Here is a 71,767-nt window from a genome sequence, read left to right on the forward strand (position 1 = left end):
TAAGTGCAAGCTAACTAGCTAAATTGCCATACATGTTTAATGCTTTTCGACCTGTCCCGAAATGAATGTCATTGGTTCAGAGTTTGTTTTGATATTTTAACCTGCATGTTGTGATCGCTTTTGGGGTGTGGGGGGGGGGGGGGGGGGCAAAATAGATAAATAAAATGTATGCACGATAGCGCACGAGCGCAGCCGGTTTGGGTTCCGTGTCAGGGCCCAGATAGTCTAATTATAATGAAGATCAGACACTATTTTATGTATTCTGAATGTGTTTCCTCAAACCGAACAGACATCCAACAACAAAGTAACTTAATGCTTATTGTTACAAGCAACTATTTTATTACAACAGAACATGTATATACAGTCAACGGTACAAAGGCAGACAACAGAAGGAGGGTGAATGTGTATGGAGGAGGTGTGGGTAGATGGGATGTTTTAGAAGCACTTCCTGTGGACGATGGAAGGGCCGGCCTCGTCGTACTCCTGTTTACTGATCCACATCTGCTGGAAGGTGGAGAGAGAGGCCAGGATGGAGCCGCCGATCCACACAGAGTACTTACGCTCGGGGGGAGCGATGATCTAGAGGAGGTGGAGAGGAGAGGAGGTGGAGAGGAGAGGAGAGATGTGGAGGGTTGGTTAAGATCTCAGAGGCTAAGGTCCTTTGCTGCTCAGTGCACAAGTGTTGCTGATTAAAATCAAAGCTGTGGATATACAGAGTTAGCCATTCTAGTCAAAATGCAATTTAGCATGTTATTGTAGTGAAGTGTATGGAGAGGGTTGGTTAAGAACTCTTCTGTACTCTAGCACAGTGGACAGACAGTGTTGCTGATTTGAACCAGCGTTGTGTGTGTACAGTATTAGGCAAACATGGTTTGTTATTTAAAGTAAAGGATAGTTGGCTGAACATGGAGGATAGTGGGGCAACTCCTGTAAACCTACAGCATATCCACGGCTCTGACACTGTTGGAAATAGTCAACGTTCCAATGTCCATACTACCATACCACATAGAATACACGCCCAAGACATGGCTTCATTCAGTAGTACACTAGTGTGAACATCAGGGTTGGGGTCAATTCCATTTCAATTCAGAAAGTACACCAAATTCCAATATCAAATCCAAATTTTCCGAAGTGAAAAGCATAGGAGAGAATTGAAATGGAATTGACTCATTGGAACTTAGTTCCTCCTGTGTTGAACAGAAATGTTGCCCCACCTTGATCTTCATAGTGCTGGGGGCCAGAGCGGTGATCTCCTTCTGCATACGGTCAGCAATACCAGGGTACATGGTGGTACCTCCTGACAGGACGTTGTTGGCGTACAAGTCCTTACGGATGTCAATGTCACACTTCATGATGCTGTTGTAGGCGGTCTCATGGATACCAGCGGACTCCATACCTGAGCAGGTGAGACGAGAAGAGACACTTGGTGAGCAACGACACCTCCACAGACAGGATGTAGGTGACCTACATGAGTTAGACATGTAAGGAATAGATAAATTATGCTTACATTAAATGGCTGTGTGTGGAATCTAACAGTAACAGAATGGCAATGTCCATTGGACACTAGAGGACAGTGTTGTGACATGTATGGCAGGGAGGGCCTAGTGTCTGCAAGTTTTTGGTCTTTCCTGTTCCTTACTAATTAGACCTTAATTCATCAATCAAATACAAAGGGAGGATTGAAAACCTGCAGACACTTCCCTCCGTGGAATGAGTTTGACACATGATGTATGGCAACAGAGTCAAATGTGAAGTAAGTGTGTGGAGAGATACATGGTAAGGTGAACATGGTCTACTGTAGAGGAACCAGAGAGACAGAGAGAGAGAGAGAGAGAGAGAATTTGAAAACAAATCCAAATGTGGAAAAACTCCCACAGTGTGCAATCACAGCAGCAAGATTTGTTGCCTGTTGCCACAAGAAAAGGGCAACCAGTGACGAACAAACAGCATTGTAAATACAACCTATATTTATGTTTATTTATTTTCCCTTTTGTACTTGAACTATTTGCACATCATTACAACACTGTATATTGACATAATATGACATTTGAAATGTCTTTTATTTTGGAACTTTTGTATGTGTAATTTCTTGTTTACTGTTCATTTCTTATTGTTTATTTCACTTTTGTTTTATATAATTCACTTGCTTTGGCAATGTAAACATATGTTTCCCATGCCAATAAAGCCCCTTAAAGTACATTGAAATTGAATTGAATTGAGAGAGAGAGAGAGAGAGAGATACGTACCAATGAAGGAAGGCTGGAAGAGGGTCTCTGGGCAACGGAAACGCTCGTTGCCGATGGTGATGACCTGACCGTCAGGCAGCTCATAGCTCTTCTCCAGAGAGGAGGAGGAGGCAGCGGTGGCCATCTCATTCTCAAAGTCCAGGGCCACGTAGCACAGCTTCTCCTTGATGTCACGCACGATCTCACGCTCGGCTGTAGTGGGGAGATTCAGAGTGTTGTTGAATCAAGCCCAACATTAGACACTACATAGAGCCTCAAAGACGCTACATATAGCCTCAGACGCTACATAGAGCCTCAAAGATGCTACATAGAGCCTCAAAGACGCTACATAGAGCCTCAAAGACGCTACATAGAGCCTCAGACGCTACATAGAGCCTCAGACGCTACATAGAGCCTCAAAGATGCTACATAGAGCCTCAAAGACGCTACATAGAGCCTCAAAGATGCTACATAGAGCCTCAAAGACGCTACATAGAGCCTCAAAGACGCTACATAGAGCCTCAAAGACGCTACATAGAGCCTCATAGACTTCTGAAGGTAATTGATTGCACCAGGTCTTATTTAGTGGCTTCATAGCAAAGGGGGTGAATGCATATACACCACTTTTCCATTTTTAAAATAAGTACTTTTTTAATTTCACCAATTTGGACTATTTTGTGTATGTCCATTACATGAAATCCAAATAAAAATCCATTTAAATTACAGGTTGTAATGCAACAAAATAGAAAAAACGCCAAGCGGGATGAATACTCTTACCACGGCTAAGGGCTGTTCTTAGACACGACGCTATGCAGAGTGCCTGGATACAGCCCTTAGCCGTGGTATATAGGCCATATACCACAAGTCCATGAGGTGCCTTATTGTTATTATAAACTAGTTACTAACGTAATTAGGGCAGTAAAAATAAATGTTTTGTCATACCTGTGGTATACGGTCTGATATACCATGGCAGCCAATCAGCAATCAGTGCTCGAACCACCCAGTTTATAATAAATAACATATCATAGATAGACTTATCTTGATGTTGGTTGAATCCTAGTATACTAAATAACATATCATAGATAGTATAAACCTATCTTACCAAGATAATGTTCTCTTAACTTGTCTCTGTATAATGTGAAACTAATCCTGTCTATAGAAATCTTGGTTCTTGGTGGCCATCTTACCGGTGGTCACGAAGGAGTAGCCACGCTCAGTCAGGATCTTCATCAGGTAGTCAGTGAGGTCTCGACCGGCCAGATCCAGACGCATGATGGCATGGGGCAGAGCATAACCCTCATAGATGGGGACATTGTGAGTCACACCATCACCAGAGTCCAGCACAATACCTGGGGAGAGGATGGATCATCAGCTGAGGAGGGAGGTGGACACAGACCTGCTTCTTTTCACGTATAGTTTGTGGTTGGATGTCTTGTAAGACTGCAGTGGATCACTACCTTCAAAGTGGATCACTACCCTTAAAGTGGATCACTACCCTTAAAGTGGATCACTACCCTTAAAGTGGATCACTACCCTTAAAGTGGATCACTACCCTTAAAGTGGATCACTACCCTTAAAGTGGATCACTACCCTTAAAGTGGATCACTACCCTTAAAGTGGATCACTAACCTTAAAGTGGATCACTACCCTTAAAGTGGATCACTACCCTTAAAGTGGATCACTACCCTTAAAGTGGATCACTACCCTTAAAGTGGATCACTACCCTTAAAGTGGATCACTACCCTTAAAGTGGATCACTACCCTTAAAGTGGATCACTACCCTTAAAGTGGATCACTACCCTTAAAGTGGATCACTACCCTTAAAGTGGATCACTACCCTTAAAGTGGATCACTAACCCTAAAGTATCTATATCAGGCCTGGGCAACTCCAGTCTATTGGGGGCCTGATTGGTGTCACAGTTTCGCCCCAATCCCAGCTAACACACCTGACACCAATAATGAACTAATCATGATCTTCAGTTTAGAATGCAATTAGTTTCAATCAGGTGTGTTTGTGAGGGACGGTGGAAAAGTGTGACACCAATTAGGCACCTGAGGACTGGAGTTGCCCAGACCTGGACTGAAGGATATTATGTGAGTAATGTAAACAGCACTTATTAATGTCAAACCATGTCGTCATAGGATATTATGTGAGTAATGTAAACAGCACTTATTAATGTCAAACCATGTCGTCATAGGATATTATGTGAGTAATGTAAACAGCACTTATTAATGTCAAACCATGTCGTCATAGGATATTATGTGAGTAATGTAAACAGCACTTAATGCCAAACCATGTCGTCATAGGATATTATGTGAGTAATGTAAACAGCACTTATTAATGTCAAACCATGTCGTCATAGGATATTATGTGAGTAATGTAAACAGCACTTATTAATGTCAAACCATGTCGTCATAGGATATTATGTGAGTAATGTAAACAGCACTTATTAATGTCAAACAATGTTGTCATAGGATATTATGTGAGTAATGTAAACAGCACTTATTAATGTCAAACAATGTCGTCATAGGATATTATGTGAGTAATGTAAACAGCACTTAATGCCAAACCATGTCGTCATAGGATATTATGTGAGTAATGTAAACAGCACTTATTAATGTCAAACAATGTTGTCATAGGATATTATGTGAGTAATGTAAACAGCACTTATTAATGTCAAACAATGTCGTCATAGGATATTATGTGAGTAATGTAAACAGCACTTAATGCCAAACCATGTCGTCATAGGATATTATGTGAGTAATGTAAACAGCACTTATTAATGTCAAACCATGTCGTCATAGGAGTGGAAAATATTGTGTCTGTAGCATTATACCAAGTGTTTGTGTATATGGTATTGTATCTATTGTGTATATGGTATTGTGGTATGGTATCTATTGTGTGTATGGTATTTATTGTGTATATGGTATTGTATCTATTGTGTATATGGTATTGTGGTATTGTATCTATTGTGTGTATTGTATCTATTGTGTATATGGTATTGTGGTATGGTATCTATTGTGTATATGGTATTGTATCTATTGTGTATAATGTATTGTGGTATGGTATCTATTGTGTGTATTGTATCTATTGTGTATAATGTATTGTGGTATGGTATCTATTGTGCATATGGTATTGTGGTATGGTATCTATTGTGTATATGGTATTGTGGTATGGTATCTATTGTGTGTATTGTATCTATTGTGTATAATGTATTGTGGTATGGTATCTATTGTGTATATGGTATTGTGGTATGGTATCTATTGTGTATATGGTATTGTATCTATTGTGTATAATGTATTGTGGTATGGTATCTATTGTGTGTATTGTATCTATTGTGTATAATGTATTGTGGTATGGTATCTATTGTGCATATGGTATTGTGGTATGGTATCTATTGTGTATATGGTATTGTGGTATGGTATCTATTGTGTGTATTGTATCTATTGTGTATAATGTATTGTGGTATGGTATCTATTGTGTATATGTTATTGTGGTATGGTATTTGTGTATATTGTGTATAATGTAGTGTGGTATGGTATCTATTGTGTGTATTGTATCTATTGTGTATAATGTATTGTGGTATGGTATCTATTGTGTATATGGTATTGTATATATGGTATTGTGGTATGGTATCTATTGTGTATATGGTATTATGGTATGGTATCTATTGTGTATAATGTATTGTGGTATGGTATTTGTGTATATTGTGTATAATGTAGTGTGGTATGGTATCTATTGTGTATATGGTATTGTGGTATTGTATCTATTGTGTATAATGTATTGTGGTATGGTATTTGTGTATATTGTGTATAATGTAGTGTGGTATGGTATCTATTGTGTATATGGTATTGTGGTATGGTATTTGTGTATATGGTAGTGTGGGATGGTATTTATTGTGTATATGGTATTGTGGTATGGTATCTATTGTGTATATGGTATTGTGGTATGTATCTATTGTGGTATGATATTTATTATGTATATGGTATTGTGGTATCTATTGTGTATATGGTATTGTGGTATGTATCTATTGTGGTATGATATTTATTATGTATATGGTATTGTGGTATCTCTTGTGTATATGGTATTGTATCTATTGTGTATAATGTATTGTGGTATGGTATCTATTGTGTATATGGTATTGTGGTATGGTATCTACTGTGTATATGGTATTGTGGTATGGTATTGTGGTATGGTATTGTGGTATGGTATCTACTGTGTATATGGTATTGTGGTATGGTATTGTGGTATGGTATCTACTGTGTATATGGTATTGTGGTAGGGTATTGTGGTATGGTATGGTATTGTGGTATGGTATTGTGGTATGGTATCTACTGTGTATATGGTATTGTGGTATGCAATGTGATAGCCGGAAGTCCTGTGGAAACTCACCGGTGGTACGACCGGAGGCGTAGAGGGACAGCACGGCCTGGATGGCGACGTACATGGCGGGGACGTTGAAGGTCTCAAACATGATCTGGGTCATCTTCTCCCTATTGGCCTTGGGGTTGAGGGGGGCCTCAGTGAGCAGGGTGGGGTGCTCCTCAGGGGCCACGCGCAGCTCGTTGTAGAAGGTGTGGTGCCAGATCTGATGGAAGAAGGAGGAGCGAGATGGTCAGAGAAGTTCTGGAGAACAGAACACAGTGTGAGATAGAGAAAGATGTAGCTGTCCCGTTGAAGTCACGTTGTTTTGCATAATGTAACCATGACATATTAATGATGGATATGTTAAGTTTCATAAGTCTATTTGCATCATATTGGATAGTTTCCCAAGTGTCATTAGCTTCTTGTCTCTAAGTATATGTGTATCTTGAGACATGAAGTTCTGCTTTTAATCATCTTACAAAATCATTCACAAGTGTCTAATATCTCTAGTGGCGTCTCTGGGTCCCACCTTCTCCATGTCGTCCCAGTTGGTGATGATGCCGTGCTCGATGGGGTACTTCAGAGTCAGGATACCTCTCTTGCTCTGAGCCTCGTCTCCCACATAGCTGTCCTTCTGTCCCATTCCCACCATCACGCCCTGTATAGAGATCAAACACGGGTCAGGAGAGTTCGCCGTACGCACGACACATGAATTTAATTTTACGCGAGTCTCATTGCCAACTCAACGCTACAAACGTAAACTACACTACATTATCTGTATATAGCCTATGATCTTTGACGTCAGGACATAAGTAAACAAACAAATCAGTTAGTAACGGCCAACGGCTATCCGTTTTTTACCTGGTGACGGGGACGTCCAACGATGGATGGGAACACAGCGCGGGGAGCGTCATCACCGGCGAACCCAGCCTTGACCAGGCCAGAGCCGTTGTCGCACACGAGGGCGGTAGTCTCCTCGTCGTCACACATGATTGGTCTTGTTTCAGATGGCCTTCTGTCAGAAGGAGAGACACGGTGGTAAGAGCTCTGTCTGAGCACATTAACACTGATTGTACGTAGATACAGTATTTACCCCTAGATTTTCTATATATACACACAAAACACCATGTACATTAGCTTATCACTGGACGTGAGGCTGCCACTGCATTAACAGCTACATTTACAACTATTGGGTAGTGATCCACTTTAAGGGTAGTGATCCACTTTAAGGGTAGTGATCCACTTTAAGGTTAGTGATCCACTTTAAGGGTAGTGATCCACTTTAAGGGTAGTGATCCACTTTAAGGGTAGTGATCCACTTTAAGGGTAGTAATCCACTTTAAGGGTAGTGATCCACTTTAAAGGTAGTGATCCACTTTAAGGGTAGTGATCCACTTTAAGGGTAGTGATCCACTTTAAGGTTAGTGATCCACTTTAAGGGTAGTGATCCACTTTAAGGGTAGTGATCCACTTTAAGGGTAGTAATCCACTTTAAGGGTAGTGATCCACTTTAAGGGTAGTGATCCACTTTAAGGGTAGTGATCCACTTTAAGGGTAGTGATCCACTTTAAGGGTAGTGATCCACTTTAAGGGTAGTGATCCACTTTAAGGGTAGTGATCCACTTTAAGGGTAGTGATCCACTTTAAGGGTAGTGATCCACTTTAAGGGTAGTGATCCACTTTAAAGGTAGTGATCCACTTTAAGGGTAGTGATCCACTTTAAGGGTAGTGATCCACTTTAAGGGTAGTGATCCACTTTAAGGGTAGTGATCCACTGCAGTCTCACAAGACATCCAACCACAAGCTATACGTGAAAAGAAGCAGGTCTGTGTCTACCTCCCTCCTCAGCTGATGATCCATCCTCTCCTTAGGTATTGTGCTAAAGGCCAGTTTTATTGCTTCTTTGATCAGAACGACAGTTTTCAGCTGTGCTAACATAATTGCAAAAGGGTTTTCTAATGATCAATTCGCCTTTTACAATTATAAACTTGTATTAGGTAATACAATGTGCCATTGGAAGACAGGAGTGATGGTTGCTGATAATGGGCCTCTGTACACCTATGCAGATATTCCTTTTACTGAGGAGTGGCTTTTGTCTGGCGACTCAACCATAAAGGTCTGATTGGTGGAGTGCTACAGAGATGGTTGTCCTTCTGGAAGGTTCTCCTATCTCCACAGAGGAACTCTAGAGCTCTGTCAGAGTGACCATCGGGATCTTGGTCACTTCCCTGACCAAGGCCCTTCTTTCTCCCCTGATCGCTCAGTTTGGCCGGGCGGCCAGCTCTAGGGAGAGTCTTGGTGGTTCTAAACGTATTCCATTTCAGAATGATGGAGGCCACTGTGTTCTTGGGGACCTTCAATGCTGCAGAAGTGTTTTCGTACCCTTCCCCAGATCTGTGCCTCCACACAATCCTCTCGGAGCTCTACGGACAATTCCTTTGACCTCATGGCTTTGTTTTTGCTCCGACATGCACTGTCAACTGTGGGACCTTATATAGACAGGTGTGTGCCTTTCCAAATCATGTCCAATCAATTGAACTTACAACAGGTGGACTGCAATCAAGTTGTAGAAACATCCCAAGGATGATCAATGGAAACAGGATGCACCTGAGCTCAAATTCGAGTCTCAGAGCAAAGGGTCTGAATACTTATGTAAATAAGGTATTATATTTTGTTTTATACATTTACAAAAATGTGTTTTCGCTTTTTCATTCTGGTGTATTGTGTGTGTAGATTGCTGCGAAAAAAATATATTGAATCAGTTTTAAAATAAGATTGTAACGTAAAACAAAATGTGGAGAAAGTCAAGGGGTCTGAACACTTTCCGAAGGCACCGTACAGTACATTTAGGAATCAGTTACGTTATTAAAGACATCCTCCAAGGAGGTGAATTAATATGTTATCATTATTGTCTAATATAATGCTTAATGCCATGACATTGTTTTTTTTTATGTTGTCAGTATTTTAATAGTGCAAATAAATTCAAATGTTCCTAGAAATAACTTTTCAAAAGCGTTATTGAAATAACCTAGTACTCTTACTGACCACTGATAACCTATCTTCTCCCTCTTTGTCAGAGCTGCCCTGTAAAGCCAAACAGGGACATAGTAGAGTGCCCCCCCCCCCCCCCACACTACTGTCTCTATTCTTAACCATGGCCCTTGTCATTCCAAACAACGGCCACACGGAACACTACCTCCTCCCCCGTCTCCTCATCCTCCTCAATCCTCCCCTATCTCTAACAGAGCTATGTCACAGCTGAAGTAACTTGTCTGTTGATAATTAACAGTGGTTGGCCAAGTAACTGTCGGCACAATAGTACCTCCTGTATGCTTTGTAGGGGAGCTGGAGAGCATGTGTTACTGTCCCTCTAATCCTCCACCCAACCTCCTCTTAATCTATCCCTCCATACTCCTGTTACTGTCCAGCTATCCCTCCCTGCTTCCCTCTATCTATCCCTCCATACTCCTGTTACTGTCCTGCTATCCCTCCCTGCTTCCCTCTATCTATCCCTCCATACTCCTGTTACTGTCCAGCTATCCCTCCCTGCTTCCCTCTATCTATCCCTCCATACTCCTGTTACTGTCCTGCTATCCCTCCCTGCTTCCCTCAATCTATCCCTCCATACTCCTGTTACTGTCCAGCTATCCCTCCCTGCTTCCCTCTATCTATCCCTCCATACTCCTGTTACTGTCCTGATATCCCTCCCTGCTTCCCTCTATCTATCCCTCCATACTCCTGTTACTGTCCAGCTATCCCTCCCTGCTTCCCTCTATCTATCCCTCCATACTCCTGTTACTGTCCAGCTATCCCTCCCTGCTTCCCTCTATCTATCCCCCCATACTCCTTTTACTGTCCCTCTCCATCCCTCTCTTCAGCCATGCTTGTCCTGGCAGCTCTCTTCAGAGCATGTATTTCTGTCCCTCCAGTCCACCTTTCCATTACATCCCCCTATCCCTCTCTCCCTCTCTCCCCCTCTCCCTCTCTCCCCCTCTCCCTCTCTCCCTCTCTCCCTCTCTCCCTCTCTCCCTCTCTCCCTCTCTCCCTCTCTCCCTCTCTCCCTCCATTCCTCAATCCATTATCCTCTTTCTGTATCTTTCCATCGCTTCATCCCTCCATGCCAACCAGCCAGCCAACCGGCCAGCCAACCAACCAGCCAACCAGCCAGCCAACCGGTCAGCCAACCAACCAGCCAACCAGCCAACCGGTCAGCCAACCAACCAGCCAACCAGCCAACCAGCCAGCCAGCCACCCAAAATGTCTGCCAACACTGGCATGACACCTCCCTTCATTAGTAGACCTGTCCAGTGGTCCCTTCATTAGTAGACCTGTCCAGAAGTCGGGAGGCCTGGCGCTCCACAGCGGGTGGCATCTGTTCCTCTGTCTGACCCCCTGGTCAATCCACCAGATCACTGATCACTGATCACCAGATCACTGTTCACACGTGTTGCCACCAGCACAGCCTGTCAATCAATGACAACAAGCCTGGCTGCTGAAGACTGCTGAACTACATGTACTGTCTCCCCATTCAGCTCCTTTCACCTCTCTTTCTTTCTCCACCCTTTTTACCTTCTCTCAACAACCTCAAAACATCGTTCTCTCACAGCCAATTAGAAGTAGACAGACATCCGTTGTAGGCATTAACTCTACATGTGGTGATGCGCTGTCTCGTTCAACCGCAGCAGCAGCTCCCGGCAGTTAAACCAAACATCCTCCTTCCCTTTCCAAAGACACAACAACACAGCGGCACCATGCTTCCCAAGAGTAGCTCACAAAAGTGTGAATCCTTCCTAACACCACCAAGTCATCTAGCCCACTAGAGAGAGAAACAGAGTTATAGACAGTACTGAGTCCAGTAGAGAAACAGTGTTATAGACAGTACTGAGTCCACTAGAGAAACAGTGTTATAGACAATACTGAGTCCAAGAGAGAAACGGTGTTATAGACAATACTGAGTCCAAGAGAGAAACAGTGTTATAGACAGTACTGAGTCCAGTAGAGAAACGGTGTTATAGACAGTACTGAGTCCACTAGAGAAACAGTGTTATAGACAGTACTGAGTCCAAGAGAGAAACAGTGTTATAGACAGTACTGAGTCCACTAGAGAGAGAAACAGTGTTATAGACAGTACTGAGTCCACTAGAGAGAGAAACAGTGTTATAGACAGTACTGAGTCCAGTAGAGAAACAGTGTTATAGACAGTACTGAGTCCACTAGAGAGAAACAGTGTTATAGACAGTACTGAGTCCAGTAGAGAAACAGTGTTATAGACAGTACTGAGTCCAGTAGAGAAACAGTGTTATAGACAGTACTGAGTCCACTAGAGAGAGAAACAATGTTATAGACAGTACTGAGTCCAGTAGAGAAACAGTGTTATAGACAGTACTGAGTCCACTAGAGAGAGAAACAGTGTTATAGACAGTACTGAGTCCAGTAGAGAGAGAAACAGTGCTATAGACAGTACTGAGTCCACTAGAGAGAGAAACAGTGTTATAGACAGTACTGAGTCCAGTAGAGAGAGAAACAGTGTTATAGACAGTACTGAGTCCACTAGAGAGAAACAGTGTTATAGACAGTACTGAGTCCACTAGAGAGAAACAGTGTTATAGACAGTACTGAGTCCAGTAGAGAAACAGTGTTATAGACAGTACTGAGTCCACTAGAGAAACAGTGTTATAGACAGTACTGAGTCCACTAGAGAGAGAAACAATGTTATAGACAGTACTGAGTCCACTAGAGAAACAGTGTTATAGACAGTACTGAGTCCACTAGAGAAACAGTGTTATAGACAGTACTGAGTCCACTAGAGAGAGAAACAGTGTTATAGACAGGACTGAGTCCAGTAGAGAAACAGTGTTATAGACAGTACTGAGTCCAGTAGAGAAACAGTGTTATAGACAGTACTGAGTCCAGTAGAGAAACAGTGTTATAGACAGTACTGAGTCCACTAGAGAGAGAAACAGTGTTATAGACAGTACTGAGTCCACTAGAGAGAGAAACAGTGTTATAGACAGTACTGAGTCCACTAGAGAAACAGTGTTATAGACTACTGAGTCCACTAGAGAGAGAAACAGTGTTATAGACAGTACTGAGTCCAGTAGAGAGAGAAACAGTGTTATAGACAGTACTGAGTGCTACAGGACAGTAGTGGAACATGAACAAAGCAAAAGAAGCCACTCACCAAGTTGTACGCCAAGACTGGAGTTTCCACTGGGACAAAGGGTGAGGGTGAAAGGTGTCCCTTAAATATCCCCCCTTTGTCCCGGGGCCGGTGGCCGGGGGCCTGGGGCCTGTGGGCGGGACCAGGAGTTCACAGAAGCCCAAATAAGAGCTGCTAGATAACGGTTCACTAGAAAGTATATCCTGTGTCACTCAGGGCCTTCTTTGTGATGGGACGCCATCTAAAACGGAGTGTTACCTAGGAGACGGAGGGATCTAGTCTGGCTGGCTGGTACAAAAATAAGAATTGATTGGCAGAGTGAACTGAAAGGGATTATTTCTAGATTTGTTTCCATTACAGTGTTACGGTTGATTATAGTTGTGTCATGATGAAGTAGGTGTTAACAGACTGACTTTTGAAGACCTGTGATTGGCTCAGACCATTCGTGACCGTATTCAGATACATTAAAACTGTCAAGGAATTTCTGGCCCTTCCCATTGGAGGAGCGAAAATAATTTACTGCTGTATCAGATTTGACCCTGTTTGTTATTGTGTTATAAAGGAGAGAAAATGAAGTGAAAAGAATGGAGGACACACAATTCATCTCCAAGTTTTACATAATTTGCATATTAATTTGCCTATCGACAATGATTATAAATGACTAAAGCATACATTGAGAGTGTTATTTTTATTTTGTATATGAATGTATGTCTCAAATAGCCTACAAGTGTTGTCACTGAATGTAACAGAAGCTTGTTTATCTGTCAGGTCTGTTATCATGTTGATGAATGGATGATTTTTTTCCCCCTCTCCCACACCTTTTGGCTGATAACAGACAACCAAGCCATTATTTATTCACGTCAATCATGACTGACTCCTTACTGGCTGTCATCTCATCCCAACACGGAGTGAAATATTGAAGTCACAACTTAACACAGACACTGTATTTTATTTACATACCAAAACTGAAACTTGAAGCTTGAAATCTCAGCTCCATTCACTGAAACTGTCCTCCTATCCATGACAGAGATACAGTCGCGTTATAATGACTAAGCTCAGATATGGGGTGTCTGTCAGAGAGGGTAGATGGCGTGGGGGTGTCTGTCAGAGAGGGTAGATGGCGTGGGGGTGTCTGTCAGAGAGGGTAGATGGCGTGGGGGTGTCTATCAAAGAGGTTAGATGGCGTGGGGGTGTAACTTTAGACCTCCTTGGGGGTCTGCAGATAGGGCCTGTGGTGGGATAGCGTCTGTGGTGGGATAGTGTCTGTGGTGGGGTAGCGTCTGTGGTGGGATAGCGTCTGTAGTGGGGTAGCGTCTGTGGTGGGATAGCGTCTGTGGTGGGATTGTGTATGTGGTGGGATACTGCCTGTGTATATTTGCCAGCTAAGAGCTGTTGTGGAATGTTTGAGAGTGAGGACCCAAAAATATGCCAGACAGCTGAGAGGGAGGGGGCAAAGGGGGGTTAGAAGTTAAAGGGGGGGAGGAAGTGAAAGAGAGAGCGAGACACCCAGAGAGAGAGAGGAGTGGGGGGGTTGGAAGCCAAGTGAGAGGAGAGAGGAGGGGGGATAACAATTAGTGTCCAGAGTCCAGACCCTCCTCTCTCTCCGTCCGCTTGGCTCAACGTGTCTTGGGGCCAGCCTGTGGCAGCAGCCGGGTGGTAGCCTCTTTCCGATTGGCTCCTCTCTCTCCTTTTAGGGGCATGCTGGGTAACAGGTGTCGGCGGCTGCACGTTGTGGTGGCTTCCGGAAGTAACGTAGTCTGCCCCAGCTCCTTATTAGTCACCTCCCTGCATCCCCCCATACACTCTGGCTTTGTATCTTATCGGGAGACAGAGAGGGTTTTTTCAGAATAGAATCTTGGGCCGGTAAGGTCCAATAGGAATGCGAGGACCCCCCCCACCGTCACCATTTTGGACTGCGGTATTCCATTTGTAGCTGCTGTAGTGTGTGTGTTGGGATGTTGATGTACCCAAAGAGAGTATCTGTAGCCAACCTACTTTAATATGTCTATTCTCAGAATTCACACAAGAAGATAACTGTTTAAAACCAAGGCTTCCTACAACTCTTCTTGTACCTACCTATGTTGGAGACTAATAGCTAGGTTGAATACATATTGAGAAATCTCCTGGTGAATCTCTTCACACAACAACACTACTTCACAACTCTCATTGTTGGAGTCTCTCTTAAGTACAATAGGGTCACATTGTTTTAGAAATGTATCATGACAGTATACATACCTACACCTGTCTAGTCATCTGAATGGGAGAGATGTGAGATGGATAGAAGAATGGCGAGGTGTTGTGTGTTACACTGTGTCCCGTTTCAGACAGTGAATCAACACTATGAGGTATTGGCCTGACCGTGTTCAATCACAATTATGTGAGAGCATTTCTCTGGTTGCGTCCTAAATGGGACCATTCTCCTTATGTAGTGTATTAAATTGGACCAGAGCCCTAGACCCGATTTCCCTAAGACCGTATGGCCCTGGTCCAAAGTAATGCACTCTAGTGAATAGAGTGGCATTGGGATGCAACCACAGTGTAGTCTCACTGGATACCTTGCTGAGGAGAGGCTAGGGGGCTATATTTACTAGATACTGTGCTGAGGAGAGGATAGGGAACATATTTACTAGATACCGTGCTGAGGAGAGGCTAGGGGGCTATATTTACTAGATACCGTGCTGAGGAGAGGCTAGGGGGCTATATTTACTAGATACTGTGCTGAGGAGAGGCTAGGGGCTATATTTAATAGATAACGTGCTGAGGAGAGGATAGGGGCATATTTACTAGATACTGTGCTGAGGAGAGGCTAGGGGGCTATATTTACTAGATACTGTGCTGAGGAGAGGCTAGGGGGCTATATTTACTAGATACCGTGCTGAGGAGAGGCTAGGGGGCTATATTTACTGGATCCCGTGCTGAGGAGAGGCTAGGGGCTATATTTACTGGATCCCGTGCTGAGGAGAGGCTAGGGGCTATATTTACTAGATCCCGTGCTGAGGAGAGGATAGGGGGCTATATTTACTGGATCCCGTGCTGAGGAGAGGCTAGGGGGATAAATGTACTAGATACCGTGCTGTGGAGAGGCTAGGGGCTATATTTACTAGATACCGTGCTGAGGAGAGGCTAGGGGGCTATATTTACTGGATCCTGTGCTGAGGAGAGGATAGGGGGCTATATTTACTGGATCCCGTGCTGAGGAGAGGATAGGGGGCTATATTTACTGGATCCCGTGCTGAGGAGAGGCTAGGGGGATAAATGTACTAGATACCGTGCTGTGGAGAGGCTAGGGGCTATATTTACTAGATACCGTGCTGAGGAGAGGCTAGGGGGCTATATTTACTGGATCCTGTGCTGAGGAGAGGATAGGGGGCTATATTTACTGGATCCCGTGCTGAGGAGAGGCTAGGGGGATAAATGTACTAGATACCGTGCTGTGGAGAGGCTAGGGGCTATATTTACTGGATCCCGTGCTGAGGAGAGGCTAGGGGCTATATTTACTGGATCCCGTGCTGAGGAGAGGCTAGGGGGATAAATGTACTAGATACCGTGCTGTGGAGAGGCTAAGGGGCTATATTTATTGGTGGTTATCACAGCAGTAAGTAGAGAGCCTGTGAACACAACCCTTCAGGATTCCCTGTAGTTGTACTGTAGTCTGGATCTTAATGAGGGAGGAGGAACCATGTAGATGAAGAACAACAGATCACTGTCTGTAGGGAGGGTAGAGGGATGATCTGAACAACAGCTAGGGTCAACGGTTTCCGTTTAAAGTCTAAGAACAAACAAAAAAAACACAATTATAATTTACTTTTGAGAATAAAAACGGTATGAATCACCGTCAGTTTGTTTCCTGTGAAATGTGAAGGCTATTCACCAAAGGATGGCAATAGTGAAAATATGTCTCTGATTCATTCAGCCTTTATGTTCCTCAAAAGTTCCAGCGCTGACATCCATGTTGAATCCTTCCACGACAGACACAGAGGAGACATATCAGACATTAAACCACATTAATTAGACCCTATACGTAGCCAAACTACTTTATTTTTTACATTTATCATAAATGCATAAAACATTGCATTCTGAGCTAGCAGATAACAGATAAACAACAAAGGAATGATACACAATGAATACCACTCCAATAATGAGGACCACTCCAATAATGAGGACCACTCCAAGAATGAGGACCACTCCAAGAATGAGGACCACTCCATTAATGAGGACCACTCCAATAATGAGGACCACTCCATTAATGTGGACCACTCCAATAATGAGAACCACTCCAAGAATGAGGACCACTCCAATAATGAGGACCACTCCAATAATGAGGACCACTCCATTAATGAGGACCACTCCAATAATGAGGACCACTCCATTAATGAGGACCACTCCAATAATGTGGACCACTCCAATAATGAGGACCACTCCAAGAATGAGGACCACTCCAAGAATGAGGACCACTCCAATAATGAGGACCACTCCAATAATGAGGACCACTCCAATAATGAGGACCACTCCAATAATGAGGACCACAACAATAATGAGGACCACTCCAAGAATGAGGACCACTCCAATAATGAGGACCACTCCAATAATGAGGACCACTCCAATAATGAGGACCACTCCAATAATGAGGACCACTCCATTAATGAGGACCACTCCAATAATGAGGACCACTCCATTAATGAGGACCACTCCAATAATGAGGACTACTCCAATAATGAGGCTAAACAAATACCATAGTCTGTTACCAACGGGGGTGAAAAAGGAAAAGGAAATCACTTTGAATCACCATTGAAAAAAATATCTAAAAAAAAAATGTTTTACTTGTTTCACGGTCAAGTGGCACCAAGCCCAGTGAGAATTGACCAGAATAATCAGAATAGGTCTGAAACAGGGCATCATTTTAAGGGAACTTCTTCCTTATAAGGTAAACACAGGAGATCCAGGATATGTCTGTCTCTGACAGCTGCCTGGCCTGGCCTGCCCTGTTTGTGTGTGTGTGTGTGTGTGTGTGTGTGTGTGTGTGTGTGTTTTGGTTTTTAATTTCCTTGTGGGGACAAGAAGTCCTCACAAGGATAGTAAAACGAGGAACATTCGGACAAGTTGGGACATTTCGCCGCTCACCACAAGGAAAAAGGCTATTTTAGGCTTAGGGGTTAGGTTTAGAGTTAGGGCTACAACTATGGTTAGGGTTAGGCATTCGGTTTAGGGGTTTGGGGTTACAGTTAGGGTTAGGCATTAGGTTTAGGGGTTTGGGGTTAAAGTTAGGGCTACAACTATGGTTAGGGTTAGGTTTAGGTTGAGGGGTTTGGGGTTAAAGTTAGGGTTAGGCATTAGGTTTAGGGGTTTGGAGTTAAAGTTAGGGCTACAACTATGGTTAGGGTTAGGTTTAGGTTTAGGGGTTTGGGGTTAAAGTTAGGGTTAGGTTTAGGTTTAGGGAAAATAGGATTTTGAAAGGGAATTGATTGTTTGGTCCCCACAAGGATTGTGTGTGTGTCTGTGTGTGTGTGTGTGTGGCGGGGGGGGGGGGGGGGGGGGGGTGCATGCGTGCGTGCGCATGGCAGCAGTGGTCATCACCATAGGCAGCTGTTCTGTCGACCTCAAATGCTTTTTAGCATTAGCACTCGCATGCGACTCTTTCATACTATTGCTTGTGCCTGTTAACGTTACGACCACGGAAATGTTTGTTAAACAGACCCTGGTAATGGATGAAATGGGCTCATGGGAATATGTGTTGATGTTGCATCTATAATGTGGCGACCCGCACAGTCAGCTGTGTGTTATGTGTTAGGCTATTAGTTGGTTGTGTTGTACTTACCAGTACCCAGTGTTCGCGGGGTCTGACATACCAATCAACCTGCTATCTGCCAATCACGGGAATGCCAAGAATGTTCTGACGCCGGGCTTCCTGGCGGGTTGGCGGAGTGGCGTGGAGGGGGGTTGAGCAGGGGGATGGAGCATTGGAAGTTAAGACTGGGTTTAGCCTTTGTTCACTCTCTTATGTCTGGCCTTCACAAGAGAAGGCCACGGTTGTTTTATAGGGTATCCTTCATCTGTTTGGCGAGGGCCACGTCCAAACAGTAGCCTGTGTAAAGTTGGGTTAATAAACCGTACATTCGTAAACTCAACCATCTGTCTGGACAATTGTTCCTGTATGATCTAGTCAGGTCAATCCAATAAGAACGCTAAAGCTTCATCAGGGCTGTAATGCATTGCCTCAACACGTACATCACAAGAAAGAGGCGAGAGAGAACTTTGTTTTGATGGATGTTCATTTTGGGGGGGGAATTGAAAAAAGTTATAATCAATACAGTTCAAATTTTTACAAATTAGACACGTTGAAATGAAAACGACTTCCTGAAAATGAACACTCAGATTATAGTGATACAGGGGGAGAACTCCCTGTCTACATATTCATCCCTCTCAATATCTACACCACAATTTCGCCCTTAATATAGAGGTGTAATCTAGAGCCTAGCGTGTTGATTATTATTATTATTATTTAAATCAGAGGCTATCCTGCTATCGACAGACTTGTTGAATGATGCAACAGTATGTGACAACAACTGTAATTAATGAGGCAGTCTAGACAGCACAGGCGAGTGCAGGAAGGACTAAACAGAGCAAGTGGTTGGTGGTGGCAGCTCTGTTCCACCCCTTTATGTTAATGTTTTCATATATGCAAATGAGCCCTGTGTGTTAATGCAATTGAGGCGCATATCATTATCTTTATTTTAACTCAAAATATTAAGAATATTAAAAAATACCTTATTTCATTAGAATATTTATATTTGAGCGCATTCTAAGAAAAAAAGGGGGAATGTGGCAATAAATTGAATTGCTGAATTCCCACCAAAATCCCTGAACTCCATACTAGTAAGATGTTTTATGTGCTATAATTCAGTCAATATCTGATGGATTTTAAAAATTATGAAATTCAAAAAGTTTGGAGTATCAGGAGTCCTCCTTTTTCTCCCCAATATTGTGGTATCCAATTGGTAGTTAGGAGAGGCGAAGGTTGGGAGCCATGCGTCCTCCGAAACAGGACCCTGCCAAGAAGCACTGCTTCTTGAGACACTGCTCGCTTAACCCGGAAGCCAGCCGCACCAATGTTTCTGGGGAAACACCAGTCAGCATGCAGGTGCTAGGCCCGGCACCAAGAGTCGCTAGAGCGCAATGGGACAAAAAAATCCCAGCCAGCCAAACCCTCCCCTAAAGCGGACGACACTGGGCCCAATTGTGCACTGCCTCATTGGTCTCCCGGTCATGGCCGGCTGTGACTCATCATGGGCTCGAACCCAGGTTTGTAGTGATCCCTCAAGTCCTGCAATACAGTGCCTTAGACCGCTTCACCACTCCAGAGGCCCCTGCAAATTGATTTGATCAAACAATTGGTCCCCCCAAAAATGCGGCCCTCCATTGAATTTCAAAATCCTGATGTGGCCCTCGAGCCAAAAGGTTTGCAGACCCCTGCTCTATACTCTCTCAAAGACAGGATTCAGATGCAGTTAGACCACTCGTTGAGTAGTGTGTATAGACAGAACTTAGATGCAGTTAGATCACTTGTTGAGTAGTGTGTAAAGACAGGATTTATGTGCAGTTAGATCACTTGTTGAGTAGTGTGTAAAGGCAGGATTCAGATGCAGTTAGATCACTTGTTGAGTAGTGTGTAAAGACAGAATTTAGATGCAGTTAGATCACTTGTTGAGTAGTGTGTAAAGACAGGATTTAGATGCAGTTAGATCCCTTGTTGAGTAGTGTGTAAAGACCGGATTTAGATGCAGTTAGATCCCTTGTTGAGTAGTGTGTAAAGAACGACTAGGTGAATGACAGGAGCATGAAATCATGCAATTTGAAAAGGGTGAAAATAACTTTGACTTACAGTATTCTATTTGAGTTATTTAAGTGTATTGCCTATTTGAATAAGAACTGAAGTCTCAATCGAAATATCTATACAGTTTGCCAGTGGCATCTACTGCCTAATTCTGTCACTCTACCTTGCTATTCTATGCATATGTGTTACAACTTCCTGCCAGGTGCCATGTCTGTAATTATGTTTTATAGCATGCTGTCATTGACAGTCATTCCATTGTGTCGTTGTGTTTTACAATGTGTTGTCATTGACAGTCATTCCATTGTGTCGTTGTGTTTTACAGTGTGCTGAAAGAGAGGCCTGTAGTAGGTAGTTGAGCCGTTTGAAGGCAGATAAGGCCGTGCCAGCAGTTTGTCAGATAGTGTCAGCTCTATAAATATGTGAAGTGCTTTGGAAGTTTCCATGTCAACGCTAACTAGCCCTGTTGTTGTCCTGTGCTGCTATAGGTGTGTGGGGGTTGGGGAGGGTGTGTGTGTGTGTTTATGGGTTGCATTGCACATACAGTGTGCTCCAAAAGTATTGGGACAGTGGCACATTTTTCCACAAATTTGTTGGATGCATTTGCTGTTTGTTTTGGTTGTGTTTCAGATTATTAGTTTAGCTCAGTTTTGAGTCTCATAGCAAAGGGTTTGAATACTGTTTTTTATTTTGAATACATTTGCAAACATTTCTAAAAAAACAGTTTTCACTTGTCATTATAGGGTATTGTGTGTAGATTGATGAGGGAAAAATGCATTTAATCCATTTAAAAAAAAAGGGCTGTAACGTAACAATGTGGAAAAAGTTAAGGGGTCTGAATACTTTCCGAATGCACTGTAAGTGAATTTGTCCCAATACATTTGGTCCCCTAAAGTGGGGGGACTATGTACAAAAAGTGCTGTAATTTCTAAACTGTCCACCCGATATGGATGAAAATACCCTCAAATTAAATCTGAGAGTCTGCACTTCAACCTCATAGTATTATTTCATATCCAAAGTGCTGGAGTACAGAGCCAAAACAACAAGAAATATGTCACTCTCCCAATACTTTTGGAGCTCACTGTATAATAGCCTACAATCACCTGTCCTATTGTGAATTGCATTAATATCAACACTATTCGTAACAGAGTAGTTTAAAAGACTAGTTGCGTTGAGTTTTGGAGGAAGACATACTTTAAATCACCAAACAATCAACACCCTTCCCACAGAGGAAGGTAAAGGATGAAGGTATTTGTCATTCACATGACAGGACACAACAGAGAGTTACTAGGTAGAAGTCATGAGGAGAGTTTTATTACGTGACTGACAAAAATAGCTGGAGAACAAGTGCTATCTTCTGCACAAAACGCCACCAAAATAACCTGTGTAAAAAAAGTTTACATTTATGCATTGCATTTGTTACAATATGAAATTAACATTGAATGATGTATTTTTTTAAATATAATTTACTGGTATCTAAGCAAGACGCTTTTGGTGCTGTCATTGCTCATTGCTCACTTTTGCAAATGCACTTATTTCATTGGCTGAGGTGACGTTAGCAACCCCAAAGCGTCCCTCTTTCCCCAACAACGGCAAACATGGCAAATGAAAAGACAGGAAGTTACCGAACTAAACGAGTTTTCGTCAACAATATTGATACGTATTCCTCTAAATGTATCGCAAAGGTAAAGTAGCAACGATATACGTTTTTGTATCAGAGTTTGATGTGGCGAAATATTACATAATGTAGCTGACAATGTTTACACTTTTTTTGCGACTGTGTATAGTTTCTGTCAACCTGCATGGTTGGCGGCTCCTTGGAGGAGGCAGATGAAGATGGTCCCGCTGAGGATGAGACAGCGCTTCAAGATGGGACTTTTCAAATTGTTGGAACTATCTCAAACAACGAAGGGGAAAAACCCAGTTTTGCATTACAATGTTATGCAGTGAGTATAGTTAATAACCAACTATAAACTGGGTGGTTCAAGCCCTGAATGCTGATTGTCTGACAGCAGTGGTATACCACGGGTGACAAGTCATTTATTTTTACTGCTCGTATTACGTTGGTAACCAGTTTACAATAGCAATAATACACCTTAGGGGTTTGTGGTATATGACCAATATACCACAGCTAAGGGCTGTATCCGCGTTGTGTTGTGCGAACAGCCCTTAGCAGTGGTGTATTGGCCATATACCGAACCCCCTCTTGCCTTATTTCTTAAATATACAATATTGATATAACCACACACTTCATCATTCAGCGCTATGCAATGGCATGCAATTTTCATCTAGGCCTGTCATTGACGTCTGTCCATGTCCATTCCAGTCACAGAAGCGAGATCAGCTGCTGCCAAGCCTATTGGAATGTGATGTGGTGGTTTACAACATCTCAGAACATGCAACAGCAGAGATGATAGATGAGGCAACTTGGGCAATTTCAGGTAGGCTATGGACCAGGCCATCTGTTGGATGAAACCATCATGATAAATTGACTTTTTGTATACAAAATAAACATTTAATTACAGCTCAATTTGAGCAAATTCAGAATTTGCCATTGTGATTAATCTCAGCAATTTCTGCGATGAACTAGATGTGTTCCTTTCTTAACGTCTGTCAGCCATACTCTCAGTCTGTCAGCCCTACTCTCAGTCTGTCAGCCCTACTCTCAGTCTGTCAGCCCTACTCTCAGTCTGTCAGCCCTACTCTCAGACTGACAGCCCTTCTCTCAGACTGACAGCCCTACTCTCAGACTGACAGCCCTACTCTCAGACTGACAGCCCTACTCTCAGACTGACAGCCCTACTCTCAGACTGACAGCCCTACTCTCAGACTGACAGCCCTACTCTCAGACTGTCAGCCCTACTCTCAGACTGTCAGCCCTACTCTCAGACTGTCAGCCCTACTCTCAGACTGTCAGCCCTACTCTCAGACTGTCAGCCCTACTCTCAGTCTGTCAGCCCTACTCTCAGTCTGTCAGCCCTACTCTCAGACTGTCAGCCCTACTCTCAGACTGTCAGCCCTACTCTCAGACTGTCAGCCCTACTCTCAGACTGTCAGCCCTACTCTCAGACTCTCAGCCCTACTCTCAGTCTGTCAGCCCTACTCTCAGTCTGTCAGCCCTACTCTCAGTCTGTCAGCCCTACTCTGACTGTCAGCCCTACTCTCAGACGTCAGCCCTACTCTCAGACTGTCAGCCCTACTCTCAGACTGACAGCCCTACTCTCAGACTGTCAGCCCTTCTCTCAGACTGTCAGCCCTACTCTCAGACTGTCAGCCCTACTCTCAGACTGTCAGCCCTACTCTCAGACTGTCAGCCCTACTCTCAGACTGTCAGCCCTACTCTCAGACTGTCAGCCCTACTCTCAGACTGTCAGCCCTACTCTCAGACTGTCAGCCCTGGACCTTTTGAGTTACATTGCAAATACTGCATGGCCAATAGCCGACTGTACCAACGGTAAGACGCTGTCTCCTCTTCCTTTTATGCTGCAGCTCTTCACTCAGATATTGAGAGTTTTGCGTCTCAGAAGATATTCATTCTGATATCATCAGTCATGACCTGGGCAATGAGCAAGCCAGCCGATCCTGTAAGTTTCTATTCAAATCTCGTGTTTCCTAACTACTATATCTATATATGTGTCAATACACTTTTCTGAATATTACTCGTATATTTTCTGTCCTTAGAATGACCCAGAGATTCCTCTGACGGAGGACGACTACAGGAGGAAAAGACATCATCCTAACTTCAAGGAGCACGCCAATGCAGAGAAAATGGTGCTCAAACTGGGCAAAACCGTAAGTATAATGGGTAGGGTTCGGCAATTGTCAACAACAATGTCAACAACAACAAAAACAACAAGTCCTTTGTTTACCATACAGAAAAAGTCCAAGCTGTCCAGTTATGTTGTGGCGGCAGGTGTTCAGTATGGAATGGGAGAAAACCTCCTCCACTACTTCTTCAAGGTACATCTGAACTATATAACGTGAGACATTATTGTTCTATCAAGACATCGATGGATGTTCTCTGTCTCACTCTTTCCTCTGGCTTGACTCCTCAAGACGTCTTGGCTGGGGGAGTTTGCAAAAGTTCCTGTTTTTGGGCCGGGCACAAATATTATCCCTACCATTCATGTCAACGACCTTGCAGGGTTTGTATCCCATTCCATTGTCTTGATGTTCAATTATTGCTTATTTAAGGGCACCTGCTAGAGTTTGGGTGGGAAAAAAAAGACTAATTATATGATATTGTCTACTTTTGTCTACAAGGGTAATTCAGAATGTAATCGACCACAAGCCAAAGATACATTATTTCCTCGCTATGGATGATTCCAATAATACTTTTGAGGATATTGTGAAGGTAAATAGGCTAAGCCAGACAGACATCTTGTTGATCATTTCAAGTTGGTAAAATTTTTGCATTTCTTTCTTTCTTTACATAGATTTGTAGATCTACAAAATGGTTGGTGTATTTTTTCCTGTATCCCCCCTGCTAGATAATAAGCTTTGTGCTCGGTCCAGGGAAGATCAAGAAAGTCCCTAAGGAGGAGGCCTACCTCACCAAAGTTCTGACGGTCTGTCTGTTTTCATCCCTCATCTCAGGTTCAGGAAAGCTAATTCAGAAATGACCGTTGTCAGTTGGAGTATATCTTAACTAGCCTGGTCCCAGATCTGTTTGTGTGGTCTTGATTGACCACGGGAAATTGACAGAACAGCAGTAGATCTGGGTCTGGTCAATTTCACCTTGTTTTCCAGAACGCTGATGTGGATTACCTGAGTGTCAACCTGCGGATAGAGCCAATCTTTCTGAAGGAAACCTTCAACCTTCACTGGGTGTCGGAGGCTGGCATCATTGATAACATCAACCGGGTGGTGGAGGAATACAAACTGTTGAGACTACTACTGGTGAGGGACCAAACCAACTACTGTATGTTTGCCTCTTCTGTTCTTAGCTAGGGACTGAATAGATTTTCCCAGCACCAATTTAGAATGTGAACATGTGTATTGTCTCTTATTGGAAGGAAAGCTTCGTTACACAGCAATACATAGAATGAGCACCGTGTTTAGGTTTATAGATAGATATATATATTATAGATTATAGATAGTGTCATTATATTATTTTATATGATATTATATACTCATATTCAAGCCAAAAATTGTTAAAATATTTATCATGCTCTTTGGTTTCCCCATCAGCCCATCAGAATCTGTCTCCTGGGTCCTCCAGCAGTAGGAAAGAGCAGCGTGGCAGAGAAACTGTGTCAACATTACAAACTGCACCACATCAACCTCAAAGAGGTCATTGATGAGAAGATGCAACATCTGGTCAGTAAAAGCAAAGCGATGACACTTGTATAGCGCTTCATATTTATTCTCTCTTGTAAAATAGGAAATGCCTCCCCCTTGTGGTAGATCAAAAGAAATGCACCCCTTGTTATTTTCTGATATTACAGGTCTCTGTACTATACATGTACACTCTACAGTATCAATAGGTGTGTGAACCATTTTGTAAAACAACATCTTACAATATATTAATCCAGGTATTCATTTGAGTTGTCCATTATATGTCAGGAGGAGGCTGTGAATGGCACTGAGCAGGAGGGAGAGAGTGAGGAGGCGCTCAGTAACGCTCAGGACCAACTGGACTCTCTGAAGGACAGCATGGAGCAAAATGGAGGTACAATAATATTCCACAACACAGCCATGAGTTGTTCCTGAAAGCATGTTTGTAGATTTAATTTATATAATATTCCACAACACAGCCATGAGTTGTTCCTGAAAGCATGTTTGTAGATTTAATTTAGACTCCGCCCCTCATCTCTATAATTTGTTTGATTTCATATTATGAAGATGCAGTGGTTTCATGAATGTCATCATAATTCTTGCAGGTCGCCTGAGCGACGGGCTTGTGTACCGTATCATGCGTGATAAGCTGAACTCAACGCCTTGCAGGAACCATGGCTTCGTCCTCGACGGCTTCCCCAAGTCCTACGATCAGGCCAAGGAGATCTTCTATGGTAAAACATAAATCAAATTAACGTTATTTACAATTAAAGCGTTGATGATATCGTAAAATACTTTTCAAATAAATGATGAAAAAGATAACCTTGTCATCCTGCTTGTTCTCTTAAACACTGATGTTTTCCAGATGAACAGGATGATCCCAGGTCCAAAATGCCTGCCTTCAACAAGAAGATCATTCCTGGTAAGTGATTGTTAATATAACTGAATTGCACAGTATTGCATGTCTATCACTGCCCCCCCTCGTCTGTCTCTTCTGCAGAGTTCATTTTCTCCCTGGAGGCATCGGATGACTTTTTAAAGGAGCGGGTGCAGAACCTGCCTGAGAGTGTGGCAGAGAAAATGCGCTACTCTAAAGACGAGTACCTTACCCGGCTGAAGAAGTTTAGAAAGGCCAACGTGGAAGATGAAACGGTTCTGAACTACTTTGACGAGCTGGAGATTCACCCAGAGCACATTGGTAAGGACGAAATAATGTAGATATTGATTTACCAAAAGAGAATCATGCGATAGATAGAATCATTTTGAAACCCTAATATTCAAATGTAGTTATCAGAACCAGTAATTGTAGTAAATAGTGATTTGATTAGAACTCAACGCATTGAAAGGAAGTCTGTCAGTCTTTCATAGTCTGTCTGTCTGTCAGAGGTGAACAATGATCCTGAATACGGTGCTGTGATGGACAAAATCACCAGGCTGGTGGGGCGTCCCAGGAACTACGGACCCACCCCTGAGGAGAGAGAGGAGATGGAGAGGAAGTCCGTAGAGGAGACAGCACAGCGCCTGGTACTGGAGACAGCAGAGTGGAATAGGAGGGAGGCTGAGACCGCTGCCAAGATGGCCACACAGCTCGAGGAGTGGGTAAGAGATGCCAAGATGGCCACACAGCTCGAGGAGTGGGTAAGAGATGCCAAGATGGCCACACAGCTCGAGGAGTGGGTAAGAGATGCCAAGATGGCCACACAGCTCGAGGAGTGGGTAAGAGATGCCAAGATGGCCACACAGCTCGAGGAGTGGGTAAGAGATGCCAAGATGGCCACACAGCTCGAGGAGTGGGTAAGAGATGCCAAGATGGCCACACAGCTCGAGGAGTGGGTAAGAGATGCCAAGATGGCCACACAGCTCGAGGAGTGGGTAAGAGATGCCAAGATGGCCACACAGCTCGAGGAGTGGGTAAGAGATGCCAAGATGGCCACACAGCTCGAGGAGTGGGTAAGAGATGGGCTGCATCAGAAGTAGTACACTAGAATGGGAATAGGGTGGCATTTCAGGAAACATCTCTCTCACATTACTCATTGAGATTTGATTCCATTTTGGAATCCTTATAAACTCATCTCCACATGGCTTACCCCTATCCAGTCCTCTCAGATCTATAAACTCTTTAAACCCCTCTTTGTATACCATGGAAGAGTGGGCCACCAGCAACGACGTAAACCCTGGAGCTGTAAGTTTCTGTCTAGCTTAGCTGTACATACGTTGTGTGTGTGGGTATCTCTAGAACCGTCACGTGACTGAGGTGAAGAGGCAGGAGCACGAGCTGCTGGAGGCTCGCTCCGCCCCCCTGAGGAACTACCTGATGAATTACGTAATGCCTTCTCTCACTGAGGGCATGATGGAGTGCTGCAAGGCCAAGCCAGACGACCCGGTAGACTTCCTGGTAATGTTTTTATTTGATTTAAAAAATAAAATAAACTTTATTAATCCCACAAAGAGAAATCAGATTTGTCACCGGCAAGAGACATACAGAAAAAATATACTGTACACACGCATACATCAGAGACCAAATATACTGAACACACGCATACATCAGAGACCAAATATACTGTACACACGCATACATCAGAGACCAAATATACTGAACACACGCATACATCAGAGACCAAATATACTGAACACACACATACATCAGAGACCAAATATACTGAACACACACATACATCAGAGACCAAATATACTGAACACACGCATACATCAGAGACCAAATATACTGAACACACACATACATCAGAGACCAAATATACTGAACACACACATACATCAGAGACCAAATATACTGTACACACACATACATCAGAGACCAAATATACTGTACACACACATACATCAGAGACCAAATATACTGTACACACACATACATCAGAGACCAGATATACTGAACAAACACATACATCAGAGACCAAATATACTGTACACACGCATACATCAGAGACCAGATATACTGTACACACACATACATCAGAGACCAGTAGACGGAGGACTGATGGCTGGTGAAATAAGCAAAACAGATGTCTTCCATAGAAGCAAACAGATTCAATAGAGTAGTAGCCTACTTCTCCTCTTCAATTATATATGTTGCACTTCACCAATAAACGGATGTGAATTGTTGTCAGGTACGGAAGTAGCTAGGCCTACAGTAAAGAAATGTCACGTTTCCAACCGAATTGTCCTTTTTTTTCTCTTTTTTTTCTAAATACTACATTTTTGTGTTTATCTATTTCAGGCTGAATATCTCCTCCGGAATAATTCACAAGATTAGTGTGATGTGGATTAAGACATTCCAAACGTCTATGAGACCTTGTCGACTGGTATTATAAATGTTTTGTCATGACTGTGTTCTGTGTTGATCAAGTCTACCTTGTTTATTTTTCCCCACAAGAAATACAAAAACATATAATGCTCTGTTTGGAGGAATTATTGTAAAGATCATTTTGTGAATATAATGATCTCTAACTAAAAAAAAAAAGTTACATGTATATTCTGATTAAATTGTGTGTTAATGCCTCTTCTACACCCACCCTAGCATGAATTGTAATCCAATGACAAACCCACAGCTGATTGGCACAGCGGCTGAATAGTAAAAACAAGCGTGAAAACAGAGCTAGTGATTTTCTGAACAAGAAGTTCAACTGATTAAAACTCACAACAAGAAAAAAAGCTTACATTTTAAGGCCAGGCATCACAGGCTGACATTTTTGCGTCTTATTAATTTTGCGATTTGTTTGCATTTTGGTCTATTAATATTAGTATTTTGGTCTATTAATATTAGTATTTTCACACAAAAAAATATATAAACATTTCAAAACCGTGATGAAAATATATATTTTCTTTAGCTGATCATAGTCTACCTTCAATTGAATGAATTTTAACCACTTTAAAATGGAATTATATCAATAATTTCTAAGCTCACTACATTGATTTCCCCATCATTTAAAATCCCATTTTCATAGAGAATGTTACAAACTGGACTATATTTAGTAACTTACTTTGAAGAGATGGTGATTGGGTCTAAGTAGGCATTTAGTAGTCTAATTTCAGTGTACTTGTCAGACATTTACCACCAGATTTTTCTCAGCATCAGAAGCATCTGTATTCACCAGTGTGTGTGTGTGGTTATAATCGTGAAGGAGACATTCACATTACATTTTTCTGTAAGAATTTCGTCAAATATGTATACTTGGACTTTGATTTAGCATTTCCAATATTAGTAGCCATAAGTTCAACATTTGCAAAAGACCCAGTTCTCATAAGTTCATAACTCTCCATATTCTTATAATTTTTGTCCAAAAGGAAAAGGCTTGATGTTGCACAAGGTTAGCAGCAACACTTGCTACAGATACAGGGTTTCCTTCCGTAAAGCCCAGCTTATTGGCTATCTAGCTAGCTTTGTTTGACCCCGATTGGTGCTTATTTGAGAAAGTTACATTCGATCAAGTGAAGACCGCCCGCGTCATTAGCGTGCCATGAAGGCGTATACTACACCCCTAATGATATAGGGAAGTCTGGTTACATTCTAGGATCTCTGAGGAATACGTACGAATGTGATTTGACTGGTTGAAACAACATTTAGGGTTACATTTTCACAGATTCCTTTCTTTGCAAATTGAAGGAAATAGTGTAAATACAGTGGAGTGGAAATACAAAATCGATCGTGCATGCTATATGGACCTTTTAGGACATGAAAAAGGATTTTAATCTAACAAAGCAACACTTCATGTTACCACTGAGACCCTTTGGGTGATAAGAGCATGATTTCAGAATGTAAGTACACATTTCACCTTCAGAGGTGAATTTATCAAACGTATCGAGTTGAAAAGTGTTTTGTTGTTAGGAGCTCTCCTCAAACAATAACATGGCATTTTTCGGAGTAATAGCTACTGTAAATTGGACAGTGCAGTAATATTAACAAGAATTTAATCTGCGATCGTGACACTGTCCCGTTCATGTCACCACACCCCAATAGGGATTTGTTTTATCTTAATTATGTCACAATCAACTTTTACCAGTTGAACGTAGACACACATTTTTTTTTTAGATATTCATCAATCAATATTTTATACAAACATGCAAATTAGGTGATGTCTCATTATATGTGCATATTTGCATATCGCACAAATCCCTTTTTCTGGATGCTGGATGGTTTCACTCCAGCACCAGACATTAGCAGAGCAGATTAAAATACTAATGACATTTATTTATTTTTTTTTCCATTTTTATTTATTTTCCAAAGAAAATGTTATCTAGAATTATCTAGAACAAAACATTTACTACATATCAACAATTCCCTCAGGGCAAGTCTAGAGAATATACAGGTTTTCATCAAGGAGCTCTCTGTACTTTTCTCCGTTCACCTTTCCCTCGATCCTGACTAGTCTCCCAGTCCCTGCCACTGAAAACCATCCCCACAGCATGATGCTGCCACCACCATTCTTCACCGTAGGGATGGTGCCAGGTTTCTTACAGACGTGACGTTTGACATTCAGGCCAAAGAGTTCAATCTTGTTTTCATCAGACCAGAGAATCTTGTTTCTCTTGGTCTGAGAGTCCTTTAGGTGCCTTTTGGCAAACTCAAAAGGCCTGATTGGTGGAGTGTTGCAGAAATGGTTGTCCTTCTGGAAGTTTCTCCCATCTCCACAGATGAACTGTGAAGCTCAGTCAGAGTGACCATCAGGTTCTTGGTCACCTCCTTGACCAAGGCCCTTCTTCCCTGATTGGTCAGTTTGGCCGGGAGGTCAGCTCTAGCCTTGGTGGTTCCAAACTTCTTCCATTTAAGAATCACGGAGGCCACTGTGTTGTTGGGGACCTTCAATGCTGCAGAAGTGTTTTCGTACACTTCCCCAGATCTGTTCCTCGACACAATCCTGTCTCGGAGCTCTACGGACAATTCCTTCGACCTCATGGCTTGTTTTTTTCTCTGGCATGCACTGTCAACCGTGGGACCTTATATAGACAGACAGGTGTGTGCCTTTCCAAATCATGTCCAATCAATTGAATTTACCACAGGTGGACTCCAATCAAGTTGTAGAAACATCTGAAGGATGATCAATGTAGACAGTACGCACCTGAGTTAAATTTAGATTCTCATAGCAAAGGGTCTGAATACTTATACAAATAATGTGTTTCTGTTTTTTGTCTTTAATACATTTGCAAAAATTTTGTTATCGGTTTGTCATTATGTTTCATTTTTTTAACCAGGCAAGTCAGTTAAGAACAAATTCTTATTTTCAATGACGACCTAGGAACAGTGGGTTAACTGCCTGTTCAGGGGCAGAACGGCAGATTTGTACCTTGTCAGCTTGGGGGTTTGAACCCGCAACCTTCCGGTTACTAGTCCAACGCTCTAACCACTAGGCTACCCTGGTATTGTGTGTAGATTGTCGGGGAAATTGTTTCATTTAATCCATTTTAGAATTAGGCTATAACGTAACAAAATGTGGAAAAAGTCTAGGGATCTGAACACACAATGCTTTTGTTCCGACCTCAAGATGCAGTTGTTGAGGAGCAATTGCAGAAATTTCCAGTCGACTGCAGTTGAAAGTTCATGACCTTTGATCACATGGTTGTTGTAAAGGTCATGCAGTCCACATGTAGTTGCAAGTCAGACAATTATTGTACCAATATTCAGCGGTGAAAGTAGAATGAATCTCTTCCTGGTACGGGACTTCCTATATACAGTACCAGTCCAAGGTTTGGACACACCGACTCATTCAACGTTTTTTCTTTATTTTTACTATTTTCTACATTGTAGAATAATAGTGAAGACATCAAAACTATGAAATAACACATATGGAATCATGTAGTAACCAAAAAAGTGTTAAACAAATCTAAATATATTTGAGATTCTTCAAAGTAGCCACCCTTTGCCTTGATGACATCTTTGCACACTCTTCCAACAAACTTCACCTGGAATACTTTTCCATCAGTCTTGAAGGAGTTCCCACATATGCTGAGCACTTGCTAGCCAGGGGCACACTCCAACACTTAAGACATTAATTTACAAATGAAGTATGTGTGTTTAGGAAGTCCACCAGATCAGAGGCAGTAAGGATGACCGGGGATGTCCTCTTGATAAGTGCGTGAATTGGACCATGTTCCTGTCCTGCTAAGCATTCAAAATGTAACTAATACTTTTGGGTGTCAGGGAAAATGTATGGAGCTCAAAGTATGTTATTTCCTTGAGGAATGTAGTGAAGTAAAAGCTGTCAAAATTATAAATAGTAAAGTAATTTACAGATACCTATCACGTTTCAGGTAAGACCCAAATGCAGACTGTGTTGAAGTAACAATGTTTATTACAGCAACAGGGGCAGGCAAACGACAGGCAGGGATCGATAATCCAGAGTAGTGGCAAGGGCACAGGACGGCATGCAGGGTCAGGTCAGGCAGAGGTCGGTAATCCAGAGTAGGGGCAAAGGCACAGGACGGCGGGCAGGCTCAGGGGCAGACAATGGTCAGGCAGGCAGGCTCAGGCAAAGGTCAAAACCAGGAGAGCGAGAAAAAGAGAGACTGGGGAAAAGCAGGAGCAAAACGCTGGATGGCTTGACAAACAAGACGAACCGGCAACAGACAAACAGAGAAGACAGGTATTAATACCCAGGGGATAATGGGGAAGATGGGCGACCCCTGGACGGGGGTGGAGACAAGCACAAGGAGAAGTGAAACAGATCAGGACGTGACAGATACCCCCCAAAACTACTTAAGTAGTACTTTAAAGTATTTTTACTTAAGTACTTTACACCACTGTGAGAAAGTTACAGATGCACAAATATCATACCCCCAAAACATGCTAACATTTCTTCATTACAATAATTACATTTTTTGGGGGCATATGATATTTATGCCTCTCTAACTTTCACTCGTAATTATTCACGATTCGTTCAGGATTTTTCCGTAATCTTGGTCGCATCCACATGAATGTAGAAGCGTTTAGAAACATATTCTATTCTTATTTACAATAAAAGTGACTCTGAAATGACACAATACATTATTTAATACATTAAATAATCTGAAACCAAAACAAACAGCAGATTCGTCCAACAAATTTGTAGAGTCACAAGCTTGATGTTGTCATTGAGTGCAATGAATATGGGACCAAATACTTAACTTTTTACTCCTTTTGATCCCCTAAAATGGGGGGGACTATGTACAAAAAGTGCTGTAATTTCTAAACGGTTCACGTGATATGGATGACAATACCCTCAATTTAAAGCTGACAGTCTGCACTTTAATCTCATAGTCATTATATGACTTCAAATCCAAAATGCTGGAGTAGTAGTACAGAGCCAAAACAAAACTGTAATTGTCCCAAAACTTTTGGAGCTCACAGCCTCCTAACAGTGGTGAATGGAAAGAGAGATCTGTTACACGTGACATTTGAAAACACCAAAAAGTATAAAGACATTTGAAAACACCAAAAAGTGTAAAGACAGTTGCTGATTGTCATTAGGCAAGAATTTATGCGTCCACTTTCGGCCGTGCGTATCTCGGTGTCGGCCACTCAAATTTCAGTGTTCCCTTCTAACCACATCGCTGGGATGCCGTTCCCGACCGAGCCACACACTTTGAAAGGCAGTGACCAACATTGGTCAACATCTTGACTAAAGTGATGCGCTAGAAAGTGCCCACACACTCCTCAACCAGTTTCCGGGTCATGAAGAAGACAGAATGGAGAATGGAGGAGAGAGGACGGTGGCCCAATGTAACGGTTGTCGGTGGAAGAAGGTGAGGACCAAAGCGCAGCGAGTATTCATATATTTTAATTAAGTAATAGAACACTGAACAAAACAATAAACGGCCAACGAACAGTCCCGTAAGGTGACTGACAAAAAACACTAAACAGGAAAATAACTACCCACAAATCAAGTGGGAAAAACAGGCTACCAAAGTGTGATTCTCAATCAGAGACAACGATTGACAGCTGCCTCTGATTGAGAACCATACCAGGCCAAACCCATAGAAAACCAAAACTAGAACAACACATAGAATGCACACCCCAACTCACGCCCTGACCAACCTAAACAAGAAACATAACAAAGGAACTAAGGTCAGGACGTGACACCCAATCCCAAATCGACCCCTAGACCCTAGATTCACTTGTAGAAATCTGAGGTGATTTGACAGGTCTATGTAATAGGGCGAAACTTCCACCCAGCCTATCAGAGGGCAAGTAGGTAATATGTAGGTAAACTATTACCATATTGATTGCACCTGTCACATCCACAAGTGTGTAGGGTCTAGGGCACGGACTATCAACTACACTGAACAAAAATATAAATGAAACATTAAACAATTTCAAAGATTTTACTGAGTTAAAGTTCTTATAAGGAAATCAGTGAATTCAAATAAATTCATTAGGCCCTAATCTATGGATTTCACATGACTGGGAATTCAGATATGCATTTGTTGGTCACAGATACACTACATGATCAAAAGTATGTGGACACATGCTCTTCGAAAATGTCATTCCAAAATCATGGGTATTAATATGGAGTTGGTCCCCCCTTTGCTGCTATAACAGCCTCCACTCTTCCAGGAAGGATTTCCACTAGATGGTGGAACATTCCTGTGGGGACTTGCTTCCATTCAGCCACAGGAGCATTAGTGAGGTTGGACACTGATTTTGGGCGATGAGGCCTGACGTTCCAATTCATCTGAAAAGGTGTTTGATGGGGTTGAGGTCAGGGCTCTGTGCAGGCCAGTCAAGTTCTTCCACGCCGATCTCAACAAACCATTTCTGAATGGTCCTCGACTGACGGGATGAGGTCAATATCCTTCCAGGATATGAGGTCAATATCCTTCAATATCCTTCCAGGATACCGGGGCCAGGTTGATTAGAAAGTCCTGCTCGCGGAAGTGTTTTAGGAAGTGTTAGACAGTGATGAGCGGTGGTCGTTTGACCGAGGACCCATAGCGGATGCTGGCAATGAGGCAGTGATCGCTGAGATCCTGATTGAAAACAGCAGAGGTGTATTTGGAGGGCAAGTTGGTCAGGATAATATCTATGAGGGTGCCCATGTTTACGGATTTAGGGTTGTACCTTGGTGGTTTCCTTGATAATTTGTGTGAGATTGAGGGCATCTAGCTTAGATTGTAGGACTGCTGGGGTGTTAAGCATATCCCAATTTAGGTTACCTAACAGAACGAACTCTAAAGATTGATGGGGGCAATCAATTCACATATGGTGTCCTGGGCACAGCTGGGAGCTGAGGGGGGTCGGCAACAGTGAGAGACTTATTTCTGGAGAGATACATTTTAAAATTAAAAGCTTGAACTGTTTGGGCATAGATCTGGAAAGTATGACAGAACTTTGCAAGCTTTCTCTGCAGTAAATTGCAACTCCTCCCCAATTTGGCAGTTCTATCTTGACGGAAAATGTTGTAGTTGGGGATGTAAATTTCTGAATTTTTGGTGGCCTTCCTAAGCCAGGATTCAGACACGGCAAGGACATCAGGGTTGGTGGAGTTTGATAAAGCAGTCATTAAAACAAACTTAGGTGGGAGGCTTCTGATGTTAATATGCATGAAACCAAGGCTTTTTGATTACAGAAGTCAACAAATTAGAGTGCCTGGGAACACGCAAGGCCTGGGTTAGCCTCCACATCACCCGAAGAACAGAGGTGTAGGATGAGGGTACGGCTAAAGGCTTGCAAAACTGGTCGTCTAGTGCGTTGGGGACAGAAAATAAAAGGAGCAGAATTCTGGGCGTGTTAGAATAGATTCAGGGCATAATGTATAGACAGGGGTATGGTGGGGTGCAGGTACAGTGGAGGTAAACCCAGGCATTGAGTGACGATGAGAGAGGTTGCATCTCTGGAGGCACTAGTTAGGCTAGGTGACGTCACCGCATGTGTGGGAGGTGGGACAAAGGAGGAATCTGAGGCATGTTGACTGGGGCTAGGGGCTCCGCAGTAAACTTAAACAATGATAACTATCCTAAACAACAGTATACAAGGCATATTGACATTTGAGAGAGACCTAAAGCGAGGCATAAAGCAATCACAGGTGTTGATTGGGAGAGCTAGTTAAGACAACAACGGGTAAAATGGCGATGAATGGGCAGAGAGGATCAGGTAACACGCAGGGCCTGAGTTCGAGGCTGGGGCCGACAGATAAACAAAATAAACAAAATGGAGTGCCGTGATTAATAAACAGCCCAGCGGGCATCAGCTACAGTATGTAGCCAGGTGTTCATAGGGTCCAGTGACCAGCAATAGATGAAACAGGGAAGCCGCGGGGTAGTCGTTGCTACGCTAGCATGCGGGAGACACAGTGTTTAGAGTTAGCATGCCGGGGTAAGTAGAAGCTTCTGCTCCGATGTCCGGCGAAGCCGGTTGAATGCACAGAGGATGGAATTACGTCTGCGGACCAGTCGTGGTGGTACGGCGGGGCACCGTGTCGACGAAGGGACCAGGCCAGATGGCGGAAGAGGTATTGTAGTTGTGGTAATTTTGTTTGCTAGCCGGGAGATGCGCCTGGCTCAGGGCTAGCTTCGGGGCTCTGTCACTCAGTGGCAGCTAGCTAGCTGTGATGATCAGGAGTAATGGTCCAGGGTTTACGGCAGGAATCCGGCGTTGTAGTGGAGAAAAACAGTCCGAGGCTGGCAGGTATTATTGCTGGCAGGTTTGTTGTCTGTAGTTTATGCCTGCCCATACCATAACCCTCCGCCACCATGGGGCACTCTGTTCACAACGTTAACATCAGCAAATCCCTTGCTCACACAATGCCATACATGTGGTCTGCGGTTGTCAAATTCTCTAAAATGAAGTTTGAGGCAGTTTATGGTAGAAAAATTAACATTAAGTTCTCTTTCAAGAGCTCAGGTGGACATTCCTGCAGCCAGCAGGCCAACATTAAAACATCTGATTTCCTTTTATGTCCAACAATAAATAAATGAAAAATATATTTTGCTTTTTGGGCCAAATCAAACCAAATAGAACCCTGGTCTAGGGGTTGATTTGGGATTTGGCCAGACTTTTGTTGAAACGAGAAATTCCCCTTGTCCTTCAGCAGAGGTGGAACTGTAGCGATAGATAGACGATTCATCTTCATATCTGTGCCATTCGAGCGTGCCCATGCTAAAATTCACTTTTGGCCACTGTGGCCGAAGAGGAAGAGAGGCCCAACTCTGCGGAAAATCTGTCTCCCTCCAGCAGGTTGAGGTTTTTCGTTGTTTTGCCCATCAAGCAAAGAATTTTTGAATGGAGGTCAAATAGTGCGTGTAGAATTTGTTCAACAAAAACATGAATGGCTTATTTGCTACGTGACCGTTTATTTAATCAAATATACATTGTGTAATGCTTAAGTTGTTACGAGTGTACTGATATAAGTAGGACTCGTGACATCCCGGCAACTTTGAGAGAAAAAATAAGTTTATATTAGAGTCTGGAGATGGCTATGCATAGTCATGACATGAGGCTAGAAGCATCGTACAAATCTCGATTGAATTACAGGCGGTAGAAGTAAATAATCATATTCGAATATTTAAAAAATAAAATAAAATGTAATTAAAATAAATAAAGAAGGGGTCGGACATTTAAAGGACTACAGTTCCCACGTGCTAAAAGTACAATTGTGCTTTACGTCATGACGGTCACGCAACACGCCCACGCTGTCAAGGTTGCGGTTTTTTGCGGTGACAGCAAAGCGGCACACGCCATGTTCAGTGGAAACAAAAGGGGCAAGTTTCCACTGCTTGGTTGCCGGGTAAAGAAATAACATCGCTGGCTAGTTAGCTGAATTTGATGAAAAATGATAAAACTAGTATGAGAAGGGATTATTTTTTGGGGGCGGGGGGCTGATTGGAAAATTGCTGGAAGTTGTTACAATGCCCTTGTAAGTATCTCCCTTGGACACTGTACTGAGTGTGTTTGGAAAGGGGATTGATTGGGCCTACCGATGCGAGGTTGCCAGTCCATGTTTGCAACAAAAAGAAAGAGAAAGAAAGAAAGAAGGAAGAGCTAGCAGGTTGTGTAGTGGGAAATGGCTTTGAAACAAGATAGAGCACATTTGTTTTTAGACTATTGGCTAAGCTAATGTTACTTAGGTCTGACATTATAGGCTAGACATTTTAAGAGGTCTTGAAAAGTTGCAAACGGTATCAAGCTAGTTAGCTACATAGCTACATGCAGTTTATTAATGTTAACGTTTAGTCAGTTAGCTACATGTTGTAGTTTAGTCATGTTAACGTTTAGCTAGCTAGTTAGCATAGCAACGCTAGCTACCGTTAGTTATGTTTAACTAACACGCCGCAATTCGGCACAGCAGTAAATTTGCTATTTTGTGGTCACATGTACCACCTAACTAGTTACCAAATCACAATTTACTGCTAACTACCTGTTTTTACTAGTGTCCATGTTGTTGAAGTGTAAATGAATATCCGCAGAAGTAGTTAACTTAGTTAAATGGTCATCCGTGTACGTGACAGAACATTTGCAATATTGCATGTTGTCTGTAAGATGTAAAGTTACTAGTTTTATAATCATTTTCTCAAACTAAACATGATCATATTTTTCTGGTAGACTACTTAAGTCACATCGTTTTTTGTTGTTGCCGTCTCTGACACGAAGCTATAGCAGATGCCATCATAATTGCAGAGGACAAATCACGTTTTGGGAGTCTTGAGTACCTACTTTTTTGTTGTTCATTGTAATGGGACACAATAAGACATGCAAAAAATAATCTTTCGCCTTTACAATGTCATGTCAACATGAAACTGTATGATAGGTTACCAAGTTGATGATGATTTCCTTATTGGTGCTTTACACCCAAACACTGTCAAAAGACGTTTGACTATAAACGTATGCGGAATGAGAAGAATACACGTACATGTTTTTACCCAGAGGCCAACATTTTAGACGTATACCTTCTACCACATCCAAATAAACCACAGCAAGCAACGTAGCTATGTAAATCAGCATAGAAATCAGCTAAAAGCACACAGTATGAGCAGCAGTTGTAGCTCACTATGTGCTTTTTGATAACCTGTACAGAAAGGGTTCCATGGTATCAGGTGTATATTTTTTTATTGATATTCAAATCCTTTTTTAAATTTTTTTTTATGTTTATTTGCACAACACCAAGAGAAATTCCTAGTAACATTTTGTTGCATGGCTATAAAGTATTCTTATTCTGATCACAACCACACCTGTCCTGTTTTCAGTCCGTCTACAACCCAGGTGTTGTTGGGTCGGGAAACACCCAAGCACTATGGGATCACTTCTCCTATCAGCCTGGCCCAAGCCAAGGAGGCTGACCTGGTCCTCACACACAGGCTGACTGAGGCCCTGAAACCATACGGGGTGTTTGAAGAGGAGCTGGAACTACAGCGCAGGTAAGATGGTTGTCACTACTAGGCTAAATTGTCATGTTAGAATGGGCACAAGTTTCGTCAAAGCCTATTAAGGGTGGTGGTGGTAGGATGAGGCCTATTAGGAGAAGTAGTGGTGGTGGTAGGATGAGGCCTATTAGGAGAAGTAGGGGTGGTGGTGGTAGGATGAGGCCTATTAGGGGTGGTGGTAGTATGAGGCCTATTAGGAGAAGTTGTGGTGGTAGGATGAGGCCTATTAGGGGTGGTGATAGGATGAGACCTATTAGGAGAAGTAGTGGTTGTGGTGGTAGGTTAAGGCCTATTAGGGGTGGTGGTAGGTTGAGGCCTATTAGGGGTGGTGGTAGGTTGAGGCCTATTAGGGGTGGTGTTGGGTTGAGGCCTATTAGGGGTGGTGGTAGGATGAGGCCTATTAGGAGAAGTAGTGGGGGTGGTGGTAGGTTAAGGCCTATTAGGGGTGGTGGTAGGATGAGGCCTATTAGGGGTGGTGGTAGGATGAGGCCTATTAGGAGAAGTAGTGGTGGTGGTAGGATGAGGCCTATTAGGGGTGGTGGTAGGATGAGGCCTATTAGGAGAAGTAGTGGTGGTGGTAAGATGAGGCCTATTAGGGGTGGTGGTAGGATGAGGCCTATTAGGAGAAGTAGTGGTGGTGGTAAGATGAGGCCTATTAGGGGTGGTGGTAGGATGAGGCCTATTAGGAGAAGTAGTGGTGGTGGTAGGTTGAGGCCTATTAGGGGTGGTAGTGGTGGTAGGTTGAGGCCTATTAGGGGGGGTGGTGGTAGGTTGAGGCCTATTAGGGGGGGTGGTGGTAGGTTGAGGCCTATTAGGAGAAGTAGTAGTGGTGGTGGTAGGTTGAGGCCTATTAGGGGTGGTGGTGATAGGTTGAGGCCTATTAGGGGTGGTAGTGGTGGTAGGTTGAGGCCTATTAGGGGGTGGTGGTGGTAGGTTGAGGCCTATTAGGAGAAGTAGTAGTGGTGGTGGTAGGTTGAGGCCTATTAGGGGTGGTGGTGGTAGGTTGAGGCCTATTAGGGGTGGTGGTGATAGGTTGAGGCCTATTAGGGGTGGTGGTGATAGGTTGAGGCCTATTAGGGGTGGTGGTGGTAGGTTGAGGCCTATTAGGGGGGGGTGGTGATAGGTTGAGGCCTATTAGGGGTGGTGGTGATAGGTTGAGGCCTATTAGGGGTGGTGGTGGTAGGTTGAGGCCTATTAGGGGTGGTGGTGGTGATAGTAGGTTGAGGCCTATTAGGGGGGGGGGGTGGTAGGTTGAGGCCTATTAGGGGGGGGGGTGGTAGGTTGAGGCCTATTAGGGGTGGTGGTAGGTTGAGGCCTATTAGGGGTGGTGGTAGGTTGAGGCCTATTAGGGGTGGTGGTAGGTTGAGGCCTATTAGGGGTGGTGGTAGGTTGAGGCCTATTAGGAGAGGTGGTGGTGGTAGGATGAGGCCTATTAGGAGAGGTGGTGGTGGTGGTAGGATGAGGCCTATTAGGGGTGGTGATAGGTTGAGGCCCATTAGGGGGGGGGGGGGGTGGTGGTAGGTTGAGGCCTATTAGGGTGGTGGTAGGTTGAGGCCTATTAGGGGTGGTGGTAGGTTAAGGCCTATTAGGAGAGGTGGTGGTGGTAGGATGAGGCCTATTAGGAGAAGTAGTGGTGGTGGTAGGATGAGGCCTATTAGGGGTGGTGATGGGTTGAGGCCTATTAGGGGTGGTGGTAGGTTGAGGCCTATTAGGGGTGGTGGTAGGTTGAGGCCTATTAGGGGTGGTGGTAGTAGTAGGTTGAGGCCTATTAGGGGGAGTGGTGGTGGTAGGTTGAGGCCTATTAGGAGAAGTAGTGGTGGTGGTAGGATGAGGCCTATTAGGGGTGGTGGTAGGTTGAGGCCTATTAGGGGTGGGGTTGGTGCTAGGATGAGGCCTATTTGGAGAAGTAGTGGTGGTGGTGGTAGGATGAGGCCTATTTGGAGAAGTGGTGGTGGTAGGATGAGGCCTATTTGGAGAAGTGGTGGTGGTGGTAGATTGAGGCCTATTAGGGGTGGTGGTAGGTTGAGGCCTATTAGGGGTGGTGGTGGTGGTAGGTTGAGGCCTATTAGGATAAGTGGTGGTGGTAGGATGAGGCCTATTAGGGGTGGTGGTAGGTTGAGGCCTATTAGGGGTGGTGGTGGTGGTAGGTTGAGGCCTATTAGGATAAGTGGTGGTGGTAGGATGAGGCCTATTAGGAGAAGTAGTGGTGGTGGTAGGATGAGGCCTATTTGGAGAAGTAGTGGTGGTGGTAGGATGAGGCCTATTAGGGGGGGGGGGGGTGGTAGGATGAGGCCTATTAGGGGGGGGGGGGTGGTAGGATGAGGCCTATTAGGAGAAGTAGTGGTAGGATGAGGCCTATTAGGAGGGGTGGTGGTGGTAGGATGAGGATAATAACTGGATCCGATATCTTGCCAGTACATCAGCCAATTATTCTTGGCTGGTGGGGCGGCAGGTAGCCTAGTGGGTAGTGTTGGACTAGTAACCGAAAGGTTGCAAGATCGAATCCCCGAGTTGACAAGGTAAAAATCTGTCGTTCAGCCCTTGAACAAGGCAGTTAACCCCCCACTGTTCCTAGGCCGTCATTGATAATAAGAATTTGTTCTTAACTGACTTGCCTAGTTAAATACAAATAAAAAAAGGAACTTCTTAGGTTGGTGTTTTGGTCAGTACTAGGTAGACTGTATTTGTGGTTATAAAGTGCCATACTAGTTTAGTTATGATTTTGTTAAAGACTTCCTCTAAATCATGCCTTGGTTTCCATAGAATACACGTGTTGGGAAAACTGAACACACTGGTGAAGGAATGGATCCGTGACGTCAGTGAGACAAAGGTATGATTTTACTTCCTCCTCCTGGCGGTTCTCTCTGCTACTACAGCAGGTGGTCAATGGATGTGTCCCAAATGTTCCCTTTTTAGTGTACTACTTTTGACCAGGGTTTTGCACTATGAATGAAATAGGGTGCCATTTGGGACATGGATGATATTACAACAACAAGGCGGTGTTGCCTCCCATAATGCAGTGTTGCCTCCCATAATGCAGTGTTGCCTCCCATAATGCAGTGTTGCCTCCCATAATGCAGTGTTGCCTCCCATAATGCAGTGTTGCCTCCCATAATGCAGTGTTGCCTCCCATAATGCAGTGTTGCCTCCCATAATGCAGTGTTGCCTCCCATAATGCAGTGTTGCCTCCCATAATGCAGTGTTGCCTCCCATAATGCAGTGTTGCCTCCCATAATGCAGTGTTGCCTCCCATAATGCAGTGTCGCCTCCCATAATGCAGTGTCGCCTCCCATAATGCAGTGTCGCCTCCCATAATGCAGTGTCGCCTCCCATAATGCAGTGTCGCCTCCCATAATGCAGTGTCGCCTCCCATAATGCAGTGTCGCCTCCCATAATGCAGTGTCGCCTCCCATAATGCAGTGTCGCCTACCATAATGCAGTGTCGCCTCCCATAATGCAGCAGGTTATGAATGATGTATTTTTTGGTCCTCCTAGAATCTGCCTGCCTCAGTGATTGAAACGGTTGGAGGGAAGATCTTCACATTTGGGTCCTACAGGTTAGGAGTCCACACTAAAGGTAATTGTGTCATCTTTAGGAGGGTTACAGGTTGTTGTGTTGTGGTTAACACATTTGGGAACCTACAGGTCAGGAGTTCACACTGAAGGTAGGCGGCACTATAGTACGGTCAACCTTTCCATTTTGATGTTGTCCTCTAATCTTAGGAGCAATAGCAACATTTTCTCCGGTTTGGTTTTTAAAGTTCCTTTGACATTCTCTTTGAAAAGCACTGTATAATATACTATATAATACGCTATATAATATACTTATTAAACACAGCCTGGGCGCACTGCATAGGTAAAACATTTTCACACAACTCTTTATCACAGTGAACTTTGAATTGTTGTGTCTTGTCCCTGTCCTTGTCCTTGTCCCTGTGTAGGTGCTGACATTGATGCCCTGTGTGTGGCTCCTCGGCATGTGGAGAGAACAGACTTCTTCTCCTCGTTCCTGGACAAGCTGAAGGAGCAGGAGGAGGTCAAAGATTTGAGGGTGGGTATCTGGACTATCTCAATTACATTGCCTTCATTCCTTGCGTCTTCTTTCCTCTTCACAAACACCATTTTGTACATCGACTAACCTGTACCCCCGTACGTTGACTGTACCAGTACCCTCTGTATATAGCCTCCACATTGACTCTGTACCAGTACCCCCTGTATATAGCCTCCACATTGACTCTGTACCAGTACCCCCTGTATATAGCCTCCACATTGACTCTGTACCAATACCCCCCTGTATATAGCCTCCACATTGACTCTGTACTGGTACCCCCTGTATATAGCCTCCACATTGACTCTGTACCAATACCCCCCTGTATATAGCCTCCACATTGACTCTGTACCAGTACCCCCCTGTATATAGCCTCCACATTGACTCGGTACCCCCTGTATATAGCCTCCACATTGACTCTGTACCCCCTGTATATAGCCTCGTTATTTTATTGTTACTCTTTATTTTTGTATTTTAGTAAGTATTTTCTTAACTAACGGGGCGGCAGCGTGGACTAGTAACCGGAAGGTTGCGAGTTCAAACCCCCGAGCTGACAAGGTACAAATCTGTCGTTCTGCCCCTGAACAGGCAGTTAACCCCACTGTTCCTAGGCCATCATTGAAAATACGATTTTTTTCTTAACTGACTTGCCTGGTTAAATAAAGGTTAAAACATTTTTAAAAAATATATATTTCTTGAACTGCATTGTTGGTTAAGGGCTTGTAAGTAAACATTTCACTGTAAGGTCTAGTTTGAACACCGGTTCTATTCGGAGCATGTGACAAATACCATTTGATGAGAAGGTAAGAGGCCTCGCCCCTCTGACCTTCGTATCCAATGGGTTTTGAGAAGGCGGTGAGAAGAGGACGTGAGGAATTAAGGCAATGTATTTGCGATTCTGGTGTTGGTAGACTAGGAGGGGAAGATGTGTTCCCAAAAGTTGAGGTGCAGACTGTTCATCAACTCTTCTTTCCCCCCCCCCCCCCAGGCTGTTGAGGAGGCATTTGTCCCCGTGATAAAGCTGTCTTTCGACAGCATTGAGGTATGACATTTGAAAGTATTTTTTGTGTATGATTTCATTATAGGTCTAAATGTGAAGTTGGTTCAGGTCATTCAATATGAATTGAGATTTGCGGCTTTTTTTTTTAAATGTCCAATGAGTTTTGTGTATTTCTAGATCGATATCCTGTTTGCTCGGTTAGCGTTGCAAACCATCCCAGAGAACCTGGACCTCCGAGATGACGGGCTGCTGAAGAACCTTGACATCCGCTGCATTAGGAGTCTCAATGGTAACACTGAGCTCTTTTATATCTCCTGAGCTCCGGTCCTGATGTGGTTCAGTCGGTAAAAAGGGTGCCGCTGTCGTCAACGGGTGTTGTGGGTTCAATATTATCGCTGGGGTCACATGGTAAAATGTATGTCGCTCTGGATAAAATCATCTGCCGCGTGGTTTCTCCACTTCACTGATGTTGATATCGGATCCACGTTAAAAACACAAGGTCTAACAATTGGTTGTTGGCTCAACCTCTGACCCTACCTACACTTAGTTGAAAGCACTGTGTTGTAGAATTTCAAGTAATCGGCATTGTCTATGTTATCCCCCTCTTGTCTATTGTGAGTGATAATGACTTGGATGTTTTTTTGTTGTTGTTGTCAGGTTGTAGAGTTACAGATGAAATCCTCCATCTTGTGCCCAACATTGAGAACTTCAGACTGACACTGAGGACCATCAAGCTGTGGGCTAAACGTGAGTTGGATCTGTGTAGTGTTGCGTAGCGTCAAGCATAGGAGTACAATCTCATTTGCCTTGGTGGAAACAACTGTTGAGTCGGCATCTCCTGTAAACGTGTGTATGTGTCTGTACTTGTGTGTTTTGAGTCGGTCCCTGTACTATATCAGTTTGTACGTCTTGCTGTGTAACACTGTTGTGGCTAGGCAGGTGGGATTATCTCTTTCTCACCTTGTCCTCTTTTCACACAAACTGTCAACTAATGGCATGTCAACACGCTGGGCCCACACTGACAGCCTTCAGGTCCTATTCCCTAAACAGGATTAGCCTCTAAAATAAACTGAGTCATGGCATTTTTTTACACAGGACAGACCACGCCCCTAGTGGCCATGGTGAATTTGTTTGGCTTGCATACGCTGCCTGGCAACCAACTGTCCAATCATGTTTTGTCTTGTGGGAACAACTGCCGTGGAGTCACTCACTGGCTTGTATAATAGGCCAGGTGCATAACTAAGCCCAATCCAAAACATCCCCAGCCCCCCAACCCTTTGGTGATCTTTAGAAACTAGATGGAAATGCTTATGCCATATAGCTTACATCTAAGTTTATTGGGAGGCAAGGCAGAACCATCAAGGAATTGCCTTTTGAATTACAAAATCAGAAAAATTACACTGGTGCCTTGTGGTCATTGATGTAATGCCCTTATTAGGTCTTTGTGTTTCTCTCACCTGTACCAAATGGCTCAATTACCATCACATATGAATCTGCTGGTATACTTTACCAGAAAATGTATCTACGACTCACTTGCCTCTATCCTGCTGACTGGCATGTAGGGCAACAACAACATAACTAAATCTACGCCATCTACAGTGCTATACATGTCCTCCCCCAGGTCATAACATCTACAGTGATAGACATGTCCTCCCCCAGTTCATAACATCTACAGTGCTATACACGTCCTCCCCCAGGTCATAACATCTACAGTGCTATACACGTCCTCCCCCAGGTCATAACATCTACAGTGCTATACACGTCCTCCCCCAGGTCATAACATCTACAGTGCTATACACCTCCTCCGCCAGGTCATAACATCTACAGTGCTATACACCTCCTCCCCCAGGTCATAACATCTACAGTGCTATACACCTCCTCCGCCAGGTCATAACATCTACAGTGCTATACACCTCCTCCCCCAGGTCATAACATCTACAGTGCTATACACGTCCTCCCCCCAGGTCATAACATCTACAGTGCTATACACGTCCTCCCCCCAGGTCATAACATCTACAGTGCTATACACCTCCTCCCCCAGGTCATAACATCTACAGTGCTATACACGTCCTCCCCCCAGGTCATAACATCTACAGTGCTATACACGTCCTCCCCCAGCTCATAACATCTACAGTGCTATACACGTCCTCCCCCAGCTCATAACATCTACAGTGATGGACAAGTCCTCCCCCAGGTCATAACATCTACAATGCTGGACACCCCCCCCCCCCGGTCATAACATCTACAGTGCTATACACGTCCTCTCCCAGGTCATAACATCTACAGTAATATCCTGGGCTTCCTGGGTGGTGTCTCCTGGGCCATGCTGGTAGCCAGGACCTGCCAGCTCTACCCCAACGCCGTGGCCTCCACCCTTGTACACAAGTTCTTCCTCGTCTTCTCCAAATGGTAAGCAGTCGCTCTCCATTCGGATGTGCTCTGTGACCTGTTTCTCATGGCCGTTGAGTTGTTCTGTCTTTTTGAAGGAGATTTTTTTGTTTCTCTTTAGTCTGAAGTAGATGTCGACCGATTAATCGGAATGGCCGATTTTAAATAGGGCCGATTTCAAGTTTTCATAACAATCGGAAATCGGTATTTTTGGGTGCCCGATTTGACTATTTTATTTTTTATTCAATTTATTATTATTATATTTTTAACATTTATTTAATCTCTATTTAACTAGGCAAGTCAGTTAAGAACACATTCTTATTTTCAATGACGGCCTAGGAACGGTGGGTTAACTGCCTTGTTCAGAGGCAGAACGACAGATTTTCACCTTGTCATCTCGGGGGATCCAATCTTGCAACCTAACAGTTAACTAGTCCAACGCAATAACGACCTGCCTCTCATTGCACTCCACAAGGAGACTGCCTGTTACGCGAATGCAGTAAGCCAAGGTAAGTTGCTTGCTAGCATTAAAATAATCTTATAAAAATTAATCATAATCACTAGTTAACTACACATGGTTGATTATGTTACTAGATATTATCTAGCGTGTTCTGCGTTGCATATAATCTGACTGAGCGGTGATAGGCAGAAGCAGGCGCGTAAACATTAATTGAAACAGCACTTTCGTGCATTTTGACAGCAGCTCGTCCTGTACGTCAAGCATTGCGCTGTTTATGACTTCAAGCTTATCAACTCCCGAGATGAGGCTCGTGTAACCGAAGTGAAATGGCTAGCTAGTTAGCGCGTGTTAATTGTCGTTGTGTTGCTGGTTCGAGCCCAGGGAGGAGCGAGGAGAGGGACGGAAGCTATACTGTTACACTTCCTATACTAAGGTGCCTATAAGAACATCCAGTAGTCAAAGGTTAATGAAATACAAATGGTATAGAGGGAAATAGTCCTATAATTCCTATAATAACTACAACCTAAAACTTCTTACCAGGGAATATTGAAGACTCGTGTTAAAAGGAACCACCAGCTTTCATATGTTCTCATGTTCTGAGCAAGGAACTTAAACGTTAGCTTTCTTACATGGCACATATTGCACTTTTACTTTCTTCTCCAACACTTTGTTTTTGCATTATTTAAACCAAATTGAGCATGTATCATTATTTATTTGAGGCTAAATTGATTTTATTGATGTATTATATTAAGTTAAAATAAGTGTTCATTCAGTATTGTTGTAATTGTCATTATTACAAATACTTTTTTTTTTTAATCGGACGATTTAATCGGTATCGGCTTTTTTGGTCCTCCAATAATCGGTATCGGCGTTGAAAAATCATAATCGGTCGACCTCTAGTCTGAAGTGTGTATGAACCGTGAACACATTTTTCTCAGTCCTTGGTGCTTGTGGCAGCTCTATTACTGCTGTTTTCCTTAGGAACATAGTGAAACAAGATGTGTGTCTAAAGGGGTGACTGACTGGTGTATTGGGGTTGCCTGACCTACTGGTATTACCTGGTCTGTATCATCACACTAAACTGGAGTTGTGTTAATGCAGGGAATGGCCCAACCCTGTTCTCCTGAAGCAGCCAGAGGACTGCAACCTGAACCTGCCAGTCTGGGACCCCAGGGTAATGTTGATCATAATGTTGAACCTGCCAGTCTGGGACCCCATGGTAATGTTGATCATAATGTTGAACCTGCCAGTCTGGGACCCCGGGGTAATGTTGAACCTGCCAGTCTGGGACCCTGGGGTAATGTTGAACCTGCCAGTCTGGGACCCTGGGGTAATGTTGAACCTGCCAGTCTGGGACCCTGGGGTAATGTTGAACCTGCCAGTCTGGGACCCTGGGGTAATGTTGAACCTGCCAGTCTGGGACCCTGGGGTAATGTTGAACCTGCCAGTCTGGGACCCTGGGGTAATGTTGAGCCTGCCAGTCTGGGACCCTGGGGTAATGTTGAACCTGCCAGTCTGGGACCCCGGGGTAGTGTTGATCATAACTACGACACGTGTTCATACTGTTACTAGTCCGGTCCTGAGCAACACTGACTACGTCAAGGACGGTCATGAACTTAACTACCTCAAGCATTTTACCTTCAGAGCTGCCAAGTTAAGGGAAATACAATAAAAACGGGTGGTTAATTAACCCTGTTCCACCAGGACGTATCCCATGGTGTTAACCGTGTAAAGTCTAGAGGCAGGGGTTTTTCCCTGTAACATCTGTCAGTCCCACTTCTTTCATCTGTTCCAGTACAAAGACATTTGATTCACCTGCATTAGATGCTTCATAACACTATTATCAAGATAGTTACACACATTCTCAAGAGTTCTATCGTACCAAGTGACCCCTTCTGCATGTAGTGGAGGGTTTTGATTGGCTCTGAGTGTCCTAACTGCTGTTCCAGGTGACCCCCAGTGACCGGTACCACCTGATGCCCATCATCACACCAGCCTACCCCCAGCAGAACTCTACCTACAACGTCTCTGCCTCTACGCGTGCCGTCATGGTGGACGAGTTCAAACAGGGTCCGTAAAGCCGTCTCAAATTCTAACTTTATACACAAACTGTTGCATCCACTCTTAGGTCCAGTCTCTCTGAAACTGGATTCTCTTTATACAAAACCCTTCAGGCCAGAGTCCTAATTTCAGAGACTTGAGCAAGAAACATACTCCCAACATTCACATAAATGATCCATTGATGTGAAAAGGGGAAGTTGCATCAAATGTAAATTGTTTATGCCTATGTCAAGTAAATTCAGCCTCCTTCGGGTGTCTTTTCTCAAGGGGTTCCCTAACGGCTGTCTTCATTGTAGCCTTAGCTACGTTGCCTCATCTGTAGTTTTTCCTTTTTTGGTTCTCCTTCCGTTTTGGTCAACACGTTTTCCTTCCCTCTACAGGTCTGGCCATCACAGATGACATTTTGCAGAGTAAAGCAGAGTGGTCCAAACTATTTGAAGCACCAAACTTCTTTGAGAAATACAAGTATGTATTAAACAGCTTATCCTGTGGGACACGCATGGTGAGACAGACCAACTATTTCAATAAAGATTTTGATTTTCAAAATACACCAACCACCTCACTCGCACCTTTTTCAGTAAATGTGAAGTTCTCTTTGTTCCTCTCTGTATATGTCATCCACTCGTTCAGTTTGATTTATTTGTGTTATTAAATAAACACTTCGGGCTTAGACAAGACTCAAAAGATGCTTTCTTCTGCCCTTAAGCACCCTCTCTGATTCTCAAAACAATGATCGTAAAGACAAATACAATGTTAATGTCATACAGAGCCTGAAGTCCAGTATAATCACTGCTATTACCTATAGACTGTGCTCTCTAATGTAAGCACAACTCAATATTTGATGTTTGTATATTTTAATATCTTACTAAAGGTAGGTACTTCAGCTGTAAGGTTCTTATTATACTGTACATCTACTTCCCCAAATAAAATGATTTAGTTAAACATTTGCACTATGTATTTCTTGTTAGTCTTCATTTTGTAGATGTTTTTTTTTTTGTTATCAAGTTTTGATCGTGACAAATCCTTTTAAGTTGTAGCATAACATTAGCAGGAATCCATGTGAAGAATACAAGATTTAAGTCATTGGATCTTTTGTTTCATTCTATACGTGTGGGTACCACATCCTCTTTCACTTATCAGTTCTGCTCAATCTTGAGAAATGTACTTGATTGTTGAAATCTGAAGTGGGGGGGGAGTAAAGATGAAAAGATCATTTTGTTAATTGGTTTATCAGTAATATGCAAAGAGCATGATGCTACTAGTCTTGTACAGTGGCAACAATTATGTTACTGAAGAGGCCTTGGCCTTGGCGGAGGAGACATTCCTCCTCTTGCAGCCCCAATCAACATGTAGACCTATTTACAGAAGGCTGATCTTTTTGTTACCCAGTACCCTCTTTTTAAGTGTTCTAGATGGACTTGTTCCAATCCCCCTTTTCTTTTACCTTAAATCTTCTATTCCCCGAGGCTCTCTATTTGAAATCAAATCCCCTCAAGTCTTTTGGGAAATCAGTTTGATCCAGCGACCCTTTCTTTGACAGAGAAGTATCAGAACATGTTGATGTGTAATTGCCTTAAGCACCTCTTCTCATCCTTTGAGTTGCTGACAGAGGAAAGGACAAAATGCACCAGCACATTCTGGACAGTCATTTGACAGCACTGGAGAGCCTGAAAACATGGATACAATTAAAAGTGATTTAAAATAAATCCAGCCTGTGGATTGGACTGCAGAGTTAGAGGAGACAGTATATATCCAGCCTGTGGATTGGACTGCAGAGTTAGAGGAGACAGTATATATCCAGCCTGTGGACTGGACTACAGAGTTAGAGGAGTCAGTATATATCCAGCCTGTGGATTGGACTGGCGCATTAGAGGAGACAGTATATATCCAGCCTGTGGACTGGACTGCAGAGTTAGAGGAGACAGTATATATCCAGCCTGTGGATTGGACTGGCGCATTAGAGGAGACAGTATATATCCAGCCTGTGGACTGGACTGCAGAGTTAGAGGAGACAGTATATATCCAGCCTGTGGACTGGACTACAGAGTTAGAGGAGACAGTATATATCCAGCCTGTGGACTGGACTGCAGAGTTAGAGGAGACAGTATATATCCAGCCTGTGGACTGGACTGCAGAGTTAGAGGAGACAGTATATATCCAGCCTGTGGACTGGACTACAGAGTTAGAGGAGACAGTATATATCCAGCCTGTGGACTGGACTGCAGAGTTAGAGGAGACAGTATATATCCAGCCTGTGGACTGGACTACAGAGTTAGAGGAGACAGTATATATCCAGCCTGTGGATTGGACTGGCGCATTAGAGGAGACAGTATATATCCAGCCTGTGGACTGGACTGCAGAGTTAGAGGAGACAGTATATATCCAGCCTGTGGATTGGACTGGCACATTAGAGGAGACAGATGTTATGCTTTGATTATTATCCAGGTTAAACTGTTTCCACATCAGGCTTGATGAACATATTTCATAATCAGACCGTCCTGCTGGTCTGGCTGGCACCCTGCTGATTATTACACCCGTTTCTCTGTACTCTTGTTGTTTGAATAAATCAATCATTTGTCTTGGGCTCAGACCTTTTTATTTTCAACGTGGCCTGAAAATGAAATATCTTATCCTTTTCCATTCATCTGCTTGGTAATGTAATCCTATTTATAATATTCTAACCTCGTGGGAACTGATCGGAACGAGCTCCTGTGATTGGACTAACAGTGAGGTAGTGTGGTTTTCAACCGGTGCAAGGCAGAGTATACAGTAGGAAATGACTGCTTGGTGCTACTGTGATAACTGCATGGAGATTGTACATGTAGGCAGACCAGACATGTAAGTGAATATGTTTGTACAGTTAGTGTAATAATGGTGACTTTCAGTATACTTGAATATCGTGGAAGATATATTTTACACTAAATTAGGTTCGTTCTCAAGTTGACGTGAAGAGGGTTTGGTGAATGAATTATCTTGGTAGTGCGATTTGGGTTTTTCTCTGGCTAGTTGGATTTGTTATGGAGTGTTTGTAGCTGTTACTGTGACATGTTTGTGTAAAAGACATGTTCAGTTTAGGACGATGTAGTTTCTTGCCTTTTTAAAACACAGACGTTGGTCATTTATTTGTCGTTTTTTTTTACCTGTTTTAGTTTGATAAGGTGTGTTTTTAGAAATGAACATATTTCCATGACCTGCTGTAGGCTGGTGGCGAGGACTGGGTGATCTGGTCCGGGGCTCTCCTAGCCTGGGGCTCTCCTAGCCTGGGTTCGTTGCCTGGCTGCTGTCTTTAGGGGTTCCTAGCCTGGGTTCGTTGCCTGGTTGCTGTCTTTAGGGGTTCTTAGCCTGGGGCTCTCTTAGCCTGGGGCTCTCCTAGCCTGGGTTCGTTGCCTGGCTGCTGTCTTTAGGGGTTCCTAGCCTGGGGCTCTCTTAGCCTGGGGCTCTCCTAGCCTGGGTTCGTTTCCTGGCTGCTGTCTTTAGGGGTTCCTAGCCTGGGGCTCTCTTAGCCTGGGGCTCTCCTAGCCTGGGTTCATTTCCTGGCTGCTGTCTTTAGGGGTTCCTAGCCTGGGTTCGTTGCCTGGCTGCTGTCTTTAGGGGTTCCTAGCCTGGGTTCCTAGCCTGGGTTCCTAGCCTGGGTTCCTAGCCTGGGTTCGTTTCCTGGCTGCTGTCTTTAGGGGTTCCTAGCCTGGGTTCGTTGCCTGGCTGCTGTCTTTAGGGGTTCCTAGCCTGGGTTCGTTGCCTGGCTGCTGTCTTTAGGGGTTCCTAGCCTGGGTTCGTTGCCTGGCTGCTGTCTTTAGGGGTTCCTAGCCTGGGTTTGTTGCCTGGCTGCTGTCTTTAGGGGTTCCTAGCCTGGGTTCGTTGCCTGGCTGCTGTCTTTAGGGGTTCCTAGCCTGGGTTCGTTTCCTGGCTGCTGTCTTTAGGGTGTAATGGTAATGTTCTGTCTCTTATGTTCCAAGGCATTATATTGTGTTGCTAGCAAGCGCCCCCACCGAGAAGCAGCACCTGGAGTGGTGAGTACTGACTGTGTGGGGGGGCTGGAAAAACCTTTGGGTGAGATTATATGACTGACTGACTGAATGAGGGTGGAGACATGGTGTATTACATGTGAATCAATTTCAATGTTACTCTTTTAAAGCCTTTATTCACCTACTGTTAGGAAATACATTAGGAAAAGTGCTGTTTTTCTCTGTCCTGGCAGGGTTGGTCTGGTTGAGTCTAAGATCAGGATCTTAGTAGGAAACCTGGAGAAGAATGAGTTCATAACGTTGGCCCATGTCAACCCCCAGTCATTCCCTGGACCCAAGGAAAGCAGGGAGAAGTGAGTTTATTATACTATTATGCAAGGTTGTAGTAAGCTCTTAATGGACTATTTCTCACCTGTCTTGTCTTTTCCAGAGAGGAGGTCAGCACCATGTGGGTGATAGGGGTTATCTTTAAGAAGATGGAGGCATCAGAGAACCTCAACGTTGACCTGACCATTGACATCCAGTCCTTTACTGACACGGGTATAAAATCACCTTACTCAATTCAACTCAGGAATGTAGAATTTGAAAACGATATTTGTCATGTTTTCTGCACTTGTATCTAGTTCTATTAGTTGACACAAACTAGCATGCTAATGTTATATTAAAAAGTTATATTTTCTAAATGCTTCCTGCAGTGTACCGGCAGGCGATGAACAGCAAGATGTTTGAGGCGGACATGAAGATCCAGGCCATGCATGTGAAGAGGAGACAACTTCACCAGCTACTGCCCAACCTGGTCATGCCCAAACGCAGGAAGGTACGACTTCCTATTGCAGCTACATGTCAGTTAATTATTTAGTCTGCTCCTTGTTAACAATAGAGGTGTAACACTCATTTATAGAGTTTTATATTCTGCTTTTCACACAGTCTCTTAGCTGACTGATTGCTTGCTTGCGGTATTGAGTTGTAACCAGTGTCGTTTTGTTCTGTCCTCCAGCACTCGACAGAGGGACTTCGTCAGATGAATGACAGTAGTCTGGACCTATCGTTAGACAGTGACAACAGTATGTCTGTGCCATCCCCCACGGCCATGCCAGCCACTGTGCCCACGTCAACCCCAGTGAAGTGTGGCCCACTAGGTCCCCCTCCAAGTCCCCTTGCGGCTGCAGCCGGCCAGCCTGAGGCCCCAGCTGTGAAGAGACCTGGCTCCCCTATGCAGGAAGAGAGGAAGCGGTTCAAATCAGATGCTGAGGTATTCAATCTTTAATTGTCCCAGTAGAGAAATTCCATCTTCATTGTGTAGCCAGGAGTTTACCGATAATACTGTAAAATGTATATTCCCTATATGTTTTATTCCAGCTTTTTACTGTCATTTTGAGATGCCTCTCTTCTGTCTACAGATTTGTCTCTTATTTCTGGTATAGTAGTGGGCAGTGTTGGGATAAAAAAAAATAAAGTAACACTATATATTATCTTGCGTTACTTTCATTAAAGAAATCTGTTTGTTTGACTGTCGGGAGGAGCAAGGACGAGCTACCAAAGATGGTCTACTTACTAGGCGGCAGGTAGCCTAGTGGTTAGAGCAGGTAGCCTAGTGGTTGGAGCAGGTAGCCTAGTGGTTAGAGCAGGTAGCCTAGTGGTTAGAGCAGGTAGCCTAGTGGTTAGAGCAGGTAGCCTAGTGGTTAGAGCAGGTAGCCTAGTGGTTAGAGCAGGTAGCCTAGTGGTTGGAGCAGGTAGCCTAGTGGTTGGAGACAGGTAGCCTAGTGGTTGGAGACAGGTAGCCTAGTGGTTAGAGACAGGTAGCCTAGTGGTTAGAGACAGGTAGCCTAGTGGTTAGAGACAGGTAGCCTAGTGGTTAGAGACAGGTAGCCTAGTGGTTTAGAGCGTTGGGCCAGTAACCGAAAGGTTGCTAGATCGAATCCCTGAGCTGGCAAAGAAAAAAAAAAGTAATTCTTCCCCTGAACAAGACAGTTGACCCACTGTTCCCCGGTAGGCTGGCATTGTAAATAAGAATTTGTTATAAACTGACTTGCCTAGTTAAATAAAGGTTAAATAAAAAAAATACTAACTCCGGTTTGAGCACTACTTCCTCCTCCTCTGTGGCACTGCTTTCCTGTGCTGCTGAATTAGCCATGTACACTGCAAGACAAACATATGTACAGACCCCCCCCCCCCCAAAAAATACATTAATTCAATTTCTGGTTATAGACTGCACCTACACAGACCCATAGAGATGTATAGAGGACACACTTCCCACTAGACGGGGTAGCTCTCTGTGGGCTTTGCGATCAGAGAAGCGATCAGTGGAAAAGATCAGAGGTGCACGTTTCTATTCTATACGTTTCTATTGGACAGTAGCTGTCATGGCTTTCCCCCAACAGTTTTTCTACGCTACGCTAAATGAGGAAATGAGATATGATTGTGAAAGTAACCACGCAAGTAACTAATAAAGTTACCCCAATTTAAAAAGTAAACCGTTACTTAACTCCGTTACTCATATAGAGTCATCTGAATACTTAACGCGTTACCCTCCAACACGTGAGTCCATTTATTGATCTACTAAATATGCTTACCGGATAAACTTCTCTTCCTTTGTAGGATTCAGCTGTTGAGAAAAAGCCTTCAGGAGACACAGTCCCCACAAGCCTGACCCCCTCTCCTCCGCCCACCATGGGCCCCCCAGCGGCCCCCCGCACCTCTCGCCAGGAGATGCTGGAGGAGGAGGACCCCTCCCCAGTCCCAGAGACTAGGACAACAGAGAATGGGGCAGCTGCCGGAGAGGAGTGCACCACTGTGGAGGCACAGGCACGTAACAAGCTTATCCATAGTGTCACATCATTATGTATAAATATATTCATTGTTGTAGTCTTTCTTTTCAGAATGTTTGGCTACATCTTGATGATATTAAAAGAAGCATATATTTTTTAATTAATGCTAGATTTAGAAGAGTCAGGTGAGCATGGTTAGATAGTTGTGATAAACTGTTCTGTGGGCCTTGCTGTTCCCAGGTCAATGAGGACAGTATGTCCGAGGAGATGCCTGCTTCTGAAGGGGAAGGCAAGATGGAGGCAGATATTAAGGTATCAATGCACTCTATTTTTCTGTCTGCCTCTCTGTCTGTCTGTCTTCTCTCTCTCTCTGCCTCTCACTTTCATAATTCGTGTCTGAAAAGTGTACAGATAATTTTCTATACGGTCTATATTTCCACTTTGGTCTGTCTGTTGTTAGTTTTGCAGCCAAACTACAACTTGATTATCTTACTCTTCCCTCAGCGAATGGTCAGTGCGGATCTGTCTGATGTGCCCCTCCTGCCAGCCAACCCAATTCCAGTGGTGAAGAACTCTATAAAGCTTCGCCTCAGCAGGTAGGAGAGAGGACAGACAGACGCATCTACTCGCCTCCCCGGCCCCTATACCCTGAACTCTACTGTGGGTGTCCTAAGACATTCTCAGTCCTCTGCCACGGAATGCCCACAGTGCTGCAGATAAAAGACACAGGCGACTAGACAGACGTCATCTCTTTTCAACCAGGGACATTGTCAGTTGACACGAAGGACGTAGCTGCAACTGTCTCCACAAGAGGGCGATGTTGCTCTTCTGCTGAATTCTCCTAGGTGGCTTCCAAACCTATACCTTACTGGTTAAAGGGTAGAAGTTGTCCCATAGACACAGATCTAGGATCAGCACACCTTCCCCTGAGTCTTAGTAAAAACACGAACCGGACCCTAGATCAACATGTCGGCATCTTCATCCTACCCCCTTCCAGAGCTGCTGCTGCTGACCAGGAATAAACAACGTGACATAAAGGTGTCATCTTTCCTGTGCATGCAGACGTGTGTGTGTGTGCTGTGCGTGGACGTGGATGCTCATTGGTTCTCTCTCTTCTTCTCTCCTCATTGTGTTGTCCAGAGAACAGATGATGACGGAACAAGTTCTGTTGACTAATGATGTTGGGATTTCTTTGTCCCAGTGGTTTACTGTGTGTGTGTGTGTGTGTGTGTGTGTGTGTGTGTGTGTGTGTGAGTGAAGCACCTTGGTGTGATGTCAAAACGTACTTTGAGTAATAAAGAAGAGCAGAATGGAAAATGAAGATTGGGTCAGTGGTGTTAGATGTCTTCCTGTTACCGTTGTGATATACCGAAGTGTGTAACAGATGACAGGTTATGGCTGCGCCAAAGGTAGTACACTATATAAAGGGAATTGGGTGCCATTTGGGACGCCCAAAGCTAATCACTGTCAGTCAGTCAACTGTTGGGATGTGAGGTGGCCTTTGGGGTTGTATGGAGATGTATAGGAAAGGGTATGAGGGTGTTTGGGATGCCTCAAAAAGACATGGACACAGTCAGACACATGCAGCTAACGCTTGCTAAAGGAACTAGCTCAGGTTCGAGTACATACACAACACAATAACTTTGACCAACAAAAAAAAAAGCTCACAACTTCTGTGGGAACAGAATAGCTTAGTCTCTTCAGGATAGTTTAGTGTTTTTATTACGGTAGTCGTATGTACAGGATACACATGGAAAACATCGTCTGACGAAATGCTAACTGGTTCCTTCTGGACAATGCGACAATAATAAGAACTAATAAAAGATAACAATAGGAACATGAAGTAGATGTCACAGTAGAATAGAATAAGTATAATAACAGGAAGTCACAATTTCTAGTACAATATTTGGACAGGGTAGAATAGTCAATAGTGATACAGGTCTAGAGATGACAGGGAGTTAAGAGTTGAGTTCTACAGGAATGTTCAGATTATATCAGAGGAAAATATGGTTTTAGAGGGCTATGGCTGGCATGTTGATTGGAGAAGTGGTCTGGTGTCTTGACTAGACCATTTAGTTATATATATATATATGCATAGACTTAGAATGAATAGAACGGGTGTAGTACCTCTGACCATTCTAATCATTCTGATTCTATGTATACATGCATTGTACAGTAACTGTTAGTGTCATGTACCAAAAACATGAAAACGATGAAAAACAATGCTTTTTCTTTTGCGTGGAAGATGTAAGACTTGAGCTTTCGTATTGATGGATTATTTGAATAGATATATAAATACTCAACTATCACGCAGAAGGTTAAGAGCACAAATATTCTTTGTTGGCTATTAATTTCTGATTTACTAGGTCATAACATAATTGGGATGTGCCAGAATAGTCGACAGGTTGAGTACTCGATAGTATTGTTAGAGGACGAAAGTTATTTTTGGTTTCACAGGTTTTTTTTTTTTTTTTTGAAAAGTTTTAAAACGATGTGTACTGAATTTTCACCTACTCAATATTTGGTTGATGTCTTAACAAAATGTAGCTTTTGTCTCGGTTGTTTTGTGCTAATTGTGTGGGACTCGTATGTTAACGATGAATCTGAATTTAGACCACTGTCAACAATCTACATGAATAGATCATTTTCTTCAATGACTAAACATTATTTCCCGTTCTTACAATGCTCTTTTTCAGTTCAAAATGGTTTCTTAGGTGTATTTGTAAGGACGAGGTATTGTACTTTTTTCCCCCTCAAAAATAAAGCTCTACGTTGCAAAGATGCGTTGGTCTTGTGTTCTTGTTCGAAGTACCCCACCACCACCATGAACAAAAATAGTGATCGATCCCACCACCGCGACATAACGCCACACCAGACTCTTACACACCCACCACCGTGACATAACGCCACACCAGACTCTTACACACCCACCACCGTGACATAACGCCACATCAGACTCTTACACACCCACCACCGCGACATAACGCCACACCAGACTCTTACCCACCCACCACCGTGACATAACGCCACACCAGACTCTTACACACCCACCACCGTGACATAACGCCACATCAGACTCTTACACACCCACCACCGCGACATAACGCCACACCAGACTCTTACCCACCCAACACCGTGACATAACGCCACATCAGATTCTTACCCACCCAACACCGTGACATAACGCCACACCAGACTCTTACCCACCCAACACCGTGACATAACGCCACATCAGACTCTTACCCACCCAACACTGTGACATAACGCCACATCAGACTCTTACCCACCCAACACCGTGACATAACGCCACATCAGACTCTTACACACCCAACACCGCGACATAACGCCATACCAGACTCTTACCCACCCAACACCGCGACATAACGCCACATCAGACTCTTATCCACCGCTGCGGTTTCCCAACACCACGACTCATCGGTTTTCCTTCTTTCATTTGTGCTGTAGGAGACTCATGGTGCTGTAGGAGTCTCATGGTGCTGTAGGAGACTCATGGTGCTGTAGGAGACTCATTGGGCTGTGCTGTAGGAGTCTCGTGGTGCTGTAGGAGTCTCATGGTGCTGTAGGAGACTCATTTGGCTGTGCTGTAGGAGTCATGGTGCTGTAGGAGTCTCATGGTGCTGTAGGAGTCTCATGGTGCTGTAGGAGACTCATTTGGCTGTGCTGTAGGAGTCATGGTGCTGTAGGAGTCTCATGGTGCTGTAGGAGACTCATGGTGCTGTAGGAAACTCATTTGGCTGTGCTGTAGGAGTCTCGTGGTGCTGTAGGAGTCTCATGGTGCTGTAGGAGACTCATTTGGCTGTGCTATAGGAGTCTCATGGTGCTGTAGGAGACTCATGGTGCTGTAGGAGACTCATGGTGCTGTAGGAGTCTCATGGTGCTGTAGGAGTCTCATGGTGCTGTAGGAGTCTCATGGTGCTGTAGGAGACTCATTTGGCTGTGCTGTAGGAGTCTCATGGTGCTGTAGGAGTCTCATGGTGCTGTAGGAGACTCATTTGGCTGTGCTGTAGGAGTCATGGTGCTGTAGGAGTCTCATGGTGCTGTAGGAGTCTCATGGTGCTGTAGGAGACTCATTTGGCTGTGCTGTAGGAGTCATGGTGCTGTAGGAGTCTCATGGTGCTGTAGGAGACTCATGGTGCTGTAGGAGACTCATGGTGCTGTAGGAGATGGTTCAAATTACTTTGGCAGTGCTTACATCAGATGTTTCATCACATTTTTTAAATAATTGCTGGTAGTTTTCATTACTATTTAAAATGTGGTTAAAACATTTCAGTGAATTCACAGAAGAAATCCTAAAAATCTGAGATGGGAGGAAAGTAAATTATAAAGTAGAAAAAGTTTCAACTCCTAGTAGACGAGGAGACTTTTACCCAGAGAGTAGAATCACAAGTCAGACAATAGTTTCTGAAATATCACAAAGGAAATGTAAAAGACTGGAAACTGGCTACCCAGAGAGCAGCCTCATAACTCGGCCTAGTTAAAGGTGTCTGTAGTCTGTTGTTATTCCTGTCTGCATCCCGATTCGGTCCGAATTTCCCAAGACGTTATACGGATCTTACAAGAGTTTCCTGTTGCTTAGGAACAGTCTTCCTCCTGGCTCAGCAGGTGGTCTGTTTCCTTTTGAATATCATTATGGTACACACTCACACACACACACACACACACACACACACACACAGACACAGACACACACACACACACACACACCACCTTATTCACTCCCAGATCATCTTTATCACTCCTTTAATGTATTGCTCATGTCTCCGCTTTACATAGGGCCTAACTTAGACTCTATAGGTCCTATGTATTTACAGCGAACTGTATCTGTGGCACACAGCTTCTCAGTCGGCAATCCCTTCGATAAAGAGGCAGAGGTACATAAGAAATACTAAACTTGGTAGTTTGTGTGACTGTCTCTGCTGGCGTCGTGATCACATGGAGACTCAGTGGTGCGCCAGCTGGTCTGATTCAGATGGATCCTCATCATAACCCACTGTGTACGTTTCAACCTCAGCGGTGACACTGCACCATAGAACGTGGGTGGGTATGTCCATTCTAGTGATTCTACTTCTATGCGTGGATATCCGTCCATACCGTTCTCCATAGAAACACATTGAATTACTGTTGTATTTAATTATATGCTATTCTCATAAATCATCCTCTAGCTTAGGTCTTCATCCAGAGGTGTGTCTGCTCTGTGGGAGAGAAATGTGCCGGGCCATGGGTTACCCCCGGTGTTGTGGCCCCTCTTAGCCCAGCAGAGTGTTCTCTGTGTGGGGTAGAGGCCCAGGGCATTGCCCCATGTCCTCCTGCTGGGCCTCCATCTGCTGGAGGTTGTTAGACCACCAGATTGACGGGACAAGGAGGAAGTGACACGTGTACCATGAGAATGACAGAGTGGCTCTGTACCACCTACTGGCACACGTCTATGTTGCCATGACCACACACTATGGTTACCAGGAGGGAATAGTCTGCAAATGCATACTGGGATTTTAGGACAGCTCATTTTGAAAGTTCAGTACTGTCTTTAGGTATTCTGGTTTATTGGCACGCCTGGATTCTATCAGTGAATTTCTACGTTGACTTTTCAAAACATAGTTAACATAGGGCCATAGTGATATTATGAGTTGACTTAGTGCCATAGTGATATTATGAGTTGACATAGGGCCATAGTGATATTATGAGTTGACATAGGGCCATAGTGATATTATGAGTTGACATAGGGCCAAAATGATATAATGAGTTGACATAGGGCCATAGTGATATAATGAGTTGACATAGGGCCATAGTGATATTATGAGTTGACATAGGGCCATAGTGATATTATGAGTTGACATAGGGCCAAAATGATATAATGAGTTGACATAGGGCCATAGTGATATAATGAGTTGACATAGGGCCATAGTGATATTATGAGTTGACATAGGGCCATAGGGATATTATGAGTTGACATGGGGCCATGGTGATATTATGAGTAAACATAGGGCCATAGTGATATTATGAGTTGACATGGGGCCATGGTGATATTATGAGTAAACATAGGGCCATAGTGATATTATGAGTTGACATAGGGCCAAAATGATATAATGAGTTGACATAGGGCCATAGTGATATAATGAGTTGACATAGGGCCATAGTGATATTATGAGTTGACATAGGGCCATAGTGATATTATGAGTTGACATAGGGCCATAGTGATATAATGAGTTGACATAGGGCCATAGTGATATTATGAGTTGACATAGGGCCATAGTGATATTATGAGTAAACATAGGGCCATAGTGATATTATGAGTAAACATAGGGCCATAGGGATATTATGAGTAAACATAGGGCCATAGTGATATTATGAGTAAACATAGGGCCATAGTGATATTATGAGTTGACATGGGGCCATAGTGATATTATGAGTAAACATAGGGCCATAGTGATATTATGAGTTGACATGGGGCCATGGTGATATTATGAGTAAACATAGGGCCATAGTGATATTATGAGTTGACATGGGGCCATAGTGATCAAATCAAAGTTTATTTGTCATATGCGTCAAATACAACCTGAACGTGAAACGCTTACTTACAAGTCCTAACCAACAGTGCAATTTTTAAGTAGAAAATAGCTATTAGGTAAACAATAGATAAGTAAAGAAATACAAAGAAAACTTTGGTGGCTGACTAAATACTTTTTTGCCCCACTGTATATCTACACAGACAAAACACAGACACACAGACACACAGACATACAGACCTGACTTTCCTTTGCCTTGGATGCCTTCTCCTCCTACCCTGCCTTCTCCTCCTACCCTGCCTTCTCCTCCTACCCTGCCTTCTCCTCCTACCCTGCCTTCTCCTCTTCCTCTCTGAGTTGCTGTCTGTGAAGTCTGTTAAATGCTCTGTTATCCTGACTACTTAAAGTTTCCCTCCCAGTTAATCCTTTCTTTTTAGAGGCCCTCCTCTTTACCATGTTATACCAGCTATTGATGCTATCCTCTTTACCATGTTATACCAGCTATTGATGCTATCCTCTTTACCATGTTATACCTGTTATACCTGCTATTGATGCTATCCTCTTTACCATGTTATACCTGTTATACCTGCTATTGATGCTATCCTCTTTACCATGTTATACCTGTTATACCTGCTATTGATGCTATCCTCTTTATCATGTTATACCTGTTATACCAGCTATTGATGCTATCCTCTTTACCATGTTATACCTGTTATACCTGCTATTGATGCTATCCTCTTTACCATGTTATACCTGTTATACCTGCTATTGATGCTATCCTCTTTATCATGTTATACCTGCTATACCTGTTATTGATGCTATCCTCTTTACCATGTTATACCAGCTATTGATGCTATCCTCTTTACCATGCTATACCTGGTATACCTGTTATTGATGCTATCCTCTTTACCATGTTATACCAGCTATTGATGCTATCCTCTTTACCATGTTATACCAGCTATTGATGCTATCCTCTTTACCATGCTATACCTGGTATACCTGTTATTGATGCTATCCTCTTTACCATGTTATACCAGCAATTGATGCTATCCTCTTTACCATGTTATACCTGTTATACCTGCTATTGATGCTATCCTCTTTACCATGTTATACCTGTTATACCTGCTATTGATGCTATCCTCTTTACCATGCTATACCTGGTATACCTGTTATTGATGCTATCCTCTTTACCATGTTATACCAGCTATTGATGCTATCCTCTTTACCATGTTATACCTGCTATTGATGCTATCCTCTTTACCATGTTATACCTGCTATACCTGTTATTAATGCTATCCTCTTCACCATGCTATACCTGTTATTGATGCTATCCTCTTTACCACGTTATACCTGTTATACCTGCTATTGATGCTATCCTCTTTACCATGCTATACCTGTTATTGATGCTATCCTCTTTACCATGCTATACCTGGTATACCTGTTATTGATGCTATCCTCTTTACCATGTTATACCTGTTATACCTGCTATTGATGCTATCCTCTTTACCATGCTATACCTGTTATTGATGCTATCCTCTTTACCATGTTATACCTGTTATACCTGCTATTGATGCTATCCTCTTTACCATGCTATACCTGTTATTGATGCTATCCTCTTTACCACGTTATACCTGTTATACCTGCTATTGATGCTATCCTCTTTATCATGTTATACCTGCTATACCTGCTATTGATGCTATCCTCCTTACCATGTTATACCTGCTATACCTGCTATTGATGCTATCCTCTTTACCATGTTATACCTGCTATACCTGCTATTGATGCTATCCTCCTTACCATGCTATAACTGCTATTGATGCTATCCTCTTTACACTGCTATATCTGCTATTGATGTTATATCTGCTATTGATGCTCTCCTCTTTACCATGCTATATCTGCTATTGATGTTTTCACCTCACCTCTTAGATGCTTCCTATGCATGACTGCCATTGTCCAAATTGAAAAGAAATCTCTCCTGACTGTTTTCAAGAGTTTCCACTTGGCAAACAGGTGATTAAAGCGGGAACTGCATTCACAAACTGAGAGGTGAGGTGAAAACAATGAAAAGATGGATGCTACTGTACTGCATACCTTCAAAAGAAAAGTAATTCCAGGGAAACGCCATAATGTCAGACTGTTGGGAGACAGGAAGGGAAACGCCATAATGTCAGACTGTTGGGAGACAGGAAGGGAAACACCATAATGTGAGACTGTTGGGAAACACCATAATGTCAGACTGTTGAGAGACAGGAAGGGAAACACCATAATGTCAGACTGTTAGGAGACAGGAAGGGAAACACCATAATGTGAGACTGTTGGGAAACACCATAATGTCAGACTGTTGGGAGACAGGAAGGGAAACACCATAATGTCAGACTGTTAGGAGACAGGAAGGGAGACACCATAATGTCAGACTGTTAGGAGACAGGAAGGGAAACACCATAATGTCAGACTGTTAGGAGACGGGAAGGGAGACACCATAATGTCAGACTGTTGGGAGACAGGAAGGGAGATACCATAATGTCAGACTGTTCGGAGACAGGAGGGGAAACACCATAATGTCAGACTGTTGGGAAACACCATCATGTCAGACTGTTGGGAGACAGGAAGGCAGGAATATTAAAGAGTTGTCCCTTCAGGGAGATCAGAGAAGATAGACTGAGTGTGTTATGGTGTTGTGATGCACTGAGATATCTGACCCCGCCTGTTCTTCTAGAGTAGGCGTAACATAGTACTTTAAATGCAAATCCAGGACTCTCCAAGGGTATCATATGTTACGTTTTGACTGTTTACATACAATCGTCACGTCTGGAGGAAACCTGGCACCATCCCTACGGTGAAGCATGGTGGTGGCACCATCATGCTGTGGGAAAACCTGCTCCAGAGCGCTCAGGACCTCAGACTGGGGCGAAGGTTGACGTTCCAACAGGACAATGACCCTAAGTATACAGCCATGACAATGCAGGAGTGGCTTCGGCACAAGTCTCTGAATGTCCTTGAGTGGCCCGGACTTGAACCTGATCGACTATCTCTGGAGAGACCTGAAAATAAATAGCTGTGCAGCGATGCTCCCCATCCAACCTGACAGAGCTTGAGAGGATCTGCAGAGGAGAATGCGAGAAACTCCCCAAATACAGGTGTGCCAAGCTGGTAGCGTCATACCCAAGAAGACTCTAGGCTGTAATCGCTGCCGAAGGTGCTTCAACAAAGTACTTAGTAAAAGGTCTGAATACTTATGTAAATGTGATATTTCCATTTTTGAAATATTTTTTTATATATTTGCAAAAACTTCTAAAAACCTGTTTTTGCTTTATCATTATGGGATGTTGTGTATAGATTTAAAAAATGTCATCCATTTTAGAATAAGGCTGTAACGTAACGAAATGTGTTAAATGTCATGGGATCTGAAAACATTCTGAATGCCCTGTAAAGACAGAAGGTTACAATCTGCAGTTGCTACATCCATTTTCTGGACCAGTCCTATAGAGGAGAGTGTTGTTTCATGGTAGACAGGTTGACCAAGTCACGTCTCGATAGAATACCTTTCAAAAGTAGACTCTTTTTTTTCTTCTTTCATTTCAACCAACCTGGCTCTTTTCCCAAACCTTAACCTAAAACATCAATCATCGAGAATAACGAATCACACTCAGTTTCCCAGGAAACATCCTAGACGTGACAACATCAAAAAAATTGCAACCTGCTTGAATCAAAAAATAATTTTGAGTTATACCAGCTATTCTCATAACCTGCTACGTTAATTCTCCTAACTTGCGTAAGTTCTCCTAACTTGCTATGAAAAGTAAATTTTGACATAAAAGCTGTATCCTATCTAGTCATAACTGGTTGAGGGTGTGTGGATAATTTGTTGTACTGTTGGAGGTAAGTGAAGGTATAGTTAGCAAAGGCTTAGCTTTAGAGGAGACAGTAGCAGTAGCAACGTTCGCCGACTTCTCAGACAGAGGTGTGATGGTGAGGAGGACATGTATGTAGAGGAGGATGTGTAGTAGTACTGTTTTCAATTTTAAAAAAGAAACAAAAATATCTTCTTAGCAAAGAACAATTTCTCAAACAAGAATTTTGCTATGACTGTCTGGGAGCGGTCTGAGTGGGGAGGGGAAAACTAGCTGTTATTGGCAGAGAGGTTTGGAACGCTCTTTCTTATTGGTCTATTAACTCATTTATCGCCTGGGGGTGTCACCAAAAATACATCCCACCAAAACAGGCAGTCATTTCAGACAGTCTTTTCAAAGAGCTCTTACACTAAAGGGGCATTATCATCATTTTCACAATTTCACAGTATTATTCCAACATCATGTCAAGGTAAATTATGATATTTTATCAAAGTTGTGTGTTTATTTGTTAGCGGGACAATATATTGAGCTCCCACCTTGAGCTGTTGATTTGGCAAGCCCATATCAACCCCTGTCCTGCACCTAGCCAATATATATATATACATATAGCCCTGCATCTTATCCCTGTACTTACTTCCTCCCTGGTACTGTCCCTATCCCTCAGCACCAATACCCCCACCCCCAGTCCCTATACCACCGCCCAGTTGCCATCCCACCCCCTAGTCGTGTGCCACCTCACACCCGCTGGTCACACTCTCCCTACACGAGTGCTCTCTCTCTCACGGGTGCTTGCACTACACAGAGCCTAATTAAGGCCTTCATATGCAAATGAGTGTCTCCACAGCTGCTGGCACACAGCCTGGCAGCTCCGCCTCTGGGGGTTTGTCAGGAGGGCGACGATGGGGCTCGAAGTGTTGGTGACAAGGAGAGGAGGAGGCTGGGGCTGAGATGGAGGCCTCTCTCTCTCACTGGCTGAGTCTGCGGTGGGGGCTGAGATGGAGGCCTCTCTCACTCACTGGCTGAGTCTGTAGTGGGGGCTGAGATGGAGGCCTCTCTCACTCACTGGCTGAGTCTGTAGTGGGGGCTGAGATGGAGGCCTCTCTATCTCACTGGCTGAGTCTGCGGTGGGGGCTGAGATGGAGGCCTCTCTATCTCACTGGCTGAGTCTGTAGTGGGGGCTGAGATGGAGGCCTCTCTATCTCACTGGCTGAGTCTGTAGTGGGGGCTGAGATGGAGGCCTCTCTCTCTCACTGGCTGAGTCTGCGGTGGGGGCTGAGATGGTGGCCTCTCTCACTCACTGGCTGAGTCTGTAGTGGGGGCTGAGATGGAGGCCTCTCTATCTCACTGGCTGAGTCTGCGGTGGGGCTGAGATGGAGGCCTCTCTATCTCACTGGCTGAGTCTGCGGTGGGGGCTGAGATGGAGGCCTCTCTATCTCACTGGCTGAGTCTGCGGTGGGGGCTGAGATGGAGGCCTCTCTCTCTCACTGGCTGAGTCTGCGGTGGGGGCTGAGATGGAGGCCTCTCTATCTCACTGGCTGAGTCTGCGGTGGGGGCTGAGCAGCCATTTTTGGGTTGCTCTAAAGTTAATTTCCTTTTTGCAGAATTTCACATTCTATAAACAAACTTAAGGAGAGGACAGTCTAGATAATATGCTTACAGTAGCCGTGACGTTTCAACCAGTCCACAATTATCATAATATCATATAGAAATGAATCACCTGAGTAATCAGCCGATCTGAAGTACTAAGACACACAGTAGTGATGAATTAGACTAGATGTATGAACGACTAGACTTCCTTAACTCTGTGTTACTTTCTTTTATTCAGCTACTCAAGTGTCCATAAAAAAACTCCCCTTTTCCATTCTGGGTGAATGGAGACGATATTTGCTCCTCCTCCACTTCCCAGGTCCCGTCTATGCATTGTGAGACTGTCTCCTCTACTTTGTCCTTGGTGATCTTAATTACTGTGCTGCGAGCCGAACGTATTTAAATCAGAACACATCACACCAGCCTCCATTATGGGGGATGCCTGCTTGGCATTTGGTCTTTGTAACTCATTGCTCTTAAATTACATACTGCCAATCTTTGTGGGCACTGGGTACAGTAGATGGAGGATATGGGAGAGGTGAGGTGAGAGAGGGAATGAAGAGAGGGAGGAACAGAGAGGAAGCCCAGAGGTGGGTATGTCACATCACCAACCTGACAACCCATCCTCTCGGGTCTCATGTTAAAACAGCAGATGAAATGCATTCACATATCCTGATTGTCAGAATAAACTTAAAGCATTCCTTTGATAACGTGATTGACCGTCTGAATGGGTTCAAATGACTGCTCTTTTATGGTTCTCCTTATCCAGAATTCAGAGGGCGTATTCGCGATGGCAGGCCTCTAGATGAAGTGAACTCGGGCAGGTCTGATCTGAATGGCTCTGCTCTGATTGAATAATAGTTTGTCTTTGTGCGGCCGTGTGTTTAGAGGGGATAACTAGACAACCTCTGTAATGATTGTAATTAGAGCGATGACTGGTCATGTCAAATAGGACATGGTGAACCACTGTAATTAACCTTTGTTATCTACAACGACCATGGAGAGGATTGGAAACACACCCTGGAGCTAGCTGTCCTCTGTCTCGGGGGTCGAGGGTGTGTTGGTGTGCATCACCTCTGCTGTGGCATGAACAAGGAGCGCTGAACCCATGGATGTTCCCTGTGTGTGTGTGTGTGTGTGTGTGTGTGTGTGTGTGTGTGTGTGTGTGTGTGTGTGTGTGTGTGTGTGTGTGTGTGTGTGTGTGTGTGTGTGTGTGTGTGTGTGAGTGTGTGTTTGTGTTGTGTGTTTGTGTGAGTGTGTGTGAGTGTGTCATCACGTCCCAGGGAAAGGAAAGGTAGCTGGTTAATTTACTGCACAATCAGAACCACTGGTGTTGATGACTGCAAAGCCACAGGGAGGATCTTAAAACACAATACATTCCACGTTGTAGATCCACAAACGTTAACGGTGGGAATGTGACACAGGTACTGCAACACTGTAATGACTCCATCAGCTTAATCCCTTTAGGGCTGATCAATGTGAAGGATGACATTTTAGGCCACCTTCTCCACCCCCACCTCTCTCTCCATATCTCTCTCTCCACCCCCCCCCCCCCCTCTCTCTCTCTCCATCCCTCCATCTCTCTTCCTGAGGACACTACTCCCTCTCCCTCCTGCTCTGGGTGGCAGCTTCAGACCTCTCTCTCTACTCCCTCTCTCACCTCTCTCTCTCCGTCTCTCCATCCCTCCATCTCTCTTCCTGAGGACACTACTCTCTCTCCCTCCTGCTCTGGGTGGCAGCTTCAGACCGCTCTCTCTACTCCCTCTCTCCCCTCTCTCTCTCCGTCTCTCCATCCCTCCATCTCTCTTCCTGAGGACACTACCCTCCCTCTCCTCTACTGCTCTGGGTGGTGGCTGTATGTTCAGACCTTTTTCCTTTTAATTAGATTTGTAAAAACAATTTTTGGAGTGCTTTATTCGCTAAAAGCTCTCCGGGGTTAACATCCGCAAAGCACTTCTGTTCGGCTTCTTTTCACCAATGGAGCATAAATTATTTAAATTATTCAGAATTGCTCGACCTTTTATCTCACCCCCTTTGAAGGCAGCAAATTAAAAATGCAAATGGACTAACTAATTAATATGCAAATATATTCGTTCGCAGTTAACAATTAGCAATTAAACCTGCAGTGTCTAGGAAGAGCACAGGCAAAATTAGCAACATATTTTTTCGTTTGAAAAATAGAAGACAAGGCCCGGAAAAATTGATTGACTAAATGACTTTTACTGACAATCCACCTGTCCCCACTGCAAACGGAATTAATATAATGTCATGTAGAATACTCTAAGAAAATCTTAGAAGACGAATGTCACAAACAAGAAAATGTCTTGTCATTTTGTCAGGGTTTAGTTCAAGACTCATATTTCATAACTCAATCAAAGTTAATTGAAATGTGAGTGTCTGGTAAGGAAAGTGTGTGTGTGTGTGTGTGTGTGTGTGTGTGTGTGTGTGTGTGTGTGCGTGCGTGCGTGCGTGCGTGCGTGCGTGCGTGCGTGTTCAATTATTGATTTATTTTCCTGTGAGAGAGTAGAATTACACTAAATGAATGAATGAAACTTTGACTTACAAAGACAACTCTTACATTACAACACCCTCCTTTCTGTCAAATACAACCCTTACATCACCCTCCTTTCAGTCAAATACAACCCTTACATCACCCTCCTTTCTGTCAAATACAACCCTCACATCACCCTCCTTTCTATCAAATACAACCCTTACAACACCCTCCTTTCTGTCAAATACAACCCTTACATCACCCTCCTTTCTGTCAAATACAACCCTCACATGACAACATCCTTCTTTCTGTCAAAGACAACCCTTACACGACAACACCTTCCTTTCAGTCAAAGACAACCCTTACACGACATCCTTCGTTCTGTCAAATACAACCCTTACATCACCCTCCTTTCTGTCAAA

The 71,767-nt window shown here is 43.6% G+C and overlaps 3 protein-coding genes across 4 annotated transcripts; 2 read left to right on the forward strand and 1 right to left on the reverse strand.

Moving 5' to 3' along the window:
- Positions 1 to 305: 305 nt before the first annotated feature.
- LOC110529317 (actin, alpha cardiac muscle) lies at positions 306 to 12,808 on the reverse strand. Its single transcript, XM_036984667.2, has 8 exons — positions 12,773 to 12,808; positions 7,453 to 7,606; positions 7,121 to 7,249; positions 6,619 to 6,814; positions 3,413 to 3,574; positions 2,247 to 2,438; positions 1,215 to 1,396; positions 306 to 579 (listed from the first exon to the last, which is right to left on the reverse strand). The coding sequence occupies exons 2-8, from the start codon at positions 7,579 to 7,581 to the stop codon at positions 436 to 438; spliced, it is 1,134 nt and encodes a 377-aa protein (XP_036840562.1). The 5' UTR covers positions 7,582 to 7,606; positions 12,773 to 12,808; the 3' UTR covers positions 306 to 435.
- Positions 12,809 to 22,081: 9,273 nt separating this feature from the next.
- ak7a (adenylate kinase 7a) lies at positions 22,082 to 29,344 on the forward strand. Of its 2 annotated transcripts, none has more exons than XM_021611441.3 (18): positions 22,082 to 22,264; positions 22,367 to 22,525; positions 22,906 to 23,020; positions 24,069 to 24,163; positions 24,261 to 24,371; positions 24,456 to 24,539; positions 24,636 to 24,724; positions 24,843 to 24,933; positions 25,070 to 25,147; positions 25,329 to 25,478; positions 25,770 to 25,898; positions 26,145 to 26,250; positions 26,462 to 26,590; positions 26,722 to 26,778; positions 26,857 to 27,054; positions 27,241 to 27,806; positions 28,093 to 28,251; positions 29,095 to 29,344. In XM_021611441.3, exons 1-18 carry the CDS (start codon positions 22,178 to 22,180, stop codon positions 29,128 to 29,130), a joined length of 2,439 nt encoding a protein of 812 aa, XP_021467116.3. In that variant the 5' UTR covers positions 22,082 to 22,177; the 3' UTR covers positions 29,131 to 29,344. The 2 variants fall into 2 exon arrangements, with proteins under 2 accessions (XP_021467116.3, XP_090098626.1); XM_090242500.1 differs by having other exon boundaries at positions 27,241 to 27,455.
- A 9,098-nt stretch (positions 29,345 to 38,442) lies between these two features.
- Positions 38,443 to 59,673, forward strand: papola (poly(A) polymerase alpha). Its single transcript, XM_036984670.2, has 20 exons — positions 38,443 to 38,701; positions 40,029 to 40,199; positions 42,969 to 43,035; positions 43,701 to 43,782; positions 44,147 to 44,256; positions 45,242 to 45,295; positions 45,431 to 45,542; positions 45,911 to 46,000; positions 47,524 to 47,662; positions 49,203 to 49,275; positions 50,051 to 50,171; positions 50,543 to 50,627; positions 54,116 to 54,169; positions 54,358 to 54,477; positions 54,555 to 54,664; positions 54,820 to 54,941; positions 55,122 to 55,376; positions 56,723 to 56,929; positions 57,133 to 57,204; positions 57,397 to 59,673. Exons 1-20 carry the CDS (start codon positions 38,694 to 38,696, stop codon positions 57,490 to 57,492), a joined length of 2,148 nt encoding a protein of 715 aa, XP_036840565.2. The 5' UTR covers positions 38,443 to 38,693; the 3' UTR covers positions 57,493 to 59,673.
- The last annotated feature ends 12,094 nt before the right edge of the window (positions 59,674 to 71,767 follow it).

The sequence above is a fragment of the Oncorhynchus mykiss genome, chromosome 8, assembly GCF_057628025.1.
Source record: "Oncorhynchus mykiss isolate SJ-2025 chromosome 8, ASM5762802v1, whole genome shotgun sequence".
NCBI lineage: Eukaryota > Metazoa > Chordata > Actinopteri > Salmoniformes > Salmonidae > Oncorhynchus > Oncorhynchus mykiss.

What these genes read in the sequence shown, in the direction of transcription:
- LOC110529317 (XM_036984667.2), bottom strand. Translation starts at nt 7,581, where the DNA reads ATGTGTGACGACGAGGAGACTACCGCCCTCGTGTGCGACAACGGCTCT. An exon ending in TTGGACGTCCCCGTCACCAG is followed by an intron (nt 7,250 to 7,452) that starts GTAAAAAACGGA and finishes ATCTCTATACAG; the next exon opens with GGCGTGATGGTGGGAATGGG. An exon ending in CTACTCCTTCGTGACCACCG is followed by an intron (nt 2,439 to 3,412) that starts GTAAGATGGCCA and finishes TCCCCACTACAG; the next exon opens with CCGAGCGTGAGATCGTGCGT.
- ak7a (XM_021611441.3), top strand. Translation starts at nt 22,178, where the DNA reads ATGGCAAATGAAAAGACAGGAAGTTACCGAACTAAACGAGTTTTCGTC. An exon ending in AACTGTTGAGACTACTACTG is followed by an intron (nt 25,479 to 25,769) that starts GTGAGGGACCAA and finishes TTTCCCCATCAG; the next exon opens with CCCATCAGAATCTGTCTCCT. An exon ending in ACGACCCGGTAGACTTCCTG is followed by an intron (nt 28,252 to 29,094) that starts GTAATGTTTTTA and finishes TATCTATTTCAG; the next exon opens with GCTGAATATCTCCTCCGGAA.
- papola (XM_036984670.2), top strand. An exon ending in GTTAGGAGTCCACACTAAAG is followed by an intron (nt 43,783 to 44,146) that starts GTAATTGTGTCA and finishes GTCCCTGTGTAG; the next exon opens with GTGCTGACATTGATGCCCTG. An exon ending in TGCCAGTCTGGGACCCCAGG is followed by an intron (nt 49,276 to 50,050) that starts GTAATGTTGATC and finishes CTGCTGTTCCAG; the next exon opens with GTGACCCCCAGTGACCGGTA.